Source organism: Musca domestica, unplaced genomic scaffold, assembly GCF_030504385.1.
Source record: "Musca domestica strain aabys unplaced genomic scaffold, Musca_domestica.polishedcontigs.V.1.1 11, whole genome shotgun sequence".
Lineage (NCBI taxonomy): Eukaryota > Metazoa > Arthropoda > Insecta > Diptera > Muscidae > Musca > Musca domestica.
The window spans coordinates 11,289,091-11,361,179 of record NW_026712133.1 but is presented as its reverse complement, the minus strand read 5'-3'; the positions used below and the strand labels follow the sequence as shown (position 1 = coordinate 11,361,179).

The 72,089-nt window shown below is 36.1% G+C and overlaps 1 protein-coding gene across 1 annotated transcript; it reads right to left on the bottom strand.

Annotated features, from left to right (window-relative positions):
- Window positions 1-45,963: 45,963 nt before the first annotated feature.
- Window positions 45,964-60,633, bottom strand: LOC101896034 (hemicentin-1). The gene is made up of 3 exons (XM_059131051.1): window positions 58,444-60,633; window positions 54,676-55,221; window positions 45,964-46,090 (listed from the first exon to the last, which is right to left on the bottom strand). Coding segments are annotated over exons 1-3 (2,652 nt in total). The 5' UTR covers window positions 60,548-60,633; the 3' UTR covers window positions 45,964-46,088.
- Between the last annotated feature and the right edge of the window lie 11,456 nt (window positions 60,634-72,089).

The following is a 72,089-nucleotide window of genomic DNA, read 5'->3' as shown; positions in this document are numbered from 1 at the left end:
TATTTCTTCTATTAAAGTATGGAAAAAATATATTTCCTGGAGGAATAACTTTGTCAGTCCAGATTGCCGTAATCTAATAGATTTAAAAAGAGTAATATGACAGCAAAATTCAACCATGTGAAAATTGGCCTTAAAGAATGTAGAAGTTCCCTCTCCCCACAAATGAATTAAAGTGAATTCAACTGAATGAAGGAAAAAAAACTTTATAATACCCTACACCTCTTTATATATATATAGTAGAACTACATATAACAAATAAACTTTTTTATTGGGAATTTATGAGAATTAAAACGTTGAAGATGTTATAATTTAATGCCGATATAAAACTAATATTAGGCAGGCTTTTATCACATTCTACTAAATATGATGAAGGCATTTGTATCTGAACCGATATTCATCCTATTTGGACTTTTATACTTTTTAGGCACGATATACATGAAATCGGATGAAGACATGTATGGAAACTATATCCAAATCTGAAACGATCTTTATAAAATTTACCACAGGTATTTCTATGCTGTATCTGATAGTTTGCACCAAATATCGCTGTTGCGGAGTGTATTTTACGAATGTGAATACAAAATCGTATGAAACATATGTATGGGACCTATAACTTTATCTTAACCGATTTTCACCAAATTGGATACACTTTCTTTCAGGCTAAATTCATTTAATTCCGGCTTATATTAATCATTTGGTGCACAATAAACGTGAAATGGGATGAAGACATATGTGAGATCAATATCCAAATGTGAACCGATTTCAATAACATTTGACAAAGGTATTTTTGAGCTATATTTGATATATTTCTCCGAATATCGTTGTTATGCATATTATAGCTGTGGAGGATAAATATAACAAATCGTATGAAGAATATGTATGAGATCTATAGGTCTGAACCGATTTCCACAAAATTCTACACACTTGTTTCTAAACTCAATTTGGTTATATGAGCTCAATTCCATCTTATTTGGGCTAATATTACACATTTGGTGCACAATATAAGGCAAATCGGGTGAAGATGTTCAAAACGAAAGTTTTGTGCAAAGGGCAATAAATACGACCTGTACTTTGTTTACAAAAATACATTGACAGATGGACGGACATGCTTAAATCGACTCGAGTTCATTCTATGCAGATCATTAAATGGAACTATGGGTCTAACTCGCTTCCTTCTCTGTGTTACAAACAAGTGGACAACGACAGTGTGGTATAGGGTATAAACAGCTCATGGAGAAATTCGGTGAGATCTGACCTTTAGTTGTGGGCATTAGAATCTATGGTGGATGCTGCCGCGCCCTATAACGGTATTTCCTGATATTTGTTATTTTGGTAATTTTAACCACATTTGGAATATGGTATTCATATATTATAATAGGTTTAAGCTGACGTATCACAGCACTGTATATATGAGGGGCACGTTTCGCTTTTGCTCTGTATAACGATACCTCCAAGTATTCGGTATTTTTACCATTTAGGTCACATTTGCTTTCTAAAATAGCTTAATATTGGGTCAGGGTTTCCACATTGTGGTACCCACCGATATTCGGTACTTTGATGATCCCGGCCACATTTTTTCAAGGAATTGTTTCCAATTTAGTATTCAAGACTTTCGATAGATAATAATACTTATAGTAGAAAATCGCCTATATAGGTCCCACTTTTGGTATAGCAAACCAAACCGCAAAAGAGTAAACGGATGAAGCTGTAATTTTATATTGGGGTAGGTATGTGATAGGGAGGTTGTTTTGGAAACGTTTACTTATATCCACGAAAAGTACTAAATAGTACTATATTTGGTAAAAATTTGCTATTGATATTGTGTGAACAGATTGTGCCTTAAATCTAAAATTTAGTAATAGGATCGAGTACTATAATTGCAAGAAACGTACTGAACAGTACTTTATTTGGTATTGGGTGAAGTGATAGGGCGGATTTTGAGGTCTCTGTTGTTATATGGAATTGAGATATGTAGCTGATGTTGGAAATGTGTACTATAACGGTTCGAAAAGTACTAGGTAGTACTAAATTTGATATTGGGTAAAAAATAGAGCTGAAATCCCGAAATTTGATATTGAGGTCTTTGTCGATATCTGGAATGTAGATGTGGAGGTGGTTTTGGAAATGTGTAATATAATTGTACAAAAAGTACGAAATTTGTTATTGAGTGAAGAAATATAATTGAAATCCAGAAATTGGATATGTATGTATGTCCATATGTATGTCCATATTGGTGTCTGTGGTTAAGATAAAGAGGTGGTCTTGGAAATGTGTAACATAATTTTTGGAAAAGTACGTGTAATGATCTATTGGTATCTGTGTCCTAAAATGTATTTTCCGATAATCATTGGTGTTTGTTTCCAGTCAAAGTGAAAGTATAGTAGTACTAAATGAAAATTTTGTCTCTATAAAATGACAAAGGCATTTTGAAGCCAAATTTTTGGTTTTCTTAATTGAAAACCCAAATCTGGAATTAGTAGAAGACATTTGTATGGTTATAATGCATGCAACTCTGGATCATTTAAAATAATTTTTCCATACGTACTCTATATAGCCTCACATTAATTTGCTTCCGATATCGAATATGTTTTGCAATATTTTTTCTAAAAATCCTATTTTTTCGAAAATTACATGCTTCGGCCATTCGAGTCCGAATAAAATAAATCCTTGATCTCGAAAATCCAACCACTCGACCTTTTGGAGGTACCAGAGGGGTTGGACCGATATTGCCTATTTCCGATAAAAAAGATGGTAAATAATAGATAATATGAGGTAACGTTAAATATTTTGACGTTTGGAAATATTTTGGCAATTTCAGAAATTGTCAACCGTTTAAAACAACACAAACTTTAACATCATAACGGAGAGACCATTGTCATTTATTCTATTAGATCTAAGAATTGTAGTGTGTTTTGAAGAATATAAACCGCCTGAGCAACTTCATCACTCTTAACATAGCTTATCAATCTCAAATCAGACTCAATATGTTATCAGACACTAATATTTTTATTTAAAATGTTTAAAAATTAAATTATGTTTTTAGTACGAAATATTTCGATTTGTGTTAAGTAAATTGCATTGTTGTGCACAAAAAAATCAAAAATATATTATTATTTTAAATATATACATTTATATTTAACCACAATTATTTGAAAAATTCACGATTTGTAGTTTTGTATACATTCGATAATTGTGCCAAATGCAACCACAATTGCAATAGCCACAAACACGTACAAATGTAGATACAGTTCAGAATTAAAAAAATAACGTAAGCCTACAATATACCTACATACATGTAGGTGTGAATGAATATATGCATACATTTGGTCCATAACCAACTAAAGCCTGACAACAAAAACATCGACAACTATTTGCTCCTCTGCTCCCCGACTTTGTCCCAGGGACCGACAGATCCTAGACTGATATATGAGTGCATGTATTATTATTGCATAGCGCATCCATTACAGATTTCAACACTCGGTAACCACACAGCCCAAATGTTGAAAAATATGTTTGTTTTTTCCTTCTTTGTTTCATTTCCCCTCACCACCCACCACCCACAACTATTATACATCACTTACCTGTAACTACGATCTGTGTGTGCGTGTGTTGCCCTTCTACATTTTTGTGTTGTTTTTTTGGTTTTGTTGAACTCAATGCAATGCGGAACAAACAGACAGACGCAAAAACATGAAACCCATCATCACCCAGAGATATTCATCATCGTTGCCATCACCACCGCCATCATCACCATCAATGTTGCATTCGTAGATGGCATTACATTTGTGGTTCACGAGGCTACCGAATGAAACGGAGAATAGTCATTCGTATAAGACAAACTCCCACCTTTTGAACTGACTGAATTATTCAGAAGTAGTACAACTACAATCTGAAGTACGCTCTTCGTTGTTTTGCCGGGGAAAACAACTGAGGTAGCTGGGCATAAAGGATATGACGAAAACAATAACCATGACGGATGGGCTGATGATTAAGATCTTAAAATCTCGAATATTCTTTCTTTATTTGAAATTAAATCGGCTTTTTAAAGCGTAATTGTGTTTTTCTTTTTAAATTTTCTCAAATCCATTTGTAACCATCAGCGAATAATGACTTTATATAAACTTTTTCGATCTGCAAAACATCTAAAAATTTCGCCTCAACGATCAGAGTCTAGTGACATCAAATTTGTGAAAAATGAGTGCCATATGAATAACCCATTACAAAATAAAGTTACCAAAAAATAGTTTACTTTACCATTGTCCAAAAGAATAATAGGCTACTTCTTTAAACAATAAAAACAGTAGGACTTATTTATCTCATTAACAAAAATTAAGTAATTGAGGCAAACATTGTCCGATGGCTGTGAGTATAAACGGACCAAAAAGAGAACAATTTCCTGATTTTTCAGTTGCTCTAAGAATTAAGCGTCTAGAGTTTAGGGTTGGGCGGAAGCTTACCATATTATTTGGTCATCGGACAACAATTAGAGGGGAAGATAGACCATAACTTCTATGTAAAAAATACGAAAACTACCACTAAACCGCGAATATTTTTAATCCCGGCGAAATCACAAATACATTTAAATGTTACTTCTAACCGTTTAAGTGATGCTGAAAAAATTTCTAAGTCGATTAAGCTATATCCGTCTGTCTGTCTGTTAATCTGCCCGTACGTCTGTTTTAATCACATTATTTTTCGAATTGTGAAAGAAGGTTAAAATTGTGCACGCGTATGTTAAGTTCATAAACGGACCAAGTCGGTTCACGTCCCATATAAAACAGTACCTCCAAATATTCGTTAATTTGATGATTTTTGCGACATTATTTACCGAAATTGTTTTAAATTTCGTATTTAAATAATTTAATTGGTACTAACCCTCCTCCCAATATTCGCTACTTTAGTGGTAAGGGTATTATGTCTTTGTGCATTTGTCTGTAACATGGAGAAGGAGGCGGTATATACCCATAGTTACTTTTGAGGATCTTCTTAGAATCACTTTCTGAGTCGATTTATGCATGTCAGTCCGTCCGCCTCCCGTTTGTCTATGTATTTATGTGAACAAAATGCAGGTCACATTTATTATCAAATTGAGATGAAATTTTGCAAACAATATTTGTTCGGCATTTTGTTCATGCATTCCTCAACAATGATATTTGATACCGGCCAACATATAATGCCCGAAAATACATCTGATCAGTTCAGATTTTTATATAGCTTCGATATACATCTGCATCCGATTTTACGGTTACTGGTCGCCATATATGTAATATCAGACCAAATTTAATAGATTTTTATACCCTACACCACATAGTGGTAAGTGTATTATGTCTTTGTGCATTTGTTTGTAACACGCAAAAGGAAATGAGATACACCCATAGTTACTTTTGAGGATCTCCATAGAATCACTTTCTGAGTTGATTTATGCATGTCAGTCCGTCTGTCCATGTATTTTTGTGAACAAAATGAAGGTCGCATTTATTATCCGATTGAGATGAAATTGTGCACAAATCATTGGTTTGGCCCAAGGACGAACCTTATTAAAATTGGAGATAATCGGTAAAAAATTAGATATAGCTCCCATATATATCTTCGTCCGATTTGCCTTTTATTGTGCACCAAACGTGTAATATCAGTCCGAATAGTATGGAATTTTGCACATACAACCAAATTAGGCCTGAAAATAAGTATGCCATATTTGATCGAAATCGGTTCAGATATAGCTATAGCTCCCATATATATTGTTCACCCGATTTGCTATTTTTGTAACAACAATATTTTCGGAGCAACAATATTTGGGGAAATATATCAAATGCAGCTCAGAAATACCTTTGCCACATTTTATCGATATCGGTTCAGATTTGGATATAGCTCCCATATATAACTTCGTCCGATTTACCTTTTATTGTGCACCAAACGTCTAATATAGCTCCCATATATATTGTTCATCCTATTCGTCGTATTTGTTACCCACAGCCGTAATATGCACTCCGTAACAACGATATTCAGTGAAATATATCAAATACAGCTCAGAAATATATTTTCCAAATTTTATCGAGATCGGTTCAGATTTGGATATAGCATATATTAAAAAAAACAAATGCTTCGGCATTTTTAGTCCTTTGAACTTTAAATTATATTTATAATCATAGCGTGTATGATTGAATTCTCCCATAAAAATTTTTAGTTGTTATGTGGAGCTCTACTAAATTAGCAAAATGGTGTAGGGTATCATAAAGTCGGCCCCGCCCAACTTTAGGACTTTATTTACTGGTTTCACATTGAACCTAATTTTACAATTTGGTGTAAGTCAGTCCTGTACAGGGTGAGATGAAAAAACTGCAACCATATTTATTAGATATTGTGGCTTTATTGGTCATCTCTCGGTTAATTCCCATTTTTTTTCCAACCATGTAAGATTTAGTACACTATGTCCCACTCAGATGTTTTAGACACCGAAAATCTACATATAGCCTTAAACAACACTTGGAACCTTAAACACACTTACTTTGGGGGAGGTTTTGATTCTCTACATATCGGATTTAATTCTCTGTCTTTTATACAATCTGTGTCACCTTTACCAAAGACGATGCAAATTTGCAATCCTTTTTAATTAAGTCTGCACACATTTCTGCTTTACGAAGCTGCATGAGAAACGAAACAAAAACAAATATTGTAACACTTGGCATAAAGACCTAAAAGTGTTCTTTTATGCGATGCCCATTAACGCTGCATACACTGTTGCCATTAAAATAAATGGATGCTCGATTTACATCGATGAAAACATCATCTGGAAAAAATCAAATACCCTGTGTACACTCAGGCTACGAACAATGGAACAGCTAGCGCATCTCCATGGAACACTAGTTTTATGGCAGTTTTGCTAACGCTATACCATGTCACCTCTCTGGCGGGCCCCTGTCTATGTTAGTGAGCCGCCAAGTTGTGGGAACTTGTTGGGAATGTTCTCTCCGCCGTTTGTGGCATCAATTCACGCTTTGAACTGAAATTTTCACCAAGCAAATCATTGTATGTGTGTGTGTGAGTTTGCTTGTATGTATGTGGGGTTGTGTGCGTATTCTTAAGGGTCCATCGATTTGTATGCGGTTAGACGGAATGTTAACTGGGTGGGAGCGCGTCTGATGCATTGCTGCTGTTATTTGTTGCGGGTAAATAGATTTTAGTATTTTGTTGCAAATTGTTGCTTTCCGTTGATTTGGCGTTAGTGTTGATGTTGGTGTAGCCGTTGCCGTTGCGATGAGCATAAAATCACTGGAAATTGAGTGAAAATTCTACGCTTGATTTCATGAATAAACATTTTAACGATTTTGTCAAAATTTCCACCACTGAACGGTGGAAATGCAAATGCTTGTGTACACATAATTTCCAGTAAAGTAGAATATGTGGAATATTTGGTATGCACACACAATGCAGCAACAAAAAATGCATATTTATTTTAATAGCAAATATTTGACAAATTACATGTAAATATATTGAAAATATGACACGAAATAACAATAACTATTATTTTTGTTGAAAAATAAAACATATCTTTTGTGTTTAATTTGCTTTACATTAGTAGAGGCGAAAAAACTGTTGCAGTCGCTGATGTTTTGCTAACAGTTATAGAAGTGTAATTTAATTACCAACACATATAAAATTCAATAAAATTAGAAGCGAAAAATCATTATTTTATTTCGCGTGAAACTTCAAAGGAATTTTCAGTTGTGGTCATATTTATTTGTTTCTAGGCTGGTAAGTTATATTATATATAAGTTATATTATATATATGTTTTATTATACCCTCCACGTTGGAAATGAGGTTATATTAACTTTGTCATTCTGTTTGTAACATCCCTAAATATTCGTAAAGACTATATGTTCATAATCAGCATAAAATTCTAAGTCGATTTAACAATGTCCGTTTGTCTGTTGAAATCTCGACAAATAATGTGGACTGCACATTATTTGACGGAGAGCGTCCAGAACAATTTGCATTGTGTCTAGGATGGTTGGTATTGAAAATGAGATATATCGGTTAACATTTTGGTATAGCCCCCATTAACGATACCTACCGATATTCGGTATTTTGATGATGTTTGCCACATTTTCAAGGATTTGTCTATAAATTAGTATTTGTAGTTCATAATGGGTTCTAGCTCCGATGACAAAATATTGTATGTAAAGGTCCACGTTTTGGTATAGCCCCCATATAAATGTACCTCCCGAAATTCGGTGTTTTGATGATTTTTCTCACATTTTAAAACGGATTTGTCTATAAATTGGTATTTGTTGGTCAAAATGGGTTGTAGCTCCGGTGGCAAAACATTGCATGTATAGGTCCACGATTTGCTACAGCCCCCATATAATAGTACCTCCCGATATTCGGTATTTTGATGGTTTTTGTCACATTTTTCCACGATATCGTATAGTGCCCATACAACGGTATCCCTTGATATTCGGCATTTTGATGATTTCAGCCACACTTTTTAATGAAATTGTCTGAAAATAAACACGAGGAGTTCCTTTTGAGTACTTTACCCCTGGAATTGTCTAAAAAATCCACATGAGGTTTTCCTTCTGATATTTGGCCATTTTAGGGTCGTAATTCACCGGAGTTGTTTCAAATTACGTACCTAGAATTCGTAATGGATACTATAGCCTGTGACAAAAAATTGCTAATGCATGCCCACGTCTTCGTATAGCCTCCATATAATGGATAATTTTAGCGACATCATTCACCGGAGTTGTTTTAAATTTCGTATTTAGGGTTCGTAATGGGAACTACAATCTATGACTGAAAATTGTGTATGCTGATCCAGGCCTTCGTACAAGCCCCATATATCAGTACCTCCCTATATTCGGTATTTTGATGATTTTAGCTACAATATTCACGGATTTATTTCAAGTTTCGTATTTCAATATTGTAATGGCTTATGACTAAAATTGCCTATGCAGCTCCACGTCATCGTATAGACCCTAATATAACGGCGATATTCGGTGTTTTTAGGATTTTAAAAGAACAAGGACAATTCTCTGCCGAGGTATAAAGTACTCACAAGGAACTCCTTGTGTGAATTTTCAGACAATTCCGTTGAAAAATGTGGGTAAAATCATCAAAATACCGAATATCGGGGGGTACCGTTATATGGGGGATATACGATATCGTGGACCTATATAGACAATTCTTTTTGAGGAGGTAAAATGCCCACAAGGGACTCCTTTTGTGGAATTTCAGACAATTCCATTGAAAAATGTGGCAAAAATCATCAAAATACCGAATACCGTTGGGGTACCGTTACATGGGGGCTATACGATATCGTGGACCTGTATGGACAATTCTCTGCCGAGGTATAAAATACCCACAAGGAACTCCTTTTGTGGAATTTCAGACAATTCCATTGAAAAATGTGGCAAAAATCATCAAAATACCGAATACCGTTGGGGTACCGTTACATGGGGGCTATACGATATCGTGAACCGATATAGCCCATCTTCGAACTTGACCTGCCTGCAGACAAAAGAGAGATCTGTGCAAAATTTTAGCTTCGTATCTTAATTCGTTTAGACTGTAGCGTGATTACAACAGACGGACAGGCGGACGGACAGAATTTTACGCTGATCAAGAATATATATACTTTGTTGGGTCTAAAATGATTATTTCGATGAGTTACAAACGGAATGACGAACTTAATATACCCTCCATACCTTTTTTGGTGGAGGGTATAAAAATTAAGAATTATTTTCGCTTCTTTCGGAACAGTGATGCAAGAATATTTTTTTACATACAATGGAAATAGGGATTTCTTTTCTTTGGTAAGGTAAGATTTAGACACTTGTCGTCTTCTAGGACCTATAGTAGAATTTTATAACAAATAAACTTGTAGAATATTTTAAATTGCTCCGATCCCTTTAAAAGGTGTTTTAAGCCCAATTTGGAAAAGCGGGTCAAAATTCCGCTTTGAGGGCTAAAATTTTCTATAGAAAAATTGCCCGTATTGTTATTAATAATAGTCCGAAGCACTATGTACCTAACAAATTACAATCAGATTACAAGAATTTCTCAAAAAAAAAAAAAAAAAAAAAAAAAAAAATGGTGGAAGGGGAACACTATTTTTATATCATCTATTCCGTAGATGCCATAAGCTATTAAATAAGACATACAGCCTCTTCGGTGGATGAGATGCATTAATGACGCAGATAGGGGAAAAGCATATTGATAATCAACTATCAAAAAGTCGTCGAATTCGTATTTATAATTTTGCTACTCTACACTTACTACACTTACTCTACCCTGACTTTATCTAACATAAAATAAACAATGCCCGAAAACGCTATATGCTGCATCCGTTCAAGTTGAGATTCGATAACTTCATCCCAAACTAACTTAGAACAACGTATGCTTCAAAATAAAAAAAAGCCCAAATTGATTTTCATTAAGAGTTTTTCTAGCATCAAAAATTAATTTTGCTTCAAATTTTTTTCGAGGCCATTTATGCGGAAGCTACTGCAGTTATATTTACAATTGAGAAATGATTTGTTGTCACTTATCTGGTTGTGACATTTATATTTGTCCCGCAACTAAACTAGGCGTGTGTGAAATCTCGATTTATTTGATAATAAATAATAATTAATTTATTTGAAATTGATTTTAATACACAACAACGCACACACACACAAATGCAAACATTCACTTATAACCAAATACTCGGCACAAAATGTGGAATGCCCACATAATTTATTGATTTGCAACATTTTAATTTACAACATTTAATTTATTTGCTGGCATGGCTATAATCACCCGGCCATCATCAGCTTATCGGATGTGATTTGACAACAAATGCTGAGGGTGATCGATCCATGGCGCATTTTGTTTTTGTTTCACATTGAACTTTGTGACACTCGTGCAGGATGCTAGAATATTAAATTTCCCTGAACATTGTAATCGAATCGAAAAAATACTTTCATACGATATAATAAATAAATATGGCAAAATGTTGCAAATATTTTTGCGCAATAGGAAATTCGAGAAGTGCATGTTTTAAATTGAAATTTATTTCATTTGGCAAACAATGCCGTCTGAAATCCATAATTCCAAATTTATGGCGATGACCCAATTTATTATTGACAGATTACAAATTGTAACAATTGCAATTTATGACAATTTAAATTGATGTCAAACTTTTCGGAAGGTCAGTTGCCTCCGTAATGTTTGGGGGGTGTGGCATGACAGAATATTGAGAACTTATTGAAAACAATTTCGTTGAAAAATTACGAGAAATGTGTTTGTTTTTATTTAAAATGAGAATAATTGGTTTTAAGATGAAACAGTCTGAATTCTAATCCCAGGCATATTACTCGGTGCACCCATTCTTTCTAGGCACATCTTCTTCTATATACATAAACCAGTAAAGAAAGTCTTAAAGCCGGGCGAGGCCGACTTTATGATACCTCTTTGCATATTTAGTAGAGCTTCACATAATAAATAAAAGTTTTAATGGGGAATTTGTGAGAATTAAATCATATCAACCATGATTATAGTAATAATTAAATGTCAAAATGGGAGGAATATCCTCCTCTGAATCGATTTTTACTAAATTTGCGGAGGCATTTACGCCTTTTCAATTTGGGCTTGTATAATCCATTTGGTGCACAATTAACTTGAAATCGGATAGATATATATGAGAGCTATATCTAAATCTAAACGCTATATCTATCTCGTTTCCTTTTGCATGTTACAAACAAATGCACCTTAATAGGCTTTAATATCCATTACGAACTTCAAATACCAAATTTGAAATAATTCCAGTGAATAATGTCGCTAAAATCATCAAAATACCCAATATCGGGAGGAATACCCAATTTTCTGTGTTAGGCTGTAGTATCCATTACGAACTTCAAATACCAAATTTGAAACAACTCCGGTGAATAATGTCGCTAAAATCATCATATAAAAAAATGAGTGACTGACTGGTTGATGACCAGGCGACACGGCTGAAATTAGAACTCAAATTTTGCATGTGGGTCCATGTTGGTGGATAGGTTTGAGATAAGGCTGAATTTTTAGATTTTCGGACTAGAAGCGTAAAAGGCAATACACTGAGCACCTTCAGGTATTTTGTGAACGGATACACTTAAAATGTTGACATTTGGTATTAAAATTAAGTGTGGTAAGTAGTGTTGCAGGTGTTTTTGGAAATGTGTACTAAGTTTCTGAACTGTACTAAATGGTACCAAATTAGAAACAGTTTGGTTTAGGGTGAACAGATAAAGCTGAAATTTTGAAATTTTGTATTGGGGTCCCTGTTGATGGTAGGTTTGTGATAAAGAGGTGGTTTTGGAAATATGTACGATTTGGTATTGAGTGAACAGCTAGTATTTTAAATCTGAAATTTGTTATTAGGGTCGTTGTTCATGTGAAGCCTAGGCAAATGGAGGTGGTATGGAAAATGTTTGCTATAATTGTACGAAAAGTACCAAGTGGGACTAAATTGGGTGTTAAGTGAAGGGATAGAGATGAAATCCCGAAGTTTAATATTAAGGTCTCCGTTGGTTTCTAGGATCTACATATGAAGACGTTGAAATAGTTTTGGACGGAAAAATTCGGGTCCATTGCGCAATGGTTTTTTTAATATCCTTCTCGCTAAACTAAAAAATAAACAATTTTGAAGACATTTTGGTGCAAAATGTTCTAATTATTTTTTTTTTTTCAAAAAAGGAAAACAATTGAATACTATATAAAACCTTGAAAGTCTGAAAATTAAGTGAAGTTTTGATTAAAATTATTTTATTAAACTGTTGGAATTTATGGAACGAATCTGAAATTTTAAGGTGAACTTTTCGTTGACAAAGTAGTGGCCACATGTAAGTTGTACATAAGGAACGTTATTTTATTCTTTTGTGTCTCGTATCATCGCTTGTTACCGTGATACTGATAGCGCAGCCCGAAGGAAGTGCACTGAAGAAAACATCAACATCAGCAGAAATGGTTTGAATAGAAAAAAGCGACTTGATCGAAACCCGCGTCGAGGTGGCCGAAAAATGGGTCGTGAGCTGAACGTATCGCAATATTCCATTCGGCAAATATTGAAAAATGAGCTCGGGGTAAAGCCGTTGAAATTCCAAAAAGTGCAAGAACGTACACCGCAACAGAAAGAAAATAGACTCAAAAGAGCTGAAGAGTTGCTTCGCTTGGCCGAAAGTGGTGAGCTGCCGAATTTGGTTTTCTCCGATCAGAAAACATTCGATGTCAAGCAGTTTGTAAACAAACAAAATGATCGTGTTGTCTTACCAAAGAAGTCAGCTGAAAATGTGCACCTTCGGTTGGCCACCAGAACTCAAGCGCCGGTCATGGTGATGGTGTGGGCCGCCATAACAGCCGATGGTAGCTCTCCGCATCAGAATAGATGCCGAATATTATCGGGAAAATATTCTGGAGGGTGTATTAAAGCCTTGGACATGCAAACATTTTGGCCGCAGACCTTGGGCATTCCAACAGGACGCAGCACCATCGCACTCAGCACGCGCCACCCAAGAATAGTTACAAAATGAGATTCCTCGTTTGATTTCCAGCGCAAAATGGCCACCAAAATCTCCGAATACCATTCCGTTGGACTATTGTGTCTGGAGTATATTGAAAAGCCAGGTTGGCACTAAAAAATACCAAAGTTTCGATCACCTCAAACAAGCACTTCGCCGGGAGTGGCCCAAAATACCGCAGAGCAACATTTGGGCGGCGTGGGGTTTTATTGGCCGTTTGAAGGCCATAATTCGCGCCAAAGGTGACCAATTCGAACAAATCTAAACTTATTCTAAAATGATGCTATTTGGGACATTTTTTAATTTCATTCAATAAAATTAAAATAAAAATGTAAAAATTATGGCTTTTGACTGTGTTGCAGTTTTTTTATGTCACACTGTATTTTGCTGTACACACGTTATCTTGGTTATCAGCCTCAATGTAACGGTTAGAAGCGACCTTTTCATGTATTTCTGATTTCGGTGAAATTAAAAATATTCGCGTTTAATATAATTGTTCGTATTGTTTACATAAAAGTAATGGTCTATTTCACCCGTTAAATATTGTCCGATGATCAAACAAAATGTTAGGCTTCTGCGTCGATTGGTCTATAATTACGATTTTTAGAGAAGCTGTAGAGTAGCTGCAAAAGGGTTCTATTCTGACCTTAACACCACCTCCATTCTCAATTTCGTGAGGATTGGTCCTCAAATTGCGACCTGCAGCGTGATTACAAATTACCGTGAACGGGCGGACTGACATTAGGTATATATCTCCGTCGTGTCGTCTCTGCGAGATAGGAAGATCCATATATAGTTTCCAATGTTGGGAACCAATATTTCAAGGTGTTACATAAGTTTTTGCCCAATCAAACTTATAACAACACCAAAACATAGTATTGTAGGGTATAATAATTTTTAAAAATGGCTAACCACAATTATTTAATCATCTGTGCCGTTTGGATGCCTGAAGAAGAAATTATTTGTAAATAAGATTTTATTGATATCAAATTTTTTTGTTGTAAATATTTTAGGCCGTCATGTGTGTTCTCAATGTCCTTGTTGTTTTGAAGTCCTTGTCATTAATAAATATGTCATCTTTTTTTTTCTGCACCACACGCACGCACATACCGTCATTAATAATTAATCATAATATGCAAATAGTAAAATATTTGCGGTCAAAATGGAAATGAAAAGTGTCAAAACATGCTGTTTTCAAACATTTGATAAATACGATTAATTATTGAGCAATAACATTGGAAATAATTTGAATTTCAATCATAAATGTAAACAAGATTATAATTTCATTGCCTGGCGGGCCCAAATGTGAAAGTGTTCGATTGGTCATTTCATTGTCATGAAATAAATGCTGTTTCGATTCATATAAATGTCATTTTCTTTAAATTTTGGATTGCTAATAAAAACCATTAACAAAATTTTAATCGACCAGAATAAAAGTTCCCCCGGGGAATATTTTGTGGAGCAAATAGTACATGTAAAATAATGTGGCTTGGTGAGGATCGTTCTCTTTGTAAATCTTTGCCGAATTTTTCCACGAGAAGAAAATACATTTTTTTATTCATTCCAACACTTTAAGCTATTTATGTTTACGTTGTGTTGTTTCATCTCCTTCGGAACCTCCGGCATTGTTTTTCAGAAGTCAATTGTGTTTTCCTCATCCCAAACAGACAGACTGCACTGCCACTATTTCCTATTTTGAAATTCAAATTCAAGCAATAATCTGTGTCGAACGAATTCCAAACATTAAAATGATGTCATTGAAATAGATGGCGTGGAATGGGAAATTTATTCGTTACAAACTGGATATCAAAAGTAATGGAAACAAATGCAATTTGAAATGCATTCAAAAGCTTTATTCACATCGAATTGAAGACGGACAGGACCGGCAAGCTGCCTTCTGATAGATGGATGCTTTTGTGAGAAAGAGTGAAAAGTTTACGGGTTATAACAAGAAAGGAGACGAAGAGGATGAAGATGGAAAAATACAGCATCGACGACAAAATAAAAGAAATTGAGTACCAAGAAAAAAGGAGGAAGAAAAATAACAAATTTCACACACCACAAAACACAATGGATTATCAGGAAGGAAAAAAACAACTAAAAACGATAACGAAATACGTTGGTTGAAGTAGTGGGCAGCATGGTCGAAGGTAAAGAATGCTAAAAGAAGCTCAATGTACAGAATATTGCGTGGGGAAGATGCAATATTTGGAGAATCCGCTTGACATATAATTTTCTACAACAGTTCATATTTTTGCCTAATCATACCAGGCAATGAGTAAACGCGCTCCACTATGAAACCTTAGGTCGCCGGTTCGAATCTCTATTAAAACAAAAAAAGGTTACAGAATCAGCTTTTAATACTCAACTCCATGTGAAACTCGATTTTTTGTACGTTTCTGATACATGGGCATACGAAACCGTGGACGGCCCAAGTGGCAAAATACAAATGTTGGCAAAATTTTAGCCTTCTACCTCAATTCGTTCCAAATATAGCGTGAAAGATAATCGGGCACTTATTCGAATTTTACGCTGATCCAGAATATATATATATATACTTTGTAGGATCTATTAATCGAGGAGTTACAAACAGAATGACAAAGTTAATGTGCCTTACATAGAATGGAGGAGGGTACAAAGAAAAGGATACATAAACTTGTCATTCCCTTTATAACACCTTCAAGTATTAGTCGGAGACCCCATAAAATCGATTATATGCCGATTTAACAATATCTCAATATTGTCCGACGTAGGGCTTTTAAAATTTGGCGCAATAGTTTGAATTGTGTCTAGGACAATTGATTCTGAAATCAGGTATATGGGTCTACTCTTCCTCCCAAAATTATACAGGGTTGAGACAAATAAAACTGCAACAAAATCAAACGCCATAATTTTTACATTTTTTTATTTTAGAGTAAGTTTAGATTTGTTCGAATTGGTCATCTTTGGCACGAATTATTTCCTTCAAACGGCCAATGAAACCGTCACACGCTGCCCGAATGTTGCTCTGCGGTATTTTGATCCATTCCCGGCGGCCGCGCTTGCTTGAGGTGATTGACACTTTGGTATTTTTTAGTGGAAAGCAAGGTTCCAAAATACTCCAGACACAATAGTCCAACGGATTGGTATCCGGAGATTTTGGTGGTCATTGTGGGCTAGAAATGAAGCGAAGAACCTCATTTTGTAACCATTCTTGGGTGGTGCATGCTGAGTGCGACGGAATTCTGTTGGGATGTCCAAGGTCTGTGGCCAAAATGTATGTGTGCCCAAGGCTTTAATAGACCCTCCAGAATATTTTCCCGATAATATTCGGCATTTATCCTAATGCCACGTTCGATTAATACGAACGGAGGGCGACCATCGCCTGTTATGGCGGTCCACACCATCACCATGGCCGGCGCTTGAGTTCTGGTGGCCAACCGAAGGTTCACATTTTAAGCTGACCTCTTTGGCAAGTAAACACGATCACTTTGTTTGTTTACAAACTGCTTTACAACGAATGTTTTCTCATCGGAGAAAACCAAATTCCCCAGTTCACCACTTTCGGGCAAGCGTAGCAACTCTTTAGCTCTTTTGAGTCTATTTTCTTTCTGTTGCGTTGAAAGTTTTTGCACTTTTTGGAACTTCAATGGCTTTACCCCGAGCTCATTTTTCAAAATTTGCCGAATAGGCTGGTTTTTCAGTCAACTACAAAGAAATCACACCATCACGCTTGAATTCCATCAGGAATAGTTTTTTTCTGGAAAATTCTCACCAAAATGCTTTTGTTCGCTTGAAAGCAACATAATGAGCAAGAAAAATTTTTACAGCTGTCGGACGAGTCGCTTTGAAATGACAGCAGTCTGAAATTGGTTGCAGTTTTTTCATCTCACGCTGTATCTCCCAATCTTCTGTGTTTTGACGATTTTGGCCACAAAGTCGGTGTTTGAAATCCGCAAGTCCTGTAGCTGAACTTTGACAGCAGATTGATTTCGTTGGCATTTGAAATTTAATATAGCACTCGTCTGAATATTGAATCCCGATATTTTCATTTTTAAACTAAAAGTTGGTTCCAAATTGATGTAGATTAAAAAATAGCGTTATATTCGCTTGAGTCAAACTTATTGAAACCTTTAACATGGGAAAACTTAAAAATTTTAAATGTTGCCAAGACCCGAAATTCAGGAGGTATTGTTATATTAGGCTAAGGGATAATTACTTTAACATTATCTAGTTTACACCATGGTGACTATAGCTTAAGCCTATACTGCATCGAAACTTGCTTTTATACCCTCCACCATATTATGTGGGTATATTACCTTTGTAATTCCGTTTATAATTTCTCGAAATTATCACTTTAGACCTAGTATATATCCGCCGATTCGTTGAACCCCCGCGCAACCGCTGGCTGGCTTGTATCCCTGATACCTGGTTTATTCAATAATGAAAAAAAAAAACACAACCACGAAAACCATACTGCGGAAGAAGCAATGACTTCGAATAGGAGAAAGGACACGATTTTAAAGGCAGGAGGTGGAATATCCCCCTAGTGCTCAGGTGAAGCAAGTATTAAGGAGGGAAATTCATCATTCGGCACAGATGAAATCCAGCTCTAACGACAAGAACCCACCCTTGCCAGCCACGAACGAGTCGACCCAAAGGACACAAAATCCGGCGGGATTACAACAGGTAAATAAAATGCTGTAAAATTGTTATGAGCCCAAAGTATCTTTCAGATAAAGAAGAACTAGAGAATCTTAATCAAGATAAACCGTAAGGTAGTGCGAAAATTTGAAAATAATCTCGTGCACTACCAAATTGTTGTCTCGATCAAGGTGCTCACTTTCTCCCACCCGCTAACCTCTCGAAGAAGAACAGTCCACCCGTGGCCCATCCATACGACGAGGGTTCCGTGGCAGTCAGCATCACTTGCTAATGCCATCTTGATGGTTCTGAAGAGGAAAGTACATATTCCGAGGCCAAGAAACGTCAAGGACACATATACATTTACAAAGTTTTTGTATTAAGGTTCCTCCATACATTCGAAATTTGGAAGATTTAGGCCATATTTTCTAACGTAGTTGTAAAAAATAGGTATTTGGAGTTCGTAATGGGTTTAGCCTCCAGTACCAAATATTGTCTATGTAGTTCTGCGTTTATCTATTTTATCTACGTAGGCGTAATTTATCCTATCGCCTCCATACAACGGTTCTTCACGATATTCCGTATTTTTTGCTGAGTTTTGAGGTTTTAAATAGAAGACGTTCGAATATTGAATTTCCGTTTATTGAATTTTCTCCAAACCATCAATGTTACAAACGATCCAAATAAACCAAATATACCCACGCCAATTGCGGGCGAGCAAAATAAATGTTTGTTTTCCGTTTGTAGATGCCATGCACTAAATATAAATGTACGAAAGGATGCCAACAATTTAAATTGTATCCTTTATATTTGTCACTAGTCTTTTTTTTTTGCTTTGTGTTTCTCTTGTACTTATTTCCATAAACGAAATCTGGATGGGAAGATGGAAACATGTACAATCACTGGCAGTGTGACGTAAATACGTACGCATGTGTGTGTGTGTTTTTGTATTGTAACGATTGTCGTTGCAGTTTTCTAGCAGGCACTCACTCCATCCCTCCCTATTGCATTACGTATTTTAATCCGTTAAATTTAACTGTCATTTTAAGAATGCAAAAGCTTATTACCACGCTTGGGAAAGATTTATTTCTTTAAAGTGTTGCACTTCTTGGGCATATTTAATTTAAGTCGAAGAACTGAAACATTTATTCGTCAAAGAAAATCTTGTGCGGATCTTGTTGGGGACATTTGGTAAACATTTTAAAACAATATTGTCTTGAGTCTGGTTAAATGCAGTAAAAAATATAAATTTTTAAGGTATACCCCAGCTTATTGTACCTTTAGAGGTGCCAATAGCTACAGCAACTCTCAAATAGTGCTTCAATGAAGTCGTAGTTGACGGCAACCTGTTGATTGCCTTCCAAAGTGGAAGCAAAGAAAACATTTTCACGCGTTATAAGGGATCTCCTGTAACACATTTCGACTCATGCAACATTATTATATCCTACACCATGGTAAGGGTATTATGTCTTTGTGCATTTATTTGTAACATGGAGAAGCAAACGAGATAGACCTATATTTACTTTTGAGGATATTCATAGAATCACTTTCTGAGTCGATTTACGCATGTCAGTTCGTCCGTCCATGTATTCTTGTGAACAAAATGCAGGAAATGTTGCAAACAATATTTGTTTGGCCCAAGGACGAACCCTATTGAGATTGGTGACAATCGGATCAGATTTAGATATAGCTCCCATATATACCTTCAACCGAATTCGGGTTAAGTGTGCACCAAATGGCTAATCTAAATCCAAACGACCTGTATTTTGGTACATCCGACCGAATTCAGATATTGCTGTAGCTCCCATATATATGTTTCATCCGATTTGGGGATTTAAGTCCCTCACTGAATGATATTTGGTACCGGATATCAGATACTGCTCGAAAGTACCCCTGTCAAATTTTATCGAGATCGGTTCAGATTAGGATATAGCTCCTATATATATTTATTCAATATTAGGTTTATTGTGCTCCAAATGGCTAATATCAGCCCAAATGGACTGAATTTTGGCATTTACGACTGAATTCATCCTAGAAACCAGTACTTAAAATTTGGTGTAAATCGGTTCAAATATAGCTATAGCTCCCATATATATATATCATCCGATTTGATGTTTAAGTCCCTCTAATTTGTAATATGCATTCGACAGATTTGGTACCAGATATCTTATAAAGCTCGGAAATACCTTTGCCAAATTTTATAGAGAACGGCTAAGATTTGGATATAGCTCCGTATATATCCCTAATCCGATTTCAGGTTTATTGTAAAAATAATGTTTACAATCAGCCGAAATGGAGTGAATTTCGGACATACGTTTCCATTTTGTGCAACTCGGCTCCGATATATATATTTTTAATATAATCATTCTCCAAGTGATATCATGCACTCTATAGCAAACTATAACTGCTCTAAAGCCAAATGTTGAGAGGTGGTATCATCTACTTAAAATAAATTCTTTTTTACGGGAGCTCTACTAAATATGCGTAGTGGTGTAAGGTAGCCTGACTTTTGACTTTTCCTTTCTGGTTTAATATAGGTCACTCTTTCGTAGTAGCACCAATATAAAAGTACCTTCTGATTTTTCCTTTTTCGAGGGTCTTGACCACATTTTCTAACCGATTTGGCTATAAATGTGTATTTATGCTACTCTGGGGGTAGAGAACCATCCTACAGAAAAATTCCAACATAGTTATATATAGTCCCCATTTAAGAGTTACAAATTCCCAAACAATATTCTCTTGAGTGGAAATTCCAAATGCCGGTGATGATATTAGTTCAGAAGGGCAAAACTCCAAATAGGTTTTCGATTCTCCGGCCAAACTTTTTACTTTTACTCCAATATCGTTTGGGGTTTGAAAATTCTAAGTGGATGCAATCGTATAGGGTATCCATCTTTTGGGGTTTTCAATGTAAATAGGGATATGGCACCACAAGTAAAAATTGTTGTCCTTTTATTTTTAGTTGAATAATTTTCAATCCATCAATATTTTCGGAGTCCCTTTACACTTTTCCAATATCCATAAAACAAACGATTTTATATGAATATCATTTCCCGTTATTTTCTTTAGTTTTCGGTTAGAATTCTCTCTAAATACATCCGTACACACACTGCTGTTTAGTTTTGTTCTCATGCTACGTCAAACGATTTATATTTTTGTTTGTGTCGAAGTTATTTCTTCTGCTCTGCTTTGGCATAAAACATTTTGTCAGTTGATATTTTCCATTGGAAAACTCTTTGTAGTTGCACCGAAGCGTAACATTAAAATAGAACGAGAAACTACAATAAACGATTTATGCATGTTGAACTGAATGCATCCCGCCAGCCTGCCACCCAGCCACCCATCCAGCCAGAAACACAGAGAGCGAGCCAAATAAGTGACAAGCCAAAGAGGCGGAGACAATCACAATTCAAAGAACACGCAAAATTTTTGTAAAAATAACGTAAATTTAAATTGGGAACGCAAACATAAACTTGTCGTGTCACTGTCAAATAGACTGTGAAAATCCTTGTTGTTGTTGGTGAATGGGTGTATGTGTGTGTGTGCGTGAATTTATATGTATATGAACACAACCAATGCTTGTTATTTAGTGAGTTTATGCAAAAGAAAAGAAAATGCATTTAAAATATTCTTCAGATTGAAAACAAGCAAAGTAAAACAAAAAAATATAACAAAGAAAGGCTTCACTTTTATTCTTAAGCCGATATCCCCATTTAATGGTATACTATTTACCTACACATACATGCACAGAAGGCAGGAAGAAATCTCTTGGCAGCAAGTCGAAGAACCATAAGACTATTTTATATCAAAAGTTGGCATTAAAATTTCTATTGGTATTTAATTTAAAGTGCCTGAGGGATATTTGAATTTGTAAAGCATATATTTGCACTATGAAAAAAAAATAATGACAAACATTTTTATTTCACATTACGCAAAGACACAAAGTAATGAGTTATTACTGTAAATCTTGCAAGGTAAAATAAGTTTCTTTTATCTTTTAAAGTAAGGAGAGGCGGTGTCACAGAGTCAGTATGTTTGACTACAAACCTTTGGTGCTTCATTCGAATCGTTGCGTCGTTAAACAAAGCAAAATGTTGATGCCCCATTACCATTAAGAACCTGTTTCGTTGAGACTTGGTATTCGAACGGTATTCAAAGCTAAGATATGTCAATTAAGGAAATATATCCCCAATAGCTTTCAAATTTCAAAAAAATTCCGAAAACTACCACTTAAATGAAAACCGTTATATGGGGACTTTACGAAGACATGGACCTGCATACGATTTTTTTGCCATAGCCATTAAGATCTTTCAATACAAAATTTGAAACGATTTCGGTGAAATACCGACTATCGGGAGGTACCGATATTTGGTGGCTATACGAAGACATGACAAAAATGTTTTTCATAGGCTGTAGTACCCAATACGAACTTCAAGTACGAAATTTGAAACGATTCCGGTGAATAATGTTGCTGAAATCATGAAAATGCTGGGTATCGGTAGGTAACGTCATATGGAGGCTATACGAAGACATGGACCTGCATTCAGAAATGTTTGTCATAGGCTGTAGTACCCATTACGAACTTCAAATACGAAATTTGAAATTATCCCGGTGAATAATGTTGCCGGAATCATGAAAATACAGAATGTCGGGATGTAACGTTATGTGGGGGCTATACGAAAACGTGGACCGACATGGCCCATTTACGAACTTAAACTGCCTACTGGTAAACCTCTCTAAAATGACAATTTTCGGTTGTTTACTTGTATTATAGTCCTAATGTCGCTCTACAATCTACTTTGTTCCTTTGGCATACAGTAAAGAAAGCGGAATCTGTTCTTAAGGCTTATTATCTTTGCTTATCATTGCTATTACCCGAATTATTCCATTTTCATTCTTAAAAATAACCACCTCTAATAACATCACCGTTTTACTTTAAAAAGAAACGGTCATTTAAATTCAAATGGAAAATAAATTTCCTTTTCCCAAATGAATTTGGATAAAGATTGTAAATTTTTTGTGTGCTCTTGTGGATTAGGGGATATTAAATAGGTTGGGTATTATGATTTATGCTCAGGAACAGTTCCAAAGTATTAAAAAAAGCTATCATGGCAAAAGAATACACCAATATCGACACCACACAACACTACACAAGGAGTGACAAACGAAAAAAAAACTGCATTTCCAATTAAAATTTCGTAACTCAGCAAATATTCAACTGCCGATAAAACAACAAAAATGGCAAGAGAAATAACCAACGCACACGAATTGGCCAGCTGAATTATTAATAAATAAATGTGAAGGACAGGGCGAGGGGAGAACACAGTTGCAGCTGATAAAGAAAAATGTGAGGCGTGAAAAACCTCAAAAAATTGGTCGGCTGCTATTGACCAGAGCGCAGATAGTGGTTTTTGTGCGTATTTGATGTCGATTGGCGTTGTAATTGAAACTGCTCTTCAGTTTTCTAGATTTCAGTTTGCACTTCTCTACTTACCGAACTGATGATGGTCCACCGATGACGAGGAGGCTGGATACTGGGCATGACGGTTGGTGGATTTCTTCAGGGTACCATGACGTTGGCTGTCCATGTGCTGCTTTTTCTCCTGCCGCTGTAATGTACTGCAGCTGTTCTTGGCGGAGCTTATGGATGTGGCGGTTGCGGCATCAGCGTTGGTTGTGTTGGTAGTGCTGGTGCTGGCGACGGATGCAGCGGCTGCATTTAAGCTTGGCACATTGTGACAGCCACTTTGAAAACTGTGTTGGCTACCGGAAGCAGTCACCGATGTTATATGTGGTGGTGGTGGCACCGGATATCCGATATAGTCGACGACATACTGCGCCAGTGAATCTCCAATGCCACTACCACCACCGCCACCATTACCGCCGGTACCACAACTGCTGAATGCAGACGGTGGTCTTTCGATGTAAATCTGTGTTGACGGATGTTGTTGTTGCTGTTGTTGCTGCTGCTGTTGTTGTTGCATTGCGGCGGCAGCAGACATTTTCATGCGCCACAGCGTATCCTGATTACTGCCAATGCTGGCGCAAATACTACTCGAATTTGTGTAATTATTTTCGGATGAGGGATAATGCAGTGAAGACCCTAAAATTGAAATCAAGCGACAGGATTTAATTGAAAATTTAAGATATTTTTACAAAGAGATTAAAGGGAATTTCAAGATTTGTGAACATTTGATAAATGTGGGGAAAATGATTAAATAAAACTTACAATAAAACAATTGCAGCCATATAGAATACAAACAGTTTTATATAAAAGAAATAAGTTAGCTTTGACAGCCTAGCTTTGACATTGAATGAATTGAACCAAATAGAGCTCTAACGCAATTCCTCATACATTATAAGGAACTTATAAGGAACAGATACTCACTTCCCAGTGATATTGATGTTTATACCCTCAGCCATATGGCTAGAAAGTCGATTTTTATCATTCGAACTAAAGGATGTGTTTTAGATCTGCTTGACTTTTGGTATTAAATAAACTATATATGGATCTTTCTATCTCGCCGAGCAGCGTCGATCTAGCTATGTCTGTCCTCCCGTCTGTCCATATTAATTTTTAATCACTCACACGTCGCAATTATTGCCCGATCCTCACAAATTGAAATGGAGGAGGGGTTAGGGTCAGAATATAACCCTATTGTTTTTGGATCGCAAAATATTTAGGTGTTGAAATGGACCAGAAGCAGAAAAATTTCCAAATTGGACGGCCATCGGACAATATTTAGCGGGTAAAATTAACCATAACATTAATGTTAAGAAATTCGGAAATTCCCACTAGACCGCGAATACTTTTAATCCTGGCGAAATCACAAATACAGAAAAGAAAAAGATAAAATCTAAGATAATCAAAAAAAGAATGACAATAAAAAAGTGAATATCTATTGTTTATTATTTTTTTTTTTTCAATAATTGTAAAATTTTCTATCGCATGCGATTTTTTCGGTTTGACTTACAATTTTGAATTGAAATTTGTGTAAAGTTTTGCTACACCCCGCAACAATATGTTATTAGGATTTTATATTGAGGTCGCAATTATTGTCCGTCCGATCCTCAAGACACTGTGTATGGGATAGGGTTAGAGTCAGATTTAAGGCCTATTGTTTTCGAAGATGTACATTTGGAGGTTCATGCAGTCGCTCTACAGGTTACAATTGAAAACCAATCGACACAGAATTTTGCATGAGAAGAGACTTAAGGACAGACAAGAAGGCTAGCGTTTGGATATCCATATACCATAACTATCGTGTGGAATTGTTTTGAATACCTAACAACACGACGGAGTGCGTAGATATTGGGCAAATGCCCCGATCAAATATCGAAGGGTAACATCTGTGTAGTGTTGTAGGGTATCACATGGTCGACTATAGCCTTTGGCCTACTTGTTTTTTATACCCTACACCACTATATATTGGGGGTATTATAATTTTGATTGGGCCTATCTCGCCGAGCTGAGTCGATCTAGCTATGTATGTCCGTCTGTCCATATTAATAAGTAATCACTCTACAGATCGCAATTATGACCCAATCTTCACGAAATTTAGAAAGCCTGAAAAGAAGCCTATTATCTCCTATTGAGATAATCGCATAATATTTAGGGGTTGGAAAAGACCAAAAACTGAACAATTTACAGGTTATAATTATAGACCAATTTTGTCTATTCAGAATTCCCTCTTGGCATAAAAGAATAAAATCGCATAAAAAGATGCCAATAATGATGCTAATATAGATTTTGTAGTATTTTGGGACATTTTTTATTTTTTCATATTTTTTATAATATAATATTTAAGTGTATATTTTGTAATATTTTTTCACCTTACAACACAGGTTGGGATTATTATATACAGATTGCAATTATCGTCCGATCCTCTCGAACATTTTCACAAGGGTAGGGTTAGGCTCCGAAGGGCAAGGCCTGTTGTTTTCAAATATGTCCGCAATATATTTAGGGGTTGAAATGGGCCAACAACTAAAAATGTTCCTGATTTTACAGCCGTTATAAAGGTCACAAATAGAAACTAGAGAACACGAAATCTCGCATGAAGTTAAAGTTTAGGACAGCGGGTAGAATGGATCACTATTTTTTTTTTTTTTTTTTGAAAAAATATTATCATTACTTGCAGGCGTTATCCGAAATACCCCAAAGGTGAACTTCTGGCTTCTTTATGCTGATTTCCTTGACGAATATAGCCAAATATCATAGATAAGCAAATCATATTGACGAGTCTAAATTTGGAGATTCAGAGGGGCCTCTTGCATTTTGACGATCGCAAAATGTTTTGGGGTTCAAATTAACCAAAACAGAAAAAATTTCCTGATCACACAATTGCAGCCAATCGACACGCCAGCGAAGAGAGTTAAGGACAGGGAAGAAGTCTGGAAGAAGGTTGGATGACCATTGGATTATATTTAGCTGTAAAATGGACCACAAAAACTAACAGCACAACGGAGTGCGTGAATATTGTGCAAATGTCTCTGGTCAAAATGCTAAGGGTAATATCTGGCAGTGCTCCGTGACATATTTTCAAAAGCGAAATCTTCCAAAATGGATTTGGACATAAGGTGGCTTCGAACATATTTTAGAGTTGTAGGGTATCACATGGTCCGCCCCTCTCGACTATAGCCTTTAGCCTACTTGTTTTTATACCCTCCACCATACTATGGAGGGTATATTAAGTTTGTCATTCCGTTTGTAACTCCTCGAAATACTCGTGTAAGACCCAACAAAGTGTATATATTCTTGATCAGCGTAAAATTCTAAGTCGATTTAGCGTTCCAGTAGGTAGTTCGTAAATGGGCCAGTAGGTAGTTCGTAAATGGGCCATGTAGGTTCACGTTTTCATATAGCCCCCATATAACGGTACCTCACTATATTTGGTATTTTGATGATTTTAGCGACATTATTCACCGGAATTGTTTCAAATGGATACTACACCCTAAGATAGAAAATTGTCTGTGCAAGTCCATGTCTTCGTATAGCCCCCATATAACGGTACCTCCCGATATTCGGTATGTTGAATAATTTAGCGACCTTTTTCCCGGAAGTAATTTAAAATTTGGTATTTGAAGTTCAAAATGGATACTACACCCTAAGACAGAAAATTGTCTGTGCAGGTCCACGTCTTCGTATAGCCCCCATATAACGGTACCTCCCTATATTCCATATTTTGATGATTTTAGCGACATTATACACCGGAATTGTTTCAAAATTGGTATTTGAAGTTCGTTATGGGAACTACAGTCTGTGACAGAAAATTGTCTGTGCGGGTCCAGGTCTTCGTGTAGGCCCCATATATCAGTACCTCCCTATATTCGGTATTTTGACGATTTTAGATACAATACCCACCGAAATTGTTTGAGATGTGGTATTTGAAGTTCGTAATGGATGCTACAGCCTGTGACAGAAAATTGCCTATGCTGGTCCAGGTTTTCGCACAGCTCCAATTTAACGGCACCTCCTTATATACTATTAATTTCAAGTTTCGAATTTGAATATGGTAATGGCTTATGACAAAAAATGCCTATGTAGGTCCACGTCGTATAGACCCCAATATAACGGCTATATTCGATATTTTTAAAATTTTAACAGAATTTTTTAAGGATTTTATTTTTTAAAAATTTCCAAATTCGTTGCAAATGGTGGATGGTATTAAAAGTTCGGCCCGGCCGAACTTACTGCTTTTTAACTTGTTTTATACGAATTACTCTGTTGCCTTACAGGTGCTTTGACTGTTTAAAGTGATGTCTATACTCAGTATTGTTTGGTAAATCATCATGGGTAGGTTAACTCTAGAACAAGGCTTCCAAATCGTGGAAATTAATTTTCAAAAACAGTGTTCAATTAAAAATGTTTGTAGAGCACTTATGGTGCACATAATCGTCCATAAAAAATGTAATTTCCACATTTCGATCTACATCCCCTCTTTTGGATGTCAAACCACCGAAAAGAATGAGAAGAGTGCATATGGAAGAAAATGCTTTCGTTGAGGCCGGCATGGAAGAAAACGAAAAATGTTCGATTTGTCTTCGTGTTGAAGAAGTTTGACTTTGTCCATGGACTTTATGGAAATTATGACATAAGGATTTGGCTTTGGTGCCAACAACCATCGAAGTATTGTTTTGGAAACCAATATTCAATTTGTCATTGCTGAAATACGACCCAAATGTTTGAAAAGGTGGTCAAAAATTGATAGTAAGGCCACTTAATATGCGCAATATTGGAGGACCTTACATCAATGTCCATTTAACCAGCTTTCTGGACATATTCGTATGTCTAATACATCATCTAAAAAAATGATAATGTGTAAAAGATTATTAAATCTAAAACAAGAAAATTCAGCTCGAGCTATTCAAAAAAAAAAAAAAAAAAAAAAAAAAAAAAACATTCAGAAAATTTCAGTTTTAAAGTAATTTTTATCAATATTAGAAGAATAAATTTAAATCTGTAATAAAGATAAAGTCCATATTGATATTTAAACAAAAACTGTCATAAAATAATTGTCACAAGATTCTAAATGTATTAATATGTGCATTTTTTGTTTTCTTTACTCTCTAGTGTACTTTTCACTTTGCTGATTTGCTGTAGTTGTTGTTATTGTTATTGTCATCGTTGCTGATGATGTTTATATTATTCATATCGTAATCCTTTTCACTGTTATACATTTTTGACGTTGGATTTTAATTCCTGGAAACACACGAATTCCTAGCATACATTTATTGTCAGTTGGTCGTTATAGTTTCAAGTGCTTTTCCAAAAAGAAGGGAACATCTGCGGAGCGTATCCGTGTGCGATGCGATGTGATGCCATCGTTATGAGTTTCCGCTTTAAAGTTACAAACTCATACCGATATATCTTGCATTGTCCACATATTGTTCAGCGCAGTTACATAAATATACATACAAAACGACACACACACATACATATAGATATTCTTTCTCATACCCAATTATGGGTACACGTTTATTGTTGAAACATCAAATGGAACTACGTCCTGCGATCGTATGTGGATAGTGGTGGGGGAAGTGGAGAGGATATGAGCGAGTGTGTTTGTTTGTTTGTGCATATCTGCCGGTCTGTGTTGTTGTTTCTATTTAATTTAATAATACATAGAAATTCATCTTTGTCATTGCTCGGTAGTTGTCTAAACTGCAAAAAAAAAAAAGAACTCATCCTCAGATGTCCGCACACAGACGGATATAAGAGAATAGCTACTTACATTCACAGCAGACCGCAGCATCCGTATGTGAATATACGAGGTCCTAGGTCAAAATTCAGAAAATTATATGGAGCAATTTTAGTCTGAATTTACATTTATTTGTTACGTGTAGTTACCCTGGATTATGGACAACAAGTGATACAGTGGGAGAGGTACTACAATTATATCTACCATATATAATGGTTATGCGTCTATGGTAGTGGAAACGTTCACCATGAATTCCAGTGAAAGTGTTATTCACCGGTAAGAGTAATCGAATCTTAGATATCTGCCAAAAACTGTCAAACGAAATATCTCCCATAATTCAACATGGCATTTTGTCCGTTAGGCATAATGCCGGGACGCCAAACCAGATAATAGTTTGCTTATTGTCCATCCCATCGTCGATTACATTGGCAACGTATGTGTTAATTAAAAAATTATATATTAAATTAATTTTGATCATAATTTCCATGGGCTCCTCGTCATCTAGAAATTCTATCTGTCAGTTACTATAATAATATCGCATAATTCATGCCAAATATGCATACATATATCAGTCTACTCATATGAAATTAGTTAGTCACATTTCTGGCCACATGTTGCATTATGCCCTTGTGGGCGAAGAACTACTGACGGACTAAACGACCAGAAACAATAAAAGAAAGATAGAGGGACAGGACACCTCATATTTGTATAGATAAAATATTAGCTTTGGATAGGAAAAGTTAGCTTTACAGTAGAACATACAATCTGTGCGGACGAAAACAACAGCGACTATTCATAAAACTCCAAATTATATTAACTCATTTCACTAGTACTGGAAAGAGTACAATTTCTCGGGAATATTGAGGAACGTTTGCAGGAGGCGCACTTCTCTTAGAACTCAACAAGCAAAAAAGCACCTGTTCACCATTTGCAAGGAACTTGAAAGTTAAAAAAAATCATAGTCGAAAAATAACCCTTATATGGGGAATATACTAAGACGAGGACCTGCATAGGTAATTTTGTGTCATTGGCTGTATTCAAATACGAAATTTGAAACAATTTTGGTGAATAATGTTGCTGAAATCATAAAAATACCGAATCTTGGGAGGTACCCATATAGGGGAGATATGCGAAGACGTGGGCCTGCATATGTAATGTTTTGTCAAAGGTTGTAGTACCAATTTAGATCTTCAAATAAGACAAACTGATATCGCAAAATCAGGTGAAGGTGGTATGTAAAAAGGTATAAAATGTGTATTTTAAAATAACAATATAAGTTCTCTAAAGTCACAGGGAGTAACCACCATTGGTCCACCATATCTGGAAACTTCTCCATAAATTGTTCACATTTTAAAAGTATAAACCAGTAAAGGAAGTCTTAAAGTCGGCCGGGCCGACTTTATGATACCCTACACCGCTTTGCTAATTTAATAGAGCTGCGCATAACAATTAAAGGTTTTTATGGGAGAATTCAATCATACACGCTATGATTATAATTATAATTTAAAGTTCAAAGAACTAAATATGCCGAAACATTTGTATTTTTTAAATTCGGACTTGTATTGCCCATTTAGTGCAAATTTAATTTGAAATCGAATAAAAATATATATGGGAGCTATATCCGAATCGGAACCGATCTCGATAAAATTTAGCAAAGATATTTCTGAGCTGTATTTGATATATTTCCCTGAATATCGTGGGTATGCACTCGTTGGAGTGCATATTACGGCTGTGGGTAACAAATATGACAAAGCGGATGAACAGTATATATGGGAGCTATAGCTATATCTGAACCGATCTTCAAATTTGAATTTGATTTTTCTAGACTCAATTCGGTCGTAAGTGCCAAATTTCATCCAATTTGGGCAAATATTAGACGTTTGGTGCACAATCAAAGGTAAATCGGACGAAGTTATATATGGGAGCTATATCCAAATCTGAACCGATCTCGATAAAATTTAGCAAATGTATTTCTGAGCTGTATTTGATATATTTCCCCAAATATTGTTGTTACAGAGTGCATATTACGGCTGCGGAGGACAAAAAAAGAAAATCGGATGAACAATATATATGGGAGCTATAGCTATATCTGATATCTGAATTTGGCATACTTATTTTCAGGTCCAATCTGATCGTACGTGCAAAATTCCATACAATTCGGACTGATATTACACGTTTGGTGCACAATAAAAGGCAAATCGGACGAATATATATATGGGAGCTATATCTAAATTTTGACCGATTATCTCCAATTTCAATAGGGTTCGTCCTTGGGCCAAACAAATGATTTGTGCAAAATTTCATCTGGATAGGGCAATAAATGCGAACTGTACTTTGTTTACAAAAATACATGGACAGACGGACGGACGGACAGACGGACGGACAGACATGCATAAATCGACTCAGAATGTGATTCTATGCAGATCATCAAAAGGAACTATGGGTCTATCTCGTTTCCTTTTGCCTGTTACAAACAAATGCACAAAGACATAATACCCTGACCACCTTGTGGTATAGGGTATAAATACCGAATATCGGAAGGTGCCGATATATGGTGTGATATACGATATTGTGGACCTAAATAGACAAATCTATGTCTGGGGATAAATTCGAAATTCAAAAAATGTGGTTAAAATCTTCAAAAGACCGAATATCGGGGGGTACCGTTATATTGGGGATATACGATATCGTGGACCTATACAATTCTCTTTCAGTGGTAAAGTACTCACAATGAACTCCTTGCGTGGATTTTCAGACAATTCCATTGAAAAATGTGGCTAAAATCATGAAAATACCGAATTTCGGGGTGGGTGGGTACTGTTATATGGGGGCTATACGATATCATAGACCAATACAGACAAAAGACAGATCTGTGCAAAATCTTAGCTTTCTACCTTAATTCGTTTTGACTGTAGCGTGATTAAAACAGACGGACAGACGGACATACAGACGGACGGACAGGGCTACATCATCATAGAATTTTACGCAGATCAAGAATTTGTTGGATCTAAAATGATTATTTCGATGAGTTACAAACGGAATGACGAACTTAATATACCCTCCATACTATGTATGGTGGAGGGTATAAAAAAATAACTATGGCCGGATATATAATGTGCATTGACATTTGACACACGAAGAAAGACACAAACATTTGAATGTCTTCGAACAAGTACGAACGACATTAGGTTAGCGGTCTGCATTAGTAAAACACAGACAATAGTCACTTTAAGTTTATGTAAGTGGTTATGTACAGCGCACTGTGTGTGTGTGTGTTCAAATATGCTTGGTTCAAATCAAATATTGTGTTTGCCAACATACACAGGCAACTATGTACAAACACATATACACACATATGTACATACACTATCATTACTACAGAACTACCAACGTTGACTGCTGATCGTCCTGATGCACGACTGTAGTTTCAATTTACACAATTACACTGGTATTGTTGTAACAGCTTCCGTTGCCATTTATCTGAAAATGACTGTCAGTTACTCGGACAATCAGTCTGTCGTTGTGGTCTGCCGTCTGTCGGTCGGTCCGTCAGTCATATTTTCCAAGTTTTTTTTTTTTTTTTTTTTGCTGAACCGAAGAACACCATAAGGTTTCAACAGCAAAGATAAGCGTACAAACATAAGTAGCCATGTTCGCCTTGTCCATGTGCGGTGGTAGTAGTGGTTTATCTTCATCATTAATTTATAATTTTTTCTTATTTCCGAGTTGTACTTGTGCATTTTTTTGCAGCTCATCATTGTTTTCTACATCTTTTATTTTGTTTCTTAATTATTCATTTGTCAGTTTTTTGTCTGGGCTTATTATGCCATGAATATGTGGAATTGAAATGAATGGGTTTGAATTAGAAAATGTACTGAATGATAAAACACTCTATTTTTTTTAAATATTGAATTCTCTTACTCATTTTGTTTCTGATTCAATGCATATGTTTATAGAGGTATATTTATTGGAAGGGTGTCTGAAAATCTTACTAAAAGGATCTTGTGGTCATGCGACTTGAATTATGAAATATATTTAAAATGTAATATCATAAATCGAAAATTAATTTTATACTTGACATTTGCACAACGGTTCAAGAATAAGGATACATAATCTGAGATCTTACAGTTTCCAAAAAGATTCATAATTTAATTTGACTGCAGTGTTTTCATCTCTCTAATGATCCACAATATCAGTAAGCAGAGAAAGTGAGAGAAAACCATGTTCTCATGCGTTATAGGATGATAGTCGAAAATTCATCACACCAATAGAACTGCTCTCTGATATTCTTCACGCACTCAAATCTTTTTGAAAATATTAAGATAAGTGTACAAATCAGTACACTTTTTTTCGGAACATCGGTTCAATTTTTCGCAGCTTAATATGTTTTTTTTTTTAATTTTGGCCGGGTGGCGGAACTTTTTATTGTAGAGACTCCAAGCCACGAACCGACGATATTTAATTTGTGAAATTTATATTATTTTTTTCAATGTCTTTCTTTTCAAGAATCTTGAAATTTAACTAATATTCTGAAGGACTTACCGCATATAAGTAACTCTAGAAATTTTAGTAACATATTTAAAAATGTCTTAAGAAAGAGCAAGTAAAACAGCAGCTAAGTTAGGCCGGGCCGAACTTTGAATACCCTCCACCATTTGGAACGAATTTGGCAATAAAATCCGTTAAAAATTTTGTTAAAATCTTAGAAATACCGAATGTAGCTGTTATATTAGGGTCAATAGGACGACATGGACCTGCATAGGTAAGTTTTGTCAAAAGCCATTACAATATTGAAATGCGAAACTTAGAAAAAAATTCGGTGAATAATGTAGCTAAAGTCATCAAAATACCGAATATCGGGAGGTACCGTTATATGGGGACTATATACGAAGACGTGGACCTGCACAGACAAATTTCTGTCTTAAGTTGTAGTATTCATTGTGAACTTCAAATACCAAATTTAAAACAATTCCGGTGAATAATGTCGATAAAATTATCAAAATACCGAATATCGGGAGGTACCGTTATATGGGGGCTATACCAAAACGTGGACCTACATGGACCATTTTCAATACCAAAAGTACTGCAGACATAATATACTTTTGAGTAAAATTTTATCAATCTACTTCAATTCGTTCGGAACCTAGAGTGATTTCCAAAGACGGATAGACGGACGGACATTGCAAAATCGACATAGAATTTTATGCTGCTCAAGAATATATAGACTTTGTGAGGTCTAAAATGTATATTTCGAGGTGTTAACAATCTTAATATACCCTTCATACTATGGTAGAGGGTATATTAAATCGGTCGAAAAATACCGCTCAAATAAAAACCTTTATATGGAGGCTATAAGAAGACGTGGTGTTGGTTAAATAATTTTCTGTCATAGGCTGTAGTAACGATTACGAACTTAAAAATACGGAATGTCCGGTATACGCAAAAATCCTGGAAATATCCACTATCTCGGGGTAGCGTTGTTTAGGTGCTGTACTTAAACGTAGACCTCTCCTCTCTTCTTTTCTTTTAGGGGGTAAAGTACTCGCAGAGGAATCCTTGTGTAGAATTTCAGACAATGCCATTGAAAAATGTCACAAAAATCATCAAAATATCGAATGTCGGGAGGTACAGTTATATGAGGAATATACGATATCGTGGACCTATATATAGACAATTCTCTTTCAGGGGGTAAAGTACTCAGAAGGAACTCCTTGTGTGAATTTTAAGCCAATTCCATTGAAAAATGTGGCTAAACTCATCAAAATACCCAATGTCGGGGGCACCATTGTATGGGAGTTATACGATATTGTGGACCTATTTCGACAATTCTTGTTCAGGGGATAAGGTTCTCAGGGAGAACTCGTTTTATAAAATTTGAGACAATTCCATTTAAAAATGTGGCTAAAGTCATCAAAATATCCAATATCGGGATGCACCGTTATATGGTGACCATTCGATATCGTGAACCGATATAGCCCATCTTCGAACTTAGCTTGCCTCATCTGTGCAAAATTTTAGCTTCCTATCTTAATTCAACAGACGGACGGATGGTCAGAGCTAAATCGTCTAAGAAATTTACCCTAATTAAGAATTTATATACTTTGTTGGGTCTAAAATTATTATTTGGATGAGCTATAAACGGAACGACGAACATAATATACCCTCTGTTTGGTGGAGGGTATAAAAATAGAGAGTTTTTTTAAATATTTTTTTTTGTTTTTTTGAAGCCCCTGCTCACTGGAATCTGCGGATATTTTAAGAAAACCTTTTTATTTTTCATGCCATCTTTCAAATATTTTTCAAGGACTTCCTAGAAAATAATGTAATTTTTAAGAAATTTCACTTATTTATTGAATGCAATACAAATAATACACAGACGTAATATACTAAACTTTAACAAATTTCATAAGATTTAAATGCGGGAACCCCATTCGATTTCATCTGTTTTTCCAGTATAAATTACCAAATGTTAAACAGCATCCAACTTAACCAACACTATTGTTTACACATATTTTTACTTGATTGTTTTGTGTACTATTCTGTTGTTGGTATTTTATCTTTTTTGTTCTACCAAGTTCATAACATCCTTTCATATTCAATTACCAACCGTACGATATTCTTCTCATATGGTTTTTATTAGTACTCATTAGTTCCTATGCACATGCAATTACTTCTGTGAATAGAAAATGAATTTGCAAGACTTGAATATATGATAGCATTGAAATTCAAAAGTTCATAAATAAATTGTTGTCTGAGTAAATTACAAGCTAAAGCAGTAAAAAAAGTATCAGATGCCTATATAATTATGAAAATGTGTATAAATCTTAGGCTGTTAATGAGAAAGCAATGGCTTGAAACTGTTGATGTTTGCACAGCCGAAATATTTCAATTTTTTATTTAGTTATGGTATGCTGTCGATTTGAGCAAGTTGTAGTGGACTTTCAAAATTACATGAAACATACTATTCCGAAGGGAATCGTTTGGAGAATATTGAATAATGTCAATTGACATAGAAACCAAGGTGATATATTCTTAATAGCAAATATTTCTGATTTGCTGATATTTAAGTATTGCACTGGAAATATGGAATTAATTAACGCTGGAAATATGGAACTTACACAAAATTATATAAAAATGGAAAGTATTACAATGAAGATTTAGATCGGAAAACAAAAATGCAATTAGCTTATGATATCTTCCACCATTAGAGGATGAAAGCTGTTTTGCTATTTTTTATTTATTCTGGTGGATATTCAAGGAGACTTCGCAGTAACTTAGGCCACGAAAAACAAAAAAAAAAAAAAAAAAAAATAAAATAAAATAAAAAAAAAAACAAATATGAAATGTTACCGTTATATGAAGGCTATTGCAGTTAGTTAGTGGTCAATTAGGAATCCATTTAAAAATTTTGCAACCAACATCATATATGGTACAAATATGAGCCTAAAACTCAAAACCTTTTCGGTTTTGTAGTTGAACGCGAACTATGCCTATGTTTCTCATTACTTAATAATAAGATGTGTAAGGTCATTCGTTTTGTATATTTATACCCTTCACCCCTGAAAGGTGTGTATATTAAATGTATCGTTCCTCTAAATATTTGTCGAAGACCCCATAGAGTACATATATACTCGTGAGCAGAATAAAATTTTAAGTCTACTTTACGATGTCCCTCTGTCTGCTTATTGAAAACACATATAAAGTGTACTTTTTCGGTTTCATATAGCCCCCATATAACGGTACTTCTTGATGCTCGGTATTTTGGTATATACAGTTTGAAACGTTCTATCTCTGTTTGCGGAACATTGTCTGTATATGTCCACGTTTTCCCATAATGACACATGACGGTGACTCCGCATATTCGGTATTTTTACGATACAGGTCACATTTTCTTTCAGATTTGTTTAAAATTCGGTAGTTGTAGTTCATAATGGGGACTACAACCAGTGTCAAAGCACTGTTCCCATATACGGTACCCACCAATATTCATTATTTTGATAATCCTAGACACATTTTCCACGAAATGGTTTTAAATTTGGTATTTAAGACTAGCAATGCTTGTAGAAAAATGTCTGCATAGGTTTCCGGTTTGGTATGACCCCCATATTTTCAAAAAAACGTTTTTTTTCCTAAATGTGGATGGTTTTGAAAGTTCGGTCCGGCTGAACCCTTTATTTTGAGCAAACTGGCAATACAGAATGTAGTATGTTAACATTTCCTTTATATAGATCATTCGGCTCATTCAGCTGCCAAGCTTTTTGCAGATGAATTTCTGGTGGCACTAATATATACCGAATATGGGTAACTACCGGAAAATGTTGACCATTTCGAAAGATTGGGTACAAATAAAGGATTTAAAATATAAAATTGGCGAGTTTCCTTAAATACATTGGCAAAGACAATAGAAGTAGTGAATATCGGAAATTGCGTTGTATGAGGAAATTGCGTTGTATATATATATATATATATATATATATATATATATATATATATATATATATATATATATATATATATATATATATATATATATATATATATATATATATATATATATATATATATATATATATATGAAGAGTCATTTAGCGAAAAGGTGATCCCTGAATTCCTAGTACAACTCATCTTTACCAATGTACCTTCATATGAATATTATGCTTATGAAATATTTCGTCCCGCCCATTGACTTCAACTCCTGTTTAAATTTCAACTAAACCCATTCGCAATGTCATTTTAATTTTACCCATGTGGCAATGGCAATGACAACTTCCAGCACATCCAGAGCGACCGACCGATAGACAGACTCAGTGGCAGACCGAACTGAATAAAATTTTTATGCTGGCAGCAGCAACGCATTGCCACGCTTCGTTGAATTGGCAAGAAATAAACGACGCTCCCCACGTTAAAGAGAATAAAAATGGAAATAAATTGCAAAGCAATAATCTATTTGTCAGGTGCATTAATCTATTTCAGAGAAATGTTTGGCAAAACTTTGTTATGCTCCAGCTTCGCAGGCTGGCTCTCTGGCTGGCTGGCAGGGTGCGATGCAGAGTGTTTGTGGTCTTCATTGAATCATGGCTTTGGCGTGAATTACCAAAAAAATCGAGAATGCACAGCTTTTATTTTAACATTGGTGTTTAACAGAAACAGGATGCCGCCAAGCATTCAGTTATAAAGCATGTCAATGCTCCAGCACGTTTTGCAGGAAATAGTTCAGGGAACTGTGGTTCTAATAATTGAATTAATTGTGAGATTTCCAAGAAATGTTTTTTATTAAAATGTCAAAATTTTAGTTAATGTTATGACCCTGGGAAATTTGATAATTTTAAAACAAAAGTTTTAAGCAACAAGTGCCCTGCTTAATTACACTAATATATTAAACATTAGCTCACAATCATATCTCGGTATAAATATTGGGATGTAAAAAGTTTTGGAATCTAATTTAAATAATTTCTTTTGCAAATTATATGCATTGGATTGAATTTCCATGTGTCCAATGCGGTTGGCCTTTCGGGCATATTACATGCTATTTTAGTAGCTATACGAAGACCAAGTTTGGAAACAATAAGCATTTAATAATGATATGGTATGATTTACTTCACATAAATTACCAATATAAACGTATGTTTATAACGGACTGCTTATAACTGGACTGTTAAATATGCATAGTGGCGTAGAATGTGGTCGACTCGCCGACTTCCATATCTCAACAAAACACCAACAAACACATCAGCATCATATTTGAGGATACCAGCCCTTCACTTCAACCAATACCAAATTTAGCACTATTTAGTAATTTTTGTACATATATAGGACGAATTTCAAAAACCACCTAGATATCTTTACCACAAACACTAACAGGGTGAGATGAAGAAACTGCAACCAACTTCAGACTGATATCATTTCTAAATCAATTATTAAAATTATTCTAGTGACAGCTCATTAGAGGGTGAGACCAAGTCAAACGCCATCATTTTTACATTCTTTTGAATGAAAGCAAAAAATGTGGGAAATAGAATCAAATTTTAGAATAAGTTTAGATTTGGTTGAATTGGTCGCCTTTGGCACGAATTATGGCCTTCAAACGGTCAATGAAACGGTCACACGCTACCCGAATGTTGGTTGCTCTGCGCTATTTTGGCCCATTCCCGGCGAAGCGCTTGCTTGAGGTGATCAACACTTTGGTATTTTTTTTAGTGCTAAACTTGCTTTCCAAAATACTCCAAATACAATAGTCCAACGGATTTGTATACGGAGATTTTGGTTGTCATTGTGCGCTGGAAATGAAGCGAGGAACCTCATTTTGTAACCATTCTTGAGTAGCGCTTGCGGAGTCCTGTTGGAATGTCCAAGGTCTGCGGCCAAAATGTTTGCGTGCCCAAGGCTTTAATACACCCTCCAGAATATTTTCGCGATTTATTCGGCATTTATTCTGATGCCATTCTGGTCGATTAATACGAGAGGAGAGCGACCATCGGATGTTATGGCATCCCAAACCATCACCATGGCCGGCGCTAGAATTCTGGTGGCCAATCGAAGGTGCACATTTTCAGCTGACCTCTTTGGCAAGTAAACACGATCATTTTGTGTGTTTACAAACGGCTGGACAACGAATGTTTTCCCACCGGAGAAACCTAAATTCGACAGTTCACCACTTTCGGCCAAGCGAAGCAACTCTTTAGCTCTTTTGAGTATATTTTCTTCTGTTGCGGTGTAAGTTCTTGCACTTTTTGGCATTTCAATGGCTTTACCCCGAGCTCATTTTCAATATTTCTCGAATGGGATATTGTGATATGTTCGGCTCACGAGCCATTTTTCGGCCACTGAGAAGCATGTTTCGATCAAGTCGCTTCTTTACTTTTCGAATCATTTCTGCTGATGTTGCTGTTTTCTTCCGTCCATTTTCTTGACGCCAGGCTAAGCTACCAGTATCACGAGCGATGGTACGAGACACAAAAGATTTATTCACATTTAAATGCTGGAGTGCTCTAACGTTAGCCACTTGTGGTTTCCCAGCCAAAGAAATCACACATGTCACATGAATAATTTTAACAGCTGTCGGACGAGTGCCTTAGAAATGACAGCAGCAGTTTGAAGTTGTTTGCATTTTTTTCATCTCACCCTGCATATTAAATTTTAGGATTTCGGCTATGTTCCTTTACCCAATGTCAAATATAGTACCATTTAGTACTGTTTCTTCAATTATAGTACACATTTCCGAAACCACCTCAATATGTCCAGGCAACACATTAACAGCGACCCTAATACCAAATTTGGGACTTTCGAACTTTCTGTTCTCCCAGTACCAAATTGTACTTTCTGTAACTTCTTGTATATATGTCCAAAACCACCTTTTTATCACAAAACAGAATTATACCGATTTTAATACCATTTATACTTAGTGAACATATCCAAAATTACATCCTTACATCAACCTCATTTGATATCAAAACTCAAGATTTTACCATTATATGTTCACATAATTCCAAATTGTACCGAATTTTAGTGCATTATAGTACTTTTGGTACACGTATGTTTAGAATTTTGCTATATATCTCCCTTTTTTATTCGAATTATCAAAAGTTTAAGCATTTTTGGTTTTCAAAATCCCTTCTCTTCCCCAAAACAATATTCTCCCTCTATGTTAAAGGTGTGGTATAGAATCGGTCATATTGTTTGAATTAGCGAACTTTCTATTTTTCAAATCAACTACTATTTATTATTTTCATAAATTATTAAAAAAAAATTCTCGCCATCTAACAACTGTGCAAGCTACACCCAAAAATATACTGTCACTTTGCAAGACGCAAGTCATAAGTAAGCAAGTTCGCTTTCTTGCACGCTTCCTTGCAGTCGCGAGTTAGTATAAGTTTGCCAAAAGCGAAGAAATCCGGAAGAAGAAGACGAAGAAACTGTTTACAGCGCAGTAAAGTTATGCTCTGATTATAGTCTTATATGTATTTGCATTTGATTTGGTGGCAAAGTTCTGCCTTCTCTCCTGCACCGGAGGCTGAACAATTACATTGGAAGTTCGGAATACACGATGGTAAGCGTCTATGGTGTGCTGGCGTTACCACTAATTTAGTGAGACATGCGAATATTTAAATTAAAATGAAAAGAAACAAAAAATCAAGACGAAGACGAAGCTAAGGCAACAAAGAACAAAAAAAAGGAAATGAACAAATCCTTCGAGTGAAATGAGTGAGAAAAGACAAAAACCAAGAAGTGAAACTAGATATACGTTTCGTTTGAATGAATGGTATTGAAAACGGCAGTAATAAACTACGGAAGAAACTAACATATAGTCTAAAAAAATTGGAAATTACTTACACAAGTCGACAAAACTGGGAGAACGATTTTCAAAAGTGTCCTCCTTTTCTCTTTCGTTTGAAAAGATGTTGTTATAATTTTTTAATATTTAACTTTTGGCAAACGAAAACCAAAATCTTAGACATAATTTGGGTAAACCATTTTCCTGGGGAAGAAATTCTGATATCATGGGATGTTTGGATCATACGGATTACGAAATGTTGTTAAGCCCTTCAAAATTCCAAAAGTGTATTACTGTCATATTGTAACTAGGTCGAAATGTGGTTTTATATTGCAAAACTTATTAGGGGAGGTTTTCTCTCCATTGACAATTCAAGATGTCATAGTTGAACCAGTAAAGAAAGGAACCAGTAAAGAAAGGTCAAAAGTCTGACCGAATACCCTACACCACTATGCTTATTAAATAGAGGTAACCGTAACAGCAAAAATGTTAATGATCGTTTTTGAATGCATATTTTGGGTTTAGAGAAGTTATAATTTGAAACCGGAAGGAACTCATATATATGGGAGGTATATCCTACTTAAAACCGCATTTGTGTCTAAATCGATTTTCACAAACATCCCTCCTATTTGAGCTTGAACATCTCTCCAAATTTGATATCAATAAAATTTTAGCAGAGGTATTTTCATGTTGTATCCGATAACTGGCACCAAATATTGTTTTTGTGGGTTGCATTTATGGCTATTAGGAACTTAAATACAAATTCGGGTGAAACATATATACGGGACCTATAGCTATATGTTAACCGATTTTCACCAAATTTTGGCACACTTTCTTCCAAACTTAATTCGGTCGTATGTAATTTGGGCTTATATTAACCATTTGATGCACAATAAACGTTAAGTCGTATAAATATATATACAGGGTGTGATGAAAAAATGCAACCAACTTCAAACAGCTGTCATTTCTAAGCCACTCGTCCGACAGCTATTAAAATTATTCCAGTGACAGCTCATTATATTGTTTACAAGCGGTCAAAATCACTTCGGTGCGAATTTTCCAGCAAAAAAGTCATTCGTGATGGAATTCAAGCGTGATAGTGTGATTTCTTTATATTTGGCTGGAAAAGGCACAAGTGGCTATCATTAGAGCACTCCAGAATTTAAATCTTTTGTGTCTCGTACCATCGCTCGTTACCGTGATACCGTAGTCAAGGAAGTGGACGGAAGAAAACAGCAACACCAGCAAAAATGCTTCGAAATGTAAAGAGCGACTTGATCGAAACCCGCGTGGCAGTGGCTGTAAAATGGCTCGTGAGCTGAACATATCGCAATATTCCATTTGGCAAATACTAAAAAATGAGCTCGGAGTAAAGCCATTGAAATTCCAAAAAGTGCAAGAATTTACACCGCAACGGAAAGAAAATAGACTCAAAAGACATAACGAGTTGCTTCGCTTGGCCGAAAGTGGTGAACTGCCGAATTTGGTTTTCTCCGATGAGAAAACATTCGTTGTCCAGCAGTTTGTACACAAACAAAATGATCGTGTTTACTTGCAAAAGAGGTAAGCTGAAAATGTGCACCTTCTATTGGCCACCAGAACTCAAGCGCCATGGTGATGGTGTGGCATCAGAATAAATGCCGAATATTATCGCGAAAATATTCTGAAGGGTTTACTAAAGCCTTGGGCACGCAAACATTTTGGCCGCAGACCTTGGACATTCCAAGAGGGCTCTTCACGCGTCACCCAAGAATGGTTACAAAATGAGTTTCCTCGCTTCATTTCCAGGCCGCAATGGCCACCAAAATCTCCGGATATCAATCCGTTGGACTATTGTGTCTGGATTATTTTGGAAAGCAGAGGCACAAAAAAAATGTAAAAACTATGGCGTTTTGCAATTTTTTTTCTCACCCTGTATTATGCGCCTTTTTACTTATATATTCAAGAACAATTGTTATTAAACTATGATGGATGTTGTGTTTTGCGAAATAATCCCGGAGCAAAGAAATGGAGCGGAATGGGAGACGAATTTTTATAGTTGTTTGTTGAGAGTTTAAAAATGTCCAGTAACATTTTACACGCTTGATATGCTGTAGTTTCGATCACCTATTTTATAGTTAGCTGGTTGGATTGACTCTTCTGGAAATTGCTATACGAAGTCTTTACTTTTATACCCTCAACCTTCAAAGGAGGGTTTCTTATCTTTGCACTCCGGTTGTAACATTCCCAAATATTCGTCCTAGACCCCATATGGTATATATATTCACGATAAGCACAAAACTCTAAGTCGATCTAACGATGAAATCAGCCCACATTATTTGACGTAGAGCTTCAAAATTTGGCACAATAGTTTGTATTGTGCCTAGGATGGTTGGTATGAGATATATAGGTCTACGTTTTCGTATAGCTTCCATTCTTAGCTTCTTTGGGGATTTGTCCAAGAATTTCATTATTTGCAGTTCATAGTGGGTTCTCGATCCGGTGACAGAACATTGAATATCTAGGTCCATGTTTTCCTATAGAGCACATATAACGGAACCCACCAATATTCAATATTTTGATAATCCTAGTCATATTTACCAACGAACCGTGGACCTTCGATTTGAACGACCGACCTCGGCGTGCAGCCAACTAGAAGTTGCCGTCTCAACTTTAGAGCCATTAATCCGTCTTCCTAAAGCAGCACTATAACAAGTGTATGCAATGGAAGCAATCTAGTTGTTGTGGATAAGAAATCCATCGCTACAAAAAGTCGAACTTGGAGGGTTTCTGGTGTTTAATTCGCATATGCTTAATCGCAATAAGTTCGAAATAAATACTACTCTCCAGAGAACGACCCTTGTAAGCCAGCATCCACACCAAATATGCCAGCCGAAACCCATTATGCCATTATACGGAAATGGTGAGTTTGTGATAGTGTCTGCCTGGCTTTCCTTTTCACTGCAAATTTCAGATCATTAAGCTCGTCTCGAAAGATAAATAAACGCATAAATCATAAACATATGATCTTCGCCTTAACAAGGCAAAATTCAGTTTTTTTTTCAAATTTGGCGTTTAAGATTCGCAATAGATAACAATTTTTGTCGTATAAAATTTTCTATATTGGTTCCCGTTTTAGTTTGGCCCCCATATAACGGCTTCGCACACATTTTGTTTTTTTTTTTCAAAAGTTTAATACGACCGGTTTTACTTGTATTTGCAGTTTAAAGTGGAATACTTTGAATCCAGACACTTCTATGTAAAAACATTTTCGTTGGGAAAGAGAAAAATCGTTCATACTCTTCCGAGAAGCAACTTAATGAGTAAATATTTCTAGAAAAGCCAAAAGACCTACCTATTGATTTACAAGAACACATCTTAGACACAAAGCTTATTAATATAAATTTTTGTTGGCTAGTGTTATTGAGACATGATTTAACTACTGACTGTTTGTGTATTTTGTGGTGTGGTTTCTTGTGTGCGTAATATACAGATACAAAAACAATGTACGTGCTTGTTCTTCATCTTCTTCTTCGGCGTCTAGTTGTTCCATGCAAAACTATGGCTGCCAACCAACCCAGTCCTTTTGTTTTAATAAATGTGAGTGCTTTAAGTGGAAATGAAACCATAATAACCAGGAAAGGCCCTGTGGTGTAGGTGCAGATGTGAACTGGGGCTGGTGTGCTGTTGTGCGGTGTTCTGTTGTGTCTGTCGGTGCAGTAGTTACAAGATTGGTGCAGGTGCAAGAAACAAACGTGCTGGAAAAGTTTTTACTTTGGTTTGTGCGTCTGTGTCGGTGCGTGGCAAATTTACTTCAGAAGATAGGACAGGAAAAAAGGGATTGCCGGAAGCCTGTGCTACAATGGAAGCGTGCGGTGCAATGTGCTGTGGTGCCGTGTTGCAGAGGTGCTGTTGTGCAGTGGTGTGTGTGTGTGTGAGGGGATGCAGGACGAGTGCATGATGACAATAAGCAGAATACGGTGCTGGCTTTGGCTCGCAAGGGGCAAGTGCGTGAGTGCATCAAGAAATTTACCTGAAAGTGTGGCGGCTTTGCCATTAAGTGCCGCCAACTTGGATGCACGTTCCAGGCTCGACACTAATGGAGATATAGACTCGGAATTTCTTAGCGAGGAGTTGATTTTGTAGCTGCTGTTGTTATTGTAATTGTTATTATTGACGCTGTTGCTGTTGGCTTTGTTATTACAGTTTGTTGGAAGTAAACCTTTGGCATTGCCGTTGTTGCAACCGACGCCGCTGCTGTTGATGATGATGCCATTATTACTGGCACACGGAACGTGACCACTGTTTGTCGAAGATGAGTTGGTGATATTGTTGTTGTTCCTGTTGCTGATAGCATTATTGGTGGGTTGCTGTTGTTGCTGCTGCTGTTGTTGTTGTAGCTGGTTCTTGGCCGATTGTTGTTTATTGAGTGTTGCCGCTGCCGACAACGTTGACGTTTTTGTATTCAAATCGAATAGTCCTGCATTTGATGTTCAAATTGCCGGAGATCCGCAAATTGCAATAGAAAAAGAGAACAGAAAGCCAAAAGGTTAAAACAAAAAACTCAAAACGAACATTTGCATTATTCCTTTGATCATCGATGAAAATGAAACGACCACGGTTATAGAGTAAGTGGTTTTATTTTTCGCAATCCTCTCTAAGAGTCTTATGGAAATTACAATCATTATACTTTTTGTCCGGCGAACAAAATGGGTGCATGGGGTTTCTTAATCGCTAAAAGCGTATTGTTAAATCGTTATGATTAATAATTTAGTTAAAAATGTTATGAGAATTCTCTTTTCTCTTTTATTTACATAATTAAGGCTATAATCTTTTTGGGTATATTTTGTTTGCCCTTTTGTAAAATAACTAGGCAAAAGGGTCTTAATAAGCTGATCTTTCGTAAATTATAAATTTGTAAAAAAACCTCATAGTCGCCACTACTTCTTCATAAATGGCTGTGCATATAAGTTTCTGTTGTAACATTTTTTCGACCGACGAGAGTTATACAGGGTGAGATGAAACAACTGCAACCAACTTCAGACTGCTGTCATTTCTTAGCCACTCGTCCGACAGCTGTTAATATTATTCCAGTGACAGCTCATTATATTGTTTACAAATGTACAAACGCACTTTGGTGAGAATTTTCTAGAAAAACAGTTATTTGTGATGGAATTCAAGCGTGATGGTGTGATCTCTCTATATTTGGCTGGAACACCACAAGTGGCAATCGTTAGAGCACTCCAGCATTTAAATGTGAATAAATCTTTTAAAAAATAAATCGTAACATCGCTCGTTACCGTGATAATAGTAGCGAAGCCCGACGTCAAGGAAATGGAGGGAAGAAAACAGAAACATCAGCAGAAATGGTTCGAAAAATAAAGAAGCAACTTGCTCGAAACCCGAGTCACAGTGGCCGAAAAATGTCTCGTGAGCTGAAAATATTGCAATATTCCATTCGGCAAATATTGAAAAATGATCTCGGGGTAAAGCCATTGAAATTCCAAAATGTGCCAGAACTTACATCGCAACAGAAAGAAAATAGACTCAAAAGAGCTAAAGAGTTGCACCTTCGGTTGGCCACCATCACAAGAACTCAAGCGCCGGCCATGGTGATGGTCGCCATAACAGCCGATGGTCGCTCTCCGCTCGTATTAATCGACCGTGACATCATGCGAAATATTATCGCGAAAAATATTCTGGAGGATGTATTAAAGCTTTGAGCATGCAAACATTTTGGCCGCAGACCTTGGTCATTCCAACAGAACTTAGCACCATCGCACTCAGCACGCGCCATCCAAGAATGGTTACAAAATGAGGTTCCTCGCTTCATTTCTAGCGCACAATGGCTACCAAAATCACCGGATGCCAATCCGTTGAATGTTGTCTGGAGTATTTTGGAAAGCAAAGTTGGTACTAAAAATACCAAAGTGTCGATCACCTCAAGCAAGCGCTTCGCCGGGAATAGGCCAAAATACTGCAGAGCAACATTCGGGCAGCGTGTGACGGTTTCAGTGGCCGTTTGAAGGTCATAATTCGTGCCAAAGGTGACCAATTCGAACAAATCTAAATTTATTCTAAAATTTGATGCTATTTCCGATATGTTTTGCTTTCATTTAATGAAATTTAAAAAATGTAAAAATTATGGCCTTTGACTTTATTGCAGTTTTTTTTATCTCACCCTGTATGCATTGTGGTGTAGGGTATCATATAGTTGGTTCCGTCTGACTTTTGAACTTTCTTTATTGGTTTTACTTGTGATTTTTAAGTGTTTCGAAATTTATTCTCTTGGGAAATCTTTAATATTCAGGTCACCGACATACCCCATTTTACTATTATTTTACAGAGACTAGCTGGCTTGGGATGACCTATTGTAATTTTTATTTCAAAAAATCCTAATTTATATAGACCTATGCAAAATTAATTAAGCGAGGTAATAATACTATATCTTTGATATTTTAGCACTTTTGTCCTCACGTTCTCATAACATCAGTATTTGTTCAAAAATCATCTTACAAAACCTATGGATAACGTCATAACATAAACATCTCTTTAATTTTTCCATCGGTTACTCTACGGGCCAGATCTTATTGTCAATTTAAAATCCTCTCCATAGAAAGTTGTATATAATTTTTGCAAACAACATACAATAACATCACACTTTATCCATTCGAACCGAGCCCGAAATCGCCCTTTGCCTTAAAATTAATTGGAACTTGAAACGAAATTTTATTTCGATATTTATTTTGTTGTTAACAAATAATCCAATTATGGAAATTTTGCAAAGGGCTAAAAATAAAATGATTCTATTGAAGGCTTCATTAGGCATTTCGAAGTACTCAAAATATTGTGGGTATTTGTAAGCGAGGGTGTGAGTGAGTCGACGGAAGTATAGCGCCTTAATTGCAAATTGAATGTAATCTAAACGGAACTTTCACAACAACTACAACTTTCAACACTCAATGAAGGGGAAATTAAAATTGTATCCTTTTCATCCTTCCAATTAGCCCTGAATAGTTATGAATTGAAAAGCAAATTACGTGAATTCGCATATTGCAGGAGATTCGAGTAGTAGTTGCTGCGATGCTGCCTTTTTAATAGGCAGTCGAACCGATGAATTTTAAATTTCGCAGAAAAACTTCTTCGCCAATGTTTGGCGTTAATGGTCCACAAGGTCTCTATGGCACAGGCTATGGCATTAAATACACCAGGCTTTAGTTTTATTCAGTTGACTAAACTCTTGGCTCAATGCCTTTTAGCCTTTTCCAAGAACTTGTTGTTGTTGTGGTTTCTCTATACTCGGCGTGCTCATTTATGCCAACACAAGGGGGGGCAAGACTAAATAAATAGTTTCTTCGCATTGCTGTTTGTAATTGTGTAAAACTGTTGTTAAGGCTTCCTTGTAATATTTGATCCCCCCTCCCCATCTATCCATCCAGGCTCGTTATCCATATTTTTGGAACCACTTTACATATTGTCGGGATACAATAGTTGATGTTGTATCAAGAACACATTCCGTTAAACATGGCTATTGTCGTCCTTGGATGTGTATGGTGGCCACCACTTGTAATTGGTGGAATACGTCCAATTGTGTTTAACCAGCAATTTCGGTTTGCTGCTGCTGCCCTTGCTGTCGATGTTGCCACTGCTGTGCCAGGGATTGCGGAGGGCTGAGTTGGTGCCATTGGCCATATTCATTATTCATTAACATTCGGTTTTAGTGTTTCCAAATGACTTCATTGCATTGACTTTCATTACACACTGTTTGCTCTTTTCGTGCTGCCAGTAACGAGCTCTTGGCCAGCTTTATGTTCTGTATCGTATTATCGTGGCATTTGTTGTTCCGTCGTCGTCTGTTGTCGCCAATTTCTTTATGGCAATTTAAATTTGTGTAAATATTCATGTAAATATTTGTTAAGACAGAATGAGATTGCACTCCATTGGCAATGAATAGAGTTTCGTTCTTCGAGACGTCTTTTGGCAAATGTATTTGTCTTTACTTTAATAATAATTTTCTGAGGAAACTAAATTTCCAGAATTTTCATTTTAATTTTTTAAGAGCAAAATAGATGTTTGAATTTAAGGGAATATAATTTAATGCAGCTTTGGGTTCGTTAATAAATTCGAAATTTTTCAATAACATAACTATCATTTTTATAAAATTTGTTGATAGTATAAATGCGTTATATGGTCTTGGAATTCAAGCAACAAGAAAAATAAAGCCCGAATTTTGTGAAGGTAGTATACCTTTTGATAATGTGAATAATAATTTTCCAAATATTGTAAACATATGACTGCATGAGGTTACTCTCTGAATTTTATAATGGCGGAACTCTCAAAATTAATAAATTGTAAGGAGGACATGCTAAGTTTGCTATTTCCTGTATAACTGTATATAATATAGACCCTATAAAGATCAACACGAATAATTTCAGCATACGTTCTGTGTATTTATATAATGGACAATTTCAAAGGATCTAGCCATATTTATCACTACCAATCATATCGCTCACTTAATCGAAGATAGCATTTTATATTTTTATACCCTCCACCATACATACTCATCGGAACAATAATATTAGACCCAACAAAGTATATATATTTTTGATCAGCGTAAAATTCTAAGACGATTTGGTCCTGTCCGTCTGTTGTAATCACGCTACAGTCAAACCGAATTAAGATAGGAAGCAAACAGTTTTGAACAGATCTTTCTTTTGTCTGCAGGCAGGTCAAGTTCGAAGATGGGCTATATTGGTCCACAATATCTTATAGCCCCCTATAACGGTACCCCCCGATATTCGGTATTTTGATGATTTTTCAATGGAATTGTCTGGAATGGCACACAAGGAGTTCCATGTGAGTACTTTGTCCCCTGAAATAGAATCTATATCTATAAAAGAGGAAAATGTTTGTTTGTTTGTAATTTATGGACTCGAAAACCGCTGAATAGATTTTCCTGAAAATTTCCATAAATACTGCAACATCGCCTGAAAGTAACTTAGGCTATATACATTTTTGAATTTCCACTTGGAACTGGAGAAATAACATCAGAATCGGAGGTACCTCCCAAAAATTTAGATTTTATATGCACATATCTATTGATTGGTTGAAGATACAGTCTCCAAATTTGGAATACGTAACGGAATTCGGAACAAAAATAAGTTTGCCAAATTATATTGTAAACGGTTCAGATTTGGATATAGCTCCCGTGTATATTTTCGACCGATTTCATTCATTTGATGCCTCAAACACAATATGAATGTTCGATTCCAATGAAATTTGGAATGTGTGACGTCCACAAGGTCTCACAAGGAAAATAAATTTGTCAAATTATATTGAAATCGGTCCAGATTTGGATATAGCTCCCATATACATTTTCGGTTCCCATATATATTTTCGACCGATTTCATGTATTTGCTGCACCAAACACGATATGTATGTCCAATTTTAATGAAATTTAAAATAGGTAACGAAATTGGGAGCAAAAATGAATTTGTTAAATTATATTGAAATCGGTTCAGATTTGGATATAGCTCCCATATATATTTTCGACCGATTTCATGTATTTGATGCACCAAACACGCTATGTATCTCTACCTTCAATGAAATTTGGAATGTGTAGCGGAAATTAAAACAAATATACATTTGTCAAATTATATTAAAATCGGTTCAGATTTGGATATAGCTCTCATATATATTTTCGACCGATTTCATGAATTTTATGCACCATACACGATATGTATGTGCGATTCCAAAGAAATTTGGTACATATTTTGATTAGAAAATAAATTAGTCAAATTATATTAAAATCGGTTCAGATTTGGATATGGCTCCCATATATATCTTCCGCCGATTTCACATATTTGATGCACAAAACACGATACGTATTTCCGATTCCAATGAAATCGGTATGAGTGGCTAAATTTGGTACAAAAATAAATTATATTCAAATACGCTCAGATTTGATTATAGCTCCTATATATGTACTCAGCCGATTTAACATATTTGATGCACCCAAAGCGAGAGAGACAAAATCTGGCACCAGAAATTATTGAAATCAGTTGAGGTTTGGGTATAGCTAACATATATATTTCGGCCGATTTCATATATGTTATGCACCAAACATGATATATATGACCGATACCAATAAAGTTCGGAATGTGTGGCGGAATTTAAGATTTGGATATAGCTCCCATATATATATTCTCGGCCGATTTCACATATTTGACGCACCAATTTCAATGAAATATGAAAGGTGTGGCGGAATTTGGTGTAAAAGTAATTTTTTTAAAATTATATTTAAATCGGATCAGATTGGGATATGATTTTAATAAGAACCATTGACCCACAACGCCTTAGGCTAACACTAAAAAACAACACAACAATTGATTTGATATACGCTTATTACGGCGAAGTATGGTGCTATCTCGAATTCACTAATTGCAATAGAAATGCCACTCAACTTCAAAAGATTGAGGTTTACTGCACGCTTGGTATTTGCTATGAAATAAATAAATCCGAAGGACAAACCCTTCGTGTATGTATGTGTGTATGTTACTGCTTTTCTAATGGTTTTGGTTATTTACGCATTAAAGTAGTGCAATAATTTTTTTTTTTTAATTTTTAAATTTTTTTTTTTTTTTTTTAACCAACATATATTACTAAATAAAATCTTGAATGCATATAAAATCAAAAGGGGTAGCGAAGCGCACCGGGTTCAGCTAGTTGTCTATATAAGTCCACAATATCATATACCCCCCATATATCGGCACCTTCCGATATTCGGTGGAGGGTATTCGAAGTTCGGGCCGACCGAACTTTTACTTGTTTTAACTGAGCAGCTCCCACCAGACAGTAATCTAAATCTTTTTAGCCAACAATAACCCATATACCTCCTATATAAAGCCACTCTTATTAATATCTTTTTTAGGAGTATTTCTGTATCGGTAGAGGCATTACGTACAGACGTCATGAAATAAAGCCAATTTTTCATAATTATACCCCACACTGTGCGGTACAGTGCATTATGTTTTTCAAAAATATTTTTTGTCTGATTTTAATAAAGAATGAAAATATGATAGAATTGAGATTCAGGTATAGTTATAGTTTCCATAAATGTGTAATCCGCTTAATAAAAATGATATGCCGTAAAATATATAAGATCCATCTTGAAATAACTTCGACAAATTTTGTCAAGATAGATTCAGATTAAGGTATAGCTCACCCATATATTTCAATCTACTTTGATATAAAAAAATACCCTTCCATATAAAAACCCGAGTTTATGACACCTTACACCACTATGCATATTTAGTAGAGATACCCGTAGCTACTAGACGTTTATATTGGAAATTTATGTGAAGTAGATCATACCAACTATTAATCTTTTTTGAATGTGTATTATGGCTTTAGAGTTGTTATAATTTGACATCAGTTGGAATTAATATATAGGAGGTATATCCAACTCCAGATAAATTTCCACCAAATAAATAGATTTTTGTCAATCTAATTCAAAGTTCAGTATACCAGTTCCTAAACGCATGAGTGATTTCATATATTTCATATCACTCATATGCTGAGTTATCGTCCACAGAACTAAATAAGAAACTAGTTGTTTTGATCGAACGAAATTTGAACAATTCTGCAAATTATATTGCTATATTATTTCGAGAAGGATTGAAAACAAAAGCAATTGCTACAGGCTGTCGCACAGTAACATTGAAATCGGACGATGATATATGTGGACCGATTCTCACCAATTTCAATAGAGTTCATCCATGGGCCAAATAAATGATTTCGAGAAGATTTCATTTCAATCTGACAACATTTTTATACCCTCCACATAGGCGATTTGAAGTCAAAACAAAGTGTGATGGGAAGTTACAATTTTTGCACAGAACAGACTTTTGTCTGCAGGCGGGTCAAGTTCGACGATGGGCTATATCGGTCCACGTTATCACATAGCTTCCATATAACGGTACCTTGCGGTATTCGGTACCTTGCGGTACTCGGCCACATCTATCAATGGATTTGACTGGGTTCCGATGTGTGAAGTTCCTAACGCGTACTTATAACACTGACAAAAGTTAGGCCTTATATTACATATTGCCAACATATAAAGGTTCCCTAGATATTCGGTATTTCCATGATTTCGAGTATTTTTTTTAGGAAATTGTCTGAAATTCTGTATATAAAGGCCCACATATCAGTTCATCCCTATTTAGTGGTATTCCCCCTCGATATTTTTATAAATTTAGTCAGATTTCTCAATGATTGTGGCTCGGTATTTCCACAAAAATTCATATATTGTCCATAAGCATGGCAATACCTTCATAAAAATCGTTACATTACATTAAAATCCATGTAGCGATGCATAACCCCACCGAAGTGATCATCTTGAACGTCTATTGGTAATGTAAACTTGTTAATTTGAGCAAGTGATAAATCACAAACGCAGTACATGTTTCAATTCCGAATTGCATAACTTAACTAATCAACATTTGCGCCTTAGTGTAATTCCTCCGCTTCAGCTTGCATACGATCCAATAGGCAATAGTTGGTTATTGTTGCTGAACAACAATTGCTCATCCATTTACTTTCAAATTAGTCGGCGTTTAAAGGCACTCGACGCAACCAAAGTTAAATGCAATTTCACTGCAATCGAACAAATGTAATCTGAATACGGGGTTTCTAGGGTCAATCGGTTACCGGAATATCTCTGTTCGGAACTTTTCTGAAGTTACCAATGCACTCACGCTCGCAGGCTAGTTGTTCTCCTCTCTATACATATATGTATGCTTATTGTTGTTGTGTTAACTATGGTGTGGGGAAACTGAAAGTGGTACAATTTGCCAACAGCATCGCATTGGGGAAGATGATGATGATGATGATGTGGGGAGGAGGAAACGAAGAAGTTACAAACTTTAACAACAATAATAAAGCCAACCTTTTGTGTTTGTCTCCACATGGCTTTGTGTGGGTGTGTGTGTAGGTGAGTACATGGGCGTGTGTGTGTGCATTTGAGTTAGTGTATTTGTCTATAGTATATTTGCATTTGGTACTTACACTCTGGACCGCCCGATAATGTGTGTAGGCCGGACGATGGTATCACTTGATAGCTGTCCCCTTCAACACCGATGGCACTTGTCATGTGATAACCATAACCGTTCTGGGTCCCATACAGCGACGAGTTCGTCGACGACTTTTGTCCAGTGGTGGAACACTGCTGCTGTTGTTGCTGATGATGTTGTTGCTGTTGCTGCTGATGGTGCATCTGGTCCTCGGGATCGTGGACGGCAGTTAGTGTCAATTCCATGGCGTGTGCATCAAGTGTTTTACTATCTAAGCTGCCTGTGGGATAGTATGGTGGTGGTGGCGGCTGCTGCTGTTGGCCACTGGTTTGGGCCACAATCGATGGCCGTCCCGAATCTAGGTCATATTCTTTGGCAGCTGTATTTGCTGACTTCTTTGTAGCTGTGGCTGCAGAGCGCCTGCAGCGACACAGCATTATCGTGAATGCAGCAAAAAGTAAAAAGGCTACGGACGCTATAACTATGCCCACAATAGCAGATGTTGTGAAAGCTGACGTCTCGGGCAGATATGACTTTCCAACTGCAAAATGAGAAACAATAGAATGTGTGATTACATACAAACATACATACATCCATACTGGGAAAAGCAAACAGAAAACAAGAAACGAGGAAAATTTTACAATCGAAATGTAACGCTCCACTAGTCTAACAAACTGAAAACGGAATGATGACATGACATCGTACTCCCTAACTGGTCAGCATAAAAGTTCAGAGAAAGCTGGACATTTGTTTGGCGCAATGCAAAACAAAAACCGATTTAGTTCTGTTACAGAGTTTGTGAAAGACGTGGTGGGCGGGGATCGGATGCACTTGTTCCGATCGTTAGTTTGTGAAGTCTAATTAAACCAATTTCTTTTGTACCACAATCCAGTCCAATCCAATGCTCTGTAGAATAAGTGGCAAAATCAAAAACGGATGACATAGTTCAACGTCAAATTTCACTGGCTGTGTCAACTTAATAACTCTTCACTATTGTCCGTTTGTCAATTCAAAGACTTTTAATGGGGTGACAGGAATACAGTGCAGGTTAAAAGTTAAATGGTCGTAGCAAAATTAGTTAAGGGACGTGTATATGTTTAAATTATAGGGAGAGAAATGTTCTACGTAAAAATATATCATATTTTCGAATATCGCTCATTGAATTAAACACATCCCCAAAAATTCAGTTTCGACACAAACCCAAAATGAAACGGTTATTAAACCGTCCCTAATCAAAAATGGTTGGAAGTATTTAAGTGCTTCATAAAATCAAGTCCAAGTCAAAATGTTGTACGTCCTTAAGTTTTTCAGATATCAACATCAAAATTTAATAGATTATTTAAATGCTATGAGTAGAAAAAATATAAGTTACTAACTGTTTCGCTTAATTAACGATTTTGTTGTTGCAATATAGTAAGGCTACATCCCATAATTGTTGTTTTCATTAAGAAAAAAACCAAGGAAACTGATGATTATTGGCTTCTTTTTCCATAACTATGGTATTCCCCGCCTAACACCCTGGTAGACATTACTATCTTTCTCCACTAACTCCACTATGGTATTAAGCCTAACTATTTTGCAACAACAAATTTGTCCATTCGTCTGTCCGCCCATGTGTTCTTGTGAACAAAATGCAGGTCACATTTATTATCCGATTGAGCTGAAATTTTGTGTGGCCCAAGGACGAACCATATTGAAATTGGTGATAATCGGATCAGATTTAGATGTAGCTCGCATATATCTTCGACCGATTAATTAATTGTGCACAAAATGGACAATATAAGTCTAAATAATCTGAATTTTGGGACATCCGAGCGAATTCAGTCTAGAAGCTAATACATTAAATTTAGAGAAAATCGGTTCAGATATACCTATAGCTACCATTTATATATTTTTCATTCGATTTAAGTCCCTCACATGCGTAATATGCACTCCACAAGAATGATATTTGGTACCAGATATCTTATAGAGCTCAGAAATACCTCTGCAAATTTTATCAAGATCGATTCAGATTTGGATATAGCTTCCACATATATCTTCAGCCGATTTCGGATTAATTATGCACCAAATGGCCAATATTAGTCCAAATGACATGAATTTTGGCACATATGACCGAATTCAGTCTAGAAGCAAGTACATCAAATTTGGTGAAAATCGGTTCAGGCTTAATTGATACATCCTTAATATAGAAGCAAGTATATCACATTTGGAGAAATCGGTTCAGATATAGCTAAAGCTCTCATATATATGTATTTGGTATTTAAGTCCCTCATATTCGTAATATGCATTCAACAACAATGATATTTGTTACCAGATATCTCATAGAAATACCTTTGCCAAATTTTATCGAAAACGACTAAGGTTTGGATATAGCTCCCATATATATCCTCAATCCGATTTCAGGTTTATTGTGCAAAGAATGGCTAATATCAGCCTAACTGGAGTGAATCTCCATTTTGTGGAACTCGGCTCCGTCAAATTTAGTTAAAATCGATTCAGAATTGGATATGCCTCTCATAAATTATTTCCCTATGAAACCAAACTATAACTGCTATAAAGCCAAATGTTGGTAGGTGGTATGATCTACTTCAAATAAATTCTTTTGTACGGGAGCTCTACTAAATATGCATAGTGGTGTAGGGTATCATAAAGTCGGCCCGCCCGACTTTTCACTTTTACTTACTGGTTATATATCCTCTTATGTGCGGGTATGAAAAAACATTTTTGGTCCAATTCTTCAAATTCTTCTTTAGTGGATCTTTATTTTGGTTCTTAACATCCATTTTTTTGTTTTTGAATATCATGGCTAATATCATCAACATCCCGAATATTTGGTAGTATAATGTCGTATATAGACGATATCGTGGACCGATATAGCCCATCTTGTAACTTGAAATGCTTGCCGACAAAAAGCGACTCTGTGTAAAGTCAGCTTTCAATCACAAGACGTTTGGACAGACGGACGGCTGATATATTTTGACATGTTACAAATGTCAAACTTAATCGGATTGTTGAGTATATAAAAATGATAACACATGTCCATTTTATTGATTCTTTCTTTTAAGAACGTATTCTACCCATACAGATTTCAATATACTGACTTACAGCCTTTTCGAAATATTTGAGAGCAAATAGTTTTAAGAGAACGAGTTCATCAATTCGCATAAAATTTATATCGATTTATACATGTCCATACGTCTGTGGAAATCACTCTAGCTTCCGAACGTAATAAAGTAGGTTGATAAAATTTTATTCATATGTGTGTGTTGGTCTGCGGGAATTTTGGTATTGAAAATGTGATATATATGTTCACGTTTTGCTGTAGCCCCCAAGTAAGTGTACCGACAGATTAAACACCTTTGAGTATTTTAGTTAAGTTTAGAAACTTCATTGCATAGAGCTGTCAATATAGGTATAGGTTTTAATATTGCCCCCAGCCCACATTGGACTCATTGATTCTCTGAGAAAATATATCTAATACTATCAGCTTTCCTCTTCAAACGGATACTATTTTTAGAAAAATGCCACTTGGTTTATAATTCTTAATCTCTTCCCATTTTCTCCACCACTGTGCACTGGCCATTAACAAAGTTCATTAATGACAAAATCTCTGCTCAATCAATGGCATCAACAACATCATCGTCATCGTTGTTGTTGTTGTTGTTGTTGTTGTTGTCGTCCTAACAACTTTTCTAATTGTCTACCAAAGAACATTACATTACTCTGTGCAGGTGTGTGTGTGTGCGTTGTTTGTCATACTTACTTTCAGCGTTCGCATATTCGCCGCAGTGGTTGTGGTTCGAGAGCAAACATAATTTAACACGCACCGCTGGACTCGGTTGTTTATTCTCAGCGAGAGCTAATGTCATGTCCTCAGCCCGTCCCATCGTTGTTCTGTGACCCGATACTGAGTAATGGGCTCTTTGAGTTATATGATTAATCGTGGTCTCTTTGAAGGTGGGTTCGGCGCCTGATGGCAGCAAAGAAACCGTGTCCACTATTTCCCACGTGGCCATGGGCGATTCACGGTTCACCAACGATTCGACAATTGCAATTAGAGACAAACATGTGGCGGCCACGTTAATGCCCACCACATGTGAATTGGGGTCATAGGTGACATGTAGGGGCGGCGGTATTTTGCTCACTTTTGTGGTGGCCTGCATTTCATTGGAGTAGCCGGAACTGCCTTTGGCATTCAAGGCATAAATCTTGAACATGTAACTTTGATGTTGATCGAGTGGTGCAACTTTACAGGGATTTTCCCGGAAACAATCGAACTCCATCCATTCGGGTGAACTCATGCCGCCTGTGGACGCATAGGTGTAGGCAGCATTACAGTCGGATAAGAGCTGTTCCTTGGGTGTGGGCACCCGCCTGTATGTTACCAAATACTTTGTGTTGCTCATACCTCCATTGAAGCCCGGAATCCAGCTGAGTATGACAAAGTTGTGAGAGGTTTCCAAGACTTTCAAAGATGTTGGTCTCTCCGGTGGTCCCTTGGGTTGTAGTCGTATTTGCGTCCGAATTGTATCCAGAGGATTGACGGCTCGACATGAATAGTCACCATAATCCGAATGGGAGAGATGATTTATTCTCAGAATAGAGGTGTAGATGTCATTGTTATCCACTCTGGTACTGATTTCGTAGTGACCATCTGAGGACATGGTAAGAGGCGATGGATTATTGCCGAATTGCCATTGAAATTCCGGCTTTGGGTAAGCTTGAACTTTACACTGAACCTCAGCCGATTCTCGCACATCGTAGGCGACTTTGTTGTATTGATGCAACACTATGGGTTCGTGTTCAATGCGCAAATGCATACTCGAGTTGGCGGAATTCACTTCGTTCTCATAGAGACATGTATAGAGACCACGATCGGAGGGCACCAACTGGTTGCCATTAGGTCGACCTTTTCCTCTAAATTTCAATATACTTTGAACGGTGACCACACCATTTGCTGTCTCTGTGGGGGTGGTGCGTATGTCGTACATTTTTCGACCAGGCAGCACCTCCGTTCCATCCTTGATCCATCGTATAATGGGTATGGGTTTGGCTTTGGCACTGCATGTAACCGCATAGTCAACATCGCCAACACGCCGCGTCATATGTTGCTGCAGTTTGGCAATGAATTGAGGTGGCTGATGCACTTCCAAGGTGATGGTAGCCATTTTTCCCATTCCAAGTTCATTGACGGCATGACAGTGATATTTTCCTTCACTACCCAAATGTGCCTTTGGTATTGAGTACTGAGGCCCCTGAGCCAGAATCTTCTGAGTGTTGGTAAATTCCCCGTCCATATCTCGGAACCAACGATATTGCGGCACAGGCCAACCAGGCGGACTGGCCGAACAACTGAGAGTGACACCATTACCTACGTGAACCACTGGTTTGTTGGGCGTAATGTATGCCTGTCCGGGACGATGACGCACCAATAATGCCACTGTTGAATTTCCAACACCTTCAACTCTCTTCGAACCATACGGTTGCATAAGGTTCACCGCTCTGCAGATATAATTGCCAGCATGCTCTGCTCGCACCGAAACCAACGAAAGGAGTTCCCCATTGAAACGAAAATCTGGTGCTCCCTCCTTCAGCCATTCAATAGTGACTGGTGGTGGATTCGCAGTGACATTACATCGAACCACGACTGTTTCACCTTCCTCCGCTTCGTGTGTCTTCGTTTCTATCACCACAATTGGTGGATATAGAACATCGAGGATGAGATCTTTCTCACCTGTCTTCCCTAAACCATTGTCAGCGGTACAGGTGTATTTGCCGGCATGATGACGACTAACCCGATAAATGGTATGTGTGGGAGTTGTACTAACATATTGACCATTACGGGTCCATCGTACATTTGACACCATGGGTTTGGCATCAACACGGCAATCCAGCTTGGCAACATGATCACGTTCGACGCGTAGGGGATTCTGAGGGCCAACATCTACGCGGGGATAATCTGAAAATGGAAAAAAGTAAGTGATCATTTGATTTTGATCTTTAACATTAGGAATGGAAAACATAATATCGTTTTACTGAAGAAATCGAGCTGTGACATAGCACAGGGCAGTCTATTATAAAATATAAATTTTCAAATTATTTGCCTTATTTTTGTCCGAAAATGTCAATTGAATTTTAGTTCAACGACGATTTTTTTGGGGGGGAAATAATTAACCTCTCTCTCTCTTATTTTCCTCTCCTTAATTAACAGGAGCCCATATGTAAAATAGAGTAAGAAATAATATCTAGAGTAAGAAGCTGAGGCTATGTCAACCATCGATTTTGGGAGTACTCCAATAAATGCTGATTCTGGAAGAATTGTGTAAAAATTCGATGTGATTTCCAGAATCGATATTCCAATAAAGTAACTCGTGGACTCTCGCTATGCCTAACTTCGAGTTTAAATATTATGTCTGAGATCATTTTGGAATTAATATTTACTCTCTTTGCAAAATTATATATAACTTCAGCATTTTCCATTTTTTTTTTGTCGAATTTAATTATAAAATTCCCCGATAATATTATTTCTCTTCACATCTGTCTGCATTAAATATTATGCGAAAAAATTTTCAGGCATTTGAAATGTTTGTTTATGTCTGTGTTTTGTTTTTACGTTCACACATCCTCTGCTCATTGCCCATCACCATTCTGCGCATCTGTTACCTTAAGGCACATTTTGTTTGCTTATTGTACGACAAACATGTCCTTTTTGCGCGAACACGTGCCCCTTAACTCGTGGTGCAGTATGAGACCCCAGCTAATTAGAAATTCCAACAAATATAAATAAAGTTAGGAGTTGTGTACAAAAATTAATGCAAATACCTAGCAACTATTTCCTCATAGAATGAAATATTTTCAGCTGAACTCCGTCATACCGTCAGCGTGTTTGTATATATCTGTATACGGGCAATTTCTCACATGGATACAGGGTAAGTAGAAAACTTTTAATAAACACAAATAACCTGAGGTCAGGAATACTAAAAAGCGATAGACTGTCATGTGCTGTAACACATACAAACATTGCCATCAAATAATCCGGACTTGTGGCCATTAAAATGTTTATAAGAGTGTCCCGTTGTGTGAGGTATGCGTTGAATGAGTATAATATCATTAGCTTTTATGTCAAAAAATATTGGAGTTGTCGAAAATAGTGGATTTTTTCCGAGTTTTCACTTTAAAAACCTAATGTCTTTCATTTAAAATTAATTAAAAATTAAAAAAAAAGTTATATAGAATCAGTCGGTATTGCCGACAGCTGCATATCCTCAGCCACTCTTCACAGGGGTGGTTCCGAAGGTGTGAGCCAATATTGTCAATTTCCTATCTGACATAAGTGTGATATAAATATTAAAACGTGTCCGACTTCGAATGTACCGAATTTTTCCTTTACTTTATATGAGATATTGGATAATTTTTGGAAAAGTTTGAAATAAAAAGTGTTGACTCGTCTGTGGCGCGGTACCAGTGGGTCGATATCTATTATTTTCACACCAAATCTTGTGTTGGAAGAAATATTAGGATGTGTAAAATTTGAAGAGAATCAGATGATTCTTCCGCATTTTATGAGCTTTTTTCATCTCAAATTTTGACCCTTTAGGAATTGACCGATATATCCCATCTTCACACCAGATCTTGTGTTAGTAGAAATATTGAGATATGCTCATTCCACCTTTTATGAGCTTAATGTATATTCCTAACTTTGACCCTTTGTGGTGGAGGTTCTAGAAGGAATGGTCTGTTCTATTCGTTCTTCATGCCAGATCTTATATTAGTGGAAATATTATAAGAGTTGTAATTATTAAAAATATTAAAAATTTATGTGGGAGGTACCAAAAGAAGTGGTCCGGTATATTCTGAATTTACACTAGATCTTGTGTTAATAATAATAATATTGAGATTTGTGAAATTTAAAGATATTTGGATACTTAATACGCAATTTATGATCATTTTGGTTTTTCAAAATTTTGACCCTTTGTGGGGGAAGGTACCACAAGGATATATTCCATCTTCACAACAGTTCTTGTATTCATAGCAACATTAGAATATGTCAAGTTTGAAAGGAATCGGATGGTCATTTCGTGTTTTATGAGCTTAATGTCTATTTCAAATGTTGACCCCTTGTAGCCCATCTTCACACCAGATCTTATTAGAATGTGTGTAATATAAAGACAATCGGACTATTATTTCATATTTTATAAGGGTTATAGTTATTCAAAATTATGACCCTTTGTGGGGGAGGTACTTCATGGAGTGGGCCGATATAGTCCATTTTTCGCACATGATCTAGAGCTAATGAAAATATTAAATCTTGCAAAGTTGGAGCAAAATCGGACGATTCTTTCTCTTTCGACCTTTTGTGGGGGAGGTACCAGAGGGAGTGGTCCGATATTGTCTATCTCCGAATTCGATCTAAGTTTGATAATAATATTACGATGTACAAAGTTTGGACCAAATAGGATACTCCCTTCGAGAGTTATCGGGCGCACCAGCAAGACAGACATACGGACGGACATCCCTAGATAAACTCCAAATATCCTGGAACTGATTTGGACCAAAGAGACCTATGGTCTAAAACTATTATTTCGATAAGTAATGTTTTGGCCGTATCAAAATAACAAGAATTCATCAACCACAACAATTTCCGGGTGTTACCGCTAAAACATTTTTTTTTTCAAAAAATATATGTTTTCAGGTATGCCGAATTTAGAGAGTCATATTAATTACACTGTTCGACAAAATATATATTTTTACAATTACAGGAAAAACTGAGTAGATTATGAAATTCGAAAAATGTGCAATTTACTTTGCGTTGTAAGCTATGAATTTGTCCTGTATCATCTTTTATTATATTTATTATATGTCTTGACGATAGTATTTGCCTATATTTTAGAACGCACTAATATTTTGAAATTCACATTAAAATTTCATTCTCATATACGCAATAACACTTACAACACAACATTCAATTTGGAAAAAAAATCTACTCTACTTCACTGCAGCATTGAGCAGGAAATCCAAAGGTGTTCACAATTAATTATATTAATGAAGTTGGTCATAAAATCACGGGATAACACCTCATAATAGTCACCCCCGCCCGGGGTCACAATCTAATACGAACATGGAAACACTACCGGAAGGTGGAAATTAAGTATCGCCCACTAATGTTGTTGCTCGACTGGAACATAGGCATAATTCAATTTTTTGAGGAGAGAGAAAAAAGAAAACAGGGACGAAACAAGAACGGAGGGGGAAATGTACAGGAAACATGTTTGCAAAAACCCATGGGTAATAAAAATATTAGCTTTGACAACAACGATGGCAACATTATTGGTGACATGACTATGGCTTTTACTGGACCGGACCGGACATTAGAGTGTAAAATAGGACGATAATATCGACAATGTTAGTAAATTAATTAAACAACGTTAACGACACTGACAACGGAAGCAGCCGAAGATTAGTTGTAAATTTCTAAATGTTCGACATCAGGAATGTGTGGTCGGTCGGTAGCCTCATTCGCGTTGTTTGACATTAGATACCTGTAAATGTTTTTTTTTTTTGTGGCTGGATTCGTTGGAAATGTTGGATGTCGACTTTGCTGCTTTGGTGTTTTTGCAAGTCTCCAATAGCCACATAATACCGATTCGGTGAGGGGGGATGTACAATTTATTGTGAAGTACCATTTTAGCTTGCGGCTGTTGGCATTATGAAGTTGTTGTTTTTTTTTACTCTGCGGACAGCGTCAAATTGGAATGTTATTTTTATTTCTCTGTAAATGCTTTGCCATAAAAAATATTCATGTTGCTGATCCGGTATACGGGAAATTTCAGTTTTCTTTCACAATTCCAATTAAAAAAATAGAAACAAAAGTTGTGGCACACGTTTTTGGTATAAAGTTTAAGAAAAAATGTCGGTTTAAAATTTACTTGTTTTGTTGTTGCAAAATGGGCAGGCCTAATCCCTTTATTGTTGTTTTTATAAAAATAACGTTTGTTTATTAGTGGAGAACGATGGTAATGCAGGGAATACCTAGGTTTCGGAAAGAGCCACCAATCCTCATCAGTTCCCTTGTTTTTTGTCTGGGATATTCTCCCCAGAAGTTATTTTAAAACCAGTAAAGAAAGTCCTAAAGTCGGGCGGGGCCGATTTTATGATACCCTACACCACTTTGTTAATTTAGTTGAGCTCCACTTAATAATTAGAAGTTTTTATGGGAGAATTTAATCATACACGCTATGATTATAATTATAATTTAAATTTTAAAGGACTAAATATGCCAAAGCATTTGTATCTTTTAAATTCGGACTTGTATTGCCCATTTGGTGCACAATTAATTTGAAATCAGATAAAGATATATATGGGAACTATATCCAAATCTGAACCGATCTCGATAAAATTTGGCAAAGATATTTCTGAGCTGTATTTGATATATTTCCCTGAATATCGTTGTTACGGAGTGCATATTACGGCTGTAGGTAACAAATACAACAAATCGGATGAACAATATATATGGGAGCTACAGCTATATCTGAACCGATCTTCACCAAATTTGGCATACTACCTTCAATTCGGTCGTATGTGCCAAATTCCATCCCATTTGGGCAAATATTACACGTTTGGTGCACAATAAAAGGTAAATCGGACGAAGTTATATATGGGAGCTATATCCAAATCTGAACCGAACTCGATAAAATTTAGCAAAGGTATTTCTGAGCTGCATTTGATATATTTCCCCAAATATTGTTGTTTCAGAGTGCATATTACGGCTGCGGAGGACAAAAATAACAAATCGGATGAACAATATATATGGGAGCTATAGCTATATCTGAACCGATTTCGATAAAATTTGGCACACATATTTTCAGGCCTAATTTGGTTGTATGTGCAAAATTCCATACTATTCGGGCTGATATTACACGTTTGGTGCACAATATAAGGCAAATCGGACGAAGATATATATGGGAGCTATATCTAAATTTTTACCGATTATCTCCAATTTCAATAGGGTTCGTCCTTGGGCCAAACAAATGTTGTTTGCAAAGTTTCATCTCAATCGGATAATAAATGCGACCTGCATTTTGTTCACAAGAGTACCTGGACAGACGGACGGACGGACAGACTGACTGACATGCATAAATCAACTCAGAAAGTGATTCTATGCAGATCATCAAAAGGAACTATGGGTCTATCTCGTTTCCTTTTGCCTGTTACAAACAAATGCACAAAGACATAATACCCTGACCACCTTGTGGTGTAGGGTATAAATAACTCCTATGACAAAAAACTCTTTTTACCCAAGTGACGAGATCGAAAGCTCAATAGAAGAGCAACCAAAGAATTACATAAAACTGAAATTCTTTTGGAAAATATTCTAAATCTTACAACCGCTCTTATAAACATTTTCATCTTTAATTTCCGAAATGAAAATGTAAGTTTTTTCTGAAAGTTTTTTTAATCAATAACTCAAAATTAGAGGCGATAATAACATTAAACATAAAAATCTAGACAATGTCTAGAAATACGAATTTAAAATAATGAAGATTGACCTTATAGCTTGCATTTTATTCCAACAAGAAGGAAAAGGGCAAAGAGAATAACATGTTTTTATGTTGGCTGATGAAAAATATGGCTAAATACCCTTAAATGAGAAATATACTAAAATCTGACCCATATTTTGTAAGAAAATCTACCTGTAACCCATAGACCTGTATTAAATTTAAGAGCTCTGTCTTTAATTTACCAAGGTATAGAGCAAAATATTTGACGCCCTTTGTGTATAGACCTAAAACATGTTTGGCCGAATATAATACTATCAACACCACTTGGAAATTCCCACCGCCAGACCATGAACCAAAAATTGTCGCATAGTGTAATTATTCAAATTGTTGGTCACATGTGGGGAAGGAGCCAGAAAGAGTGAGCTGATAAATTCCATATTCACAGCTGATCTCAAGTTGGTAAAGCTATTGTGATATATAAGGTCTGAATAAAATCGTTGACTTCGTTCGCATGTTATCAGAGTGATAATTATGTTCGCAAAGTATTTAAGGATTTAAATGAGTCGAAAACCTAACAATTGTCGAGATTTTACAGTCACCGTACAGTTCTCAAGTTAGGACTAATAGACATGGAATTGTTTATGAATTCTGGATGATCATCGGATTATATTTAGCTTTTGAAATGGACCATAATTCCGTGTAAAAAATTTTAAAATCAATGAAATCACAAAGACAACAAAGGCGCACCTCTGACCCTTAATTGATGTTGATTTCGTTGACGAATATAGCCAAATATCGGAAATACGGGAAATCATATAAAGAACTCTAAAATTTCAAATACTGTTTTGAATACGCAATAACACGACATAGGGCACAAATATGGGGCAAATGCTACGAAAATTTGCATGATCCCGTCAAAAACTAAGATAAAATTTTTTAAGGTTTATGTAACTTCATTTCAAGAATGACATGAAAATGAAATGTTCAAAAGGCCTGGACAAATTTGGAATATATTGCCTCAAGATCTTATGTTAAACATTTGCATTTATTATGTTGTAGATATCGGGATGTTTCTTAGTGGAATCTTCATTCTTGGCAAAAGGCCTGACTTTATTTACTTTTTCAATATCCCGACTTTGTTTACTTGTTCAATATATTTTGAACCTCGAAATATTCATCGGAGACAGATAAAATTCCAATGGATTATGGTACGTCATTAATCTATGGAATTTACGATATAGCGATCGACGCAGCATTAAAAGTTTTCAAAGATATTTTTAAAGGCTTAGAGTCATTTCTTGCAATTTCCTATCACTTTTCTCACCAAATTTGTCGCAACGGGATACAAAGAAAATATCCACTATATCTACTAATCTGGAATATAACTGAAAGCTCAGCTCAGCTCACATTGAAATGGTAATCACTTTATTCCTAACGTTCTTTAATTCCGTTTTAAAGGACGCCCCTTACTTTCTGCGTAGTTCGTACCTGTACTGAAAAATGTCTAATGATATGACTGTTTTTCTTATAAGTTTGCACCCATCGATTTGATTGAAATAATCTTACAAATTATTTCATTTTGAAATGGAAAACTACAATAGCCGCTTAATTCATATAATCTTTGCTTACTTTTATTGCACCATTACAACTCCCATTTCGGCTAATAAATCATTTTCAGTCAAGCATTTTTGGTTAGTTTGAGTAAAACATTTTAAGTTGCCACTTTTCAATTGGCCTATACGCACATCCAAACATTTGTATGTATGTGCATGACCATTATCTAGGTTTTGTATTTTAGTTTGGACATGTGTCCACTAAAATGCACATAATGATGCCAGCTTTTAGGCATTTTCCAAGCCATGTTTATTGAAAGCTATTTACCTCTAATTATATAGGCTTAACTGCGCCTTGGCTAATGGTGCTTACAAGCATTCAATGGTTCTGGCGCTGCTCACATTGCGAGACAAACACACACACACATTTACTCAGCCATGTATAAACACACCGGTGTGCGGTCGATGTTATTACAGTCATTGAAAATATTTTGCATGTCGAAACGTTAATAGGACAACAGAGTTTTTTTTTTTTGGTATAGCACAGCCGAAAAAGGCATTAGAGGAAGGAAACGAGTCATAAATGTGTACTCACAGTCAACGCAATTCGACGAAATCTATACAGTGCATAGAAATTTATAAAATATAGGAATGCCGGTGAATTACAATTGCACGAGTGGGATCATCCTCTCGGAAACTCTCTCATAATTTTGAAGTTAAGTAAGGTAAGAAAAGAAAAAAGTAGGACCGACTGTATGATACTCTACACCACTCCGTATATTTGCCATAGCTTTCTGTAACAAATCAACGTTTGTATTGTTGTGTTCCAGTAAAGAGAGGATTGTTAAATTATCTCTCAGAGAAGTGATTTTCCCAGAAAATATGGGCATGGGGGTATATCTCAGACTGTACAAAACTCGACTAAATGTTGTTTTTATACCCTACACGACGTGTGGTAAGGGTATTATGTCTTCGTGCATTTGTTTATAACATGGAAAAGGAAGCAGGATAGACCCATAGTTACTTTAGAGGATCTTCATGAAATCACTTTCTGAGTCGATTTTGCATCTCTGTCCGTCCGTCCTTCTGTCCATGTATTTTTGTGAACCAAAAATTTGTTATTCGATTGAAATTAAATTTTCCAAGAATTTTTTTTTTTTGGCCCAAGGACGAACCCTATAGAAATTGAAGTTATCGGTTTAAATTGAGATATAGCTCCTATACATATCTTCAACCGAATTCGGGTTAATTGTGCACCAAATGGCCAATATCCGACGGAATTCAGCCTAGAAGGAAGTTTCATCCGATTTGGAATATAAGTCCCTCACATTCGCAGTATGCACTCCACAGGAATCATATTTAGAACCAGATATCAGATATAGCCCAGAAATACCTCTGTAAAATTTTAACAAGAACGGTTTAGATTTGGATATAAGTCAGTTTTATTGTGCATCAAATGGCTAATATCAGGCAAAATGGAGTGAATTGTGACACTTCCGATCGAATTCAGTGAAGAAGTAAGTACATAAAACTCAGTCAAGAAGCAAGTACAATGACTTTAGAGTAGTCAAAATTTGAGAACTATATCCAACTCTGAATCGATTTTTAACAAATTTAACGGAGTATCAAATAACATTTGTGTATAGCGATGATGTGACTTCGATAAGAATTATATAAAGAATATTTATAGGAGCAATAGATATACCGAAATGAGATTCACCAAATGGTAAAATTCGGTTGAGTATATATATATATATATCTATATATATATATATATATATATATATATATATATATATATATATGTTGGGTTCCTGGACACTTTAACATCCCAGGTAACGAGACTGCAGACGAACTGGCCAGATTAGGATTCGAATCAACTACAATTCAAGTAGACAACTCGGTTAAACCACCACTGTGCCATTTCCTGCAGGTTATTCACAAACACTACTCTGAGAAGATCCAACAAAAATGGCTGGATGAAATTGGTTGTAACATCCCCAAACGAATCTGGCCCACGCTCTCGGAGAAGAGAACAAGGTCGCTGATGTCATTGTCAAAACCTGACTTAAAACTCGTGGTGGGCATCATCACAGGTCACTGTCAGGTGAGGGCTATGACATCGAAATGGGATAGCGACGGCATTGACTACTGTAGGATCTGTCAAGATGAAGAAGAAATCGAGACAATCGAACACTTACTCTGCCACTGCCCAGCACTTATTAATGTGAGGCATAGGCTAATGGGAGAATTAGTGTCACATGACTTGTCATCTTTTTCTAACACTGACCCAGTAGTAATACTTCAACTAGCCAGAAGACTCAAATGGCTTAAGACGACACGGCAAACTCTTCAGCCGTAGATTCTCACTCTACTACACTATCCCTTATCTTCACTTTCTCTATCAATCACTTTTTCCTCTATCTCTCAAACTCTTTTCTAGGATGAACACAATGGACCTATAGGTCTCCGAGTGGAGCGGTTGCCATAAGGCAATCGCGCGTCCTTTAACCTAACCTAACCTAACCTAACCTATATATAATATCAGCACAATTTGGACATCAGCCCAAATTGGACAGATTTTTTCATATTCAACCGAATCTATTGCTCCTATAAATATTCTTTATATAATTCTTATCGAAGTCATATCATCGCTATACACAAATGTTATTTGATACTGCGTTAAATTTGTTAAAAATCGATTCAGAGTTGGATATAGTTCTCAAATTTTGACTACTCTAAAGTCATGATACACATTCAAGTAAGGTTTATGATTTATGATCTACTTCACATAGATTTCTAAAATAAACCTTTTTGTTACTGGATCTCTACTAAATACGCATAGTGATCTAGGGCATCATATAGTCGGCTCTGCCCGTCTTTTGACCTCTCCTACATTGTATGTGCGTATTACGGATTTCGAAAGGCTTCAATAGGCGTTTAAACGGAAAAGTAATGGCCCTTTACACCCGCTAAATATTATCCGATGACCATCTAAAATGACACTGTCCCATTCTAAAATTTAACCCCATAAAATACTACGTCGATTTGCTTTTATTGTGATCTTTAGAGCGACTGCAAAAGAAGGAAAAAATCAGGTTTTTATACACTACAACACTATCTGTTGGGGGTATTATAAGTTTGATTGGGCCAAAAATTATGTAACACCTCGAAATATTGGTTTTCCACATAGGAAAGTATATATGGATCTTCCTATCTCGCCGAGCTGAGTCGATCTAGCTATGTATGTCCGTCCGTCTGTCCATGTTAATTTGTAATCACTCTACAGGTCGCAATTATGGCCCGATTCTCACGAAATTGAAAATGTAGGTGGGGTTAGTCAGAATAGAACCCTATTTCTTTTGGAGATGATCGCATAATTTAGGGGTTGCAATGGACCAAAAACTGAAAAATATCATGATTTTGCAGTTGCTCTACAGGTCGCAATTATGGACCAATCGACGCGAAAGTTAGCATGGGGCTAGATCTTAGGGCTGGGCAGTTGCCTTCCAAATTGGATGGTCATCGGGTAATATTTAGTGGGTAAAATAGACCCTAACATTTGTGATAAATAAAAGTCAAATTTTCCATTAAACCGCGAATATTTTTAATCCCGGCGAAATCACAAATAGACGAACAGGTCAATCCTGACCGTTACGTGGATGCCGATAGTTAATATATCGGCTATATATAGCGAAATATATACAATGTGTATATACAAAGGAAAGGGATTTTAGTTAGATTGCTTATATCTCAAAAATGGCTGGACCGATTTGACAAATTTTGTCAATTCAGAATGCCCTCTTGGCATAAGAGAATAAAATCTTAAAAAATCGCATAAAACAGATGCCAATAATGATGTTTATATAGATTTTGTAGTATTATGTGACATTTTTTAATTTTTTCATATTTTTTATCTCATTCGACTTTTTCAATTTGACTTATAATTTTGAATTGAACATTTTGTAATATTTCTTTACCTTACAACACAGGTTGGAGTTATTATATACAGATTGCAATTAACGTCCGATCTTCACGTACATTTTCACAAGGGTAGGGTTAGGCTGAGAAGGACTAGGCCTATTGTTTTAAACGATTTTGTTAAAAAATTTAGGGGTTGAAACGGACCAACAACTAAAACTGTTCTTGATTTTGCAGCCGTTATAAAGGTCGCAAATAGAAACCAAAGGACACGAAATCTAGCATGAAGTCAGAGTTTAGGACAGCGTGTTGAATGGACCACTACTTTGTATGATAAATTTCAATATTTCCATTCTACCGAAACGCGGAAAATAACTAACAGTCGAAATCCAAAATACACAAAAGGCGAACATCTGTCTTTTCATGCTGATTTCGTT

Bases quoted from the DNA above. Each gene is read 5' to 3' on its own strand.
- LOC101896034 (XM_059131051.1), bottom strand. From the start codon at position 60,547: ATGGTGTCAAATGTACGATGGACCCGTAATGGTCAATATGTTAGTACA. The intron at 55,222-58,443 runs GTAAGTATGACA...CTCATTTTGCAG, and splicing joins CGAATATGCGAACGCTGAAA to TTGGAAAGTCATATCTGCCC.